Raw genomic sequence first — 72,089 nt, forward strand, 5'->3', positions numbered from 1 at the left:
CACAAGTCAGCAGCCTTAGCTAGTTTTCTGGAATCTAATTCCTTTGAATCAGCCAAGTGCTGTCTGAGCTCAGGAGAGCAGGCATCATAAATTGACCCCAACATCAAAATATTTTTCATACCTTCATAAGTGTTCACCTTGTAACCCTTAATCCATCCCTCTAAGTTGTTCAATCCTTCACTCACCCAGGTAGCCCAAGGGAAGGGGTACCATCATGCTTTTTGAGGGTTCTAAACCTCTTAAGCTACTGGGAAGGGGTCTTCCCAAACCTAGCTATCAGAGCTAGTTTCACACATTCATACTCTTTCCTATCCTCCTCCCCCAACTCCATTACCACATCAGTTGCAACAGGGGGAAGCCTAGAGAACAACCAGGTGAGTAAGTCATTTCCTGTGATGTTCTGGAGCCCATGATTATATTCAAACGGAGACAACCAATCCAACACATCCAACTTAGGCTCATACATACCAACCAATTCTTTAGGCATCCGGGGTCTTTTAGGACTGGAACTTCTAGAGGAGCCAGAGAGAGAAGCATTTTCGACAGATAATTTCTTCATTTCTAGCTCATGCTTGAGCTCCATTTCCCTTAGCCTTAGTTCTTGATTCAGTTCCTGATGTCTCTGTTCAGCCTGAGTATTCAGTCTCTTGAACTCTAGTTCAAGTTTCATTTTCTCTAATTCGAGATATTGAGGACTTAGTGTGGGACTTGGTAAAGGCCCAGTAGGTACAGCAGGTAGAGCAGACAGAGGCCTGGGGGGGGGGGGGGCAGTCACAGCAGCCTCACCCTCCTCTTCTGATTCTTCCTCAAGATTATCAACATTGTGATCAATATCAATTTCTATACTGTTATCTACATTTTCTGGCATGGTAGGTTCCTCAGACCCATCATCCAGACTTTGGTTAGCTAACAACCTTTCTATTAATTCCATTTTCATGCCTTTAGTCAGGAGGTTCTTATTCTTACATAATACTCTTAAACAATCAGCAGTTTTTGTAGCAAGGGACTCTTGACTATAATTTTCCATAGTTGACATGTTAGAAAGATTACTTTTTCAGTGCTAAGCTTTGTGGTTAGTTGTACTAAGGTATCCTAAAGCACTCTAAAGTGTATACTCAATACAAATCCCACCGCTGTACACCAGTGTTAGGCAGAAACCTGTGCAGTTCCCTTAGGGACCACTGCAAAAGATTTAAGACTACAGGTGTTGGCAGTAAACCCACTTCGTAGCAGTCTGCACCACCCAGATTTACCTGGTAGCTGTGGCTCAGCAGTCAGACTTCCCTCAAGAAGAGTTAGGCAGTATGCAAAGTATACACAATGGGCACTCAGATACAATAATACAAGCAAACACTGACCAGTGCTTTGGTATCAAAGTATATAATTATTTATTTAACAACACACAGTTGAAACACTCCAGCACTCTTATTGTAAAATATTCTAAACACGGTTACTATTGTAATATATACACCCCTTTTTCCTTATCAGATAAGTCACAGTAAAACACCACTTATTTTCATACAGAGGTGAGCGCTTAACTAGATTGCACTCCAATAAGTTTGTGAGAAAGGGAGGGAAAAAGACAGAGGGCCTCATTACGACCCAGGCGGTAAGTTACCGCCTGGGCCGTGACTTTACCACCATGGCGTAAACTATGTTTACGCCATGGTGGTAGGCGGACTTACCGCCCCATTCCAACCTTGGCGGGGCGGTAAATCCCCATTTTCCCATTTACCCTTCCCCATTCCCATTTTGCCCCATAGGGCATAATGGGAGTGGGGAAGGCGTTAATTACGCCACCGTAAATTACGGTGGCGTAATTAACTCCATGGTCCCTTAGCGCCATGGATTTTAACACCTGCTAAAAGCAGGTGTTAAGTCCGCCATGGCGCTAAGGGACCTCGTACTCAGGCGGTAAGGGTCGGCGCTGTTTACGCCGCCGTAAAACCCTTACCGCCTGAGTTGTAATGAGGCCCAGAATATGGAAAGGTACACCACTCTAAGATTCAGGAACACTGTTAGCAAGGCAGAAGAGCAAAAGTCACTGGTGAGCCAAAGTCCAAAGGCTGGGCCCACTCTTAGAGAGAGCAGAGCACAAATGCGCCCAAGATCACACAGTTACACTAGGCTTAGAAAGTCTTGCAGAGGGTTCAAAAAGAGTTCAGAGAGGCTTTAGGAAAGTTTAGCCAAGGTGTCCCAGACTAACCCAGGTTCAAAAGCCGGGGGCTAAATCTACCCCGTACAGTTGGTAGCAAGGGAAGCCAGGCAGGACACGGTACCTTAAGTGGGAAGGATCCTCCAGCGGTGGCAGTTGTTCCTGGTAGTGGGTGCAAGTTGCGTCGTCGTCCAGGAGAAGAGAAGATCTCGACTTGGAGGAAAGATGAAGGTCGTTGCACTACCAGGGAAGAAACCAGCCGCAGAGTTTTCCGGTTAAAGGTGGTACCTTTGTTTTGCGGACGTGGTAAAACGTGGTATCCCGGTTGCCAGGGTGCTTGGCACAGGCAAGGCAGCCACAAGGTACGTCGGGAAAGCGAAAAGACGGTGAAACTGGTTATCCCCACCAGTCAAAGGAAGAAGACTCTCCGGCGGGAGATCTCCTCTGTCGTTGGGAAAAGTGGTGAGGCAGTCCAGCAGGGCTCCACCGGTGGTGTTGTCGTGGCAGGTCAGCTCAGCTTCTCCCTCGTCGGATTCTTAGGTCTTGTGGCAACTTCTGAAGTTCCAGTCCCCAAAGCCCTGCTTTTATGCAGCAAAGCCCCATTCACTCAGCCTAGCTGTCACTCAAACATGCTAAGTGGTGAGCCGGCCGACTCACCACTTGGGCCAATCAGGATGGAGTGCGACTTGAGTTGCCTAGGCAACTCAGTCCAGGGTGCCTAAATTTCCCTCCACCCCTCCTAAGTACCCCAGACAGAGTGGCACCACTTTGGAGGGCTTCTGTGGAGAAGCCCGCCAAAAAGTGGAACAAAGGCCTCGACTTGGGTTGGAGTCACAGAAGAGAACACAAACACCATTTTAGAATCAAGTTTTGGCAAAAAATACCAACTGGAGAATTAATATTAATTAAATAAACCGGCGGTATGTTCGAGGCTACTGTAAATAATTAAATAAAGATAGTAGTCTAAAACAATGGGAAATCCCATAGGAAAATATTCGCGGTTGAATATAAAAAGTAGTATCCACTGCCACCAGCCAAAACTCGATCAGGGGGGATGGAGACGTGCCCCTCGACTAACAGACCCCAGGGCAATTGAATTGCCCCAGCCAGTACGTCCACAGTATGATGGTTTGTACTGGTTCTGTTCAGAATTTGAGACTAGTAAAGTCAATGGTGATTTTACATGCCCTGGGAGACAGTAGTCAGTCCCAGGGTATGGGGTCTATACTGGGGGCTCACTATGACACCCCTGTGTTACTGCACGGAGGGTGCTGTGTAACACACATCACAAAAACACATGAAGCCCTATGGAGTAAAAGACCCCATAGCCCATTTAACACATCTAGATTCAAAGAAACACACTCAAATCATGCCCAAGAGTGAGGGTAAAAGAGCCTCACTCTTGGCAGGAGAAAAAAAATGAACCTCAAAAATCCAGCAAAGCTGCTGGGGGACTCACTAGGTTAGGAAATTCAGCCTAAACAGAGAATTCTCCCTAACACTTTCCTATCCAGTTGACTGAGTACGGCACCTATTCCTACATTTGAAGCATCTGTCTGCATAATGACAGTTTGGTGGTAATCAGGAGCTCTGAGTACTGGGGCTTGGCAAAGAGCCTTTTTCAGTTTTTCAAAAGCCTGATTGCACTCCTCGTTCCATCTAACCTTTTTGGGAAATTTGGGAGAGGAGATGACATTCAGAGGAGAAGCTATGGTCCCACAGTTCTCAATGAAATTCCTGTAATACCCAGTGAGGCCTAGGAAGGCTCTCACTTGGGTCTGAGTAGTAGGTGTTGTCCAATTTTGCACCGCTTCAATCTTACTGAGCAAAGGCCTTATTTCTCCACCTCCTACCTCATGTCCAAGATAGACTACCTTACTCTGTCCAATTTGGCATTTACTCGCCTTTATGGTCAGATTGGCTAGTCCAAGAGCCTGCAAAACATCTCTTACGTGGTTTACATGTTCTTCCCAGGAATTTCTGAACACTGCTATGTCATCCAAGTATGCCATGCAGAAGTCCTCCATCCCATTCAGAACCTGGTTTACCATCCGTTGAAATGTAGCAGGTGCATTTTTCAATCCGAAAGGCATTACCTTAAACTGGAATAAGCCAACGGGGGTAGAAAATGCAGTTTTCTCCTTGGCATGGTCTGTCAGGGCTATTTGCCAATAGCCTGACGTCAAGGCAAATGTGGTGAGGAACTTGGCGGAACCAAGTCTATCCACCAACTCATCTGTCCTTGGCAAAGGGTGGGCAACAGTCGTGGTGACTGCATTAAGAGCTCTATAATCCACGCAGAATCTAAGTTCTTTAGATCCGGCCTTTGGTACTTACACAACTGGGCTAGAACATGGACTAGTAGAGGGCTCTATTACCCCGAGATCAAGCATCTTGCTGACCTCACCTTTGATGTGGGTTCGTACGTTTTCTGACATTTGGTATCCTCTGCTTTTGACTGGCAATCACCAGTGAGTATGTCATGCTGGCCCCAAGGGGTCAAGCCTGGTGAAAGTGAGAACAGAGAGGCAAACTGATTTAACATAGATTTGCACTCTTCTTGTTGCTCAGGTGTCAGATTGGAGGAGAGATTTACTCCTTCAATTTTTTCGTCTAAAGGTAAGCCTCTGAGGAGATCCGGAAGGGCTTCACTCTCTTCTTCTTTCTCTGATGATGCTAGAAGCAACGCTCCTACATCAGGTCTTGAGACATACGCTTTGAGTCTGTTGGTGTGGAACACTGTCGGAGCCTCCTTGGGATTGCCCAAGTCCACCAGATAATTGACCTCTCCAAGTTTAGCCACATCTTTGAAGGGTCCCATCCATTCGTCTTGCAAGGCCCTCTGCCTTGTTGGAATCATAACGAGAACGAGCTGGTCTTGAGTTAACTCAACCATGTTAGCCTTTTGATCGTGCCAGTGCTTGACCAATGCTTGTCCAGCTTTCAAGTTATCGCTTGCTTCTGTCATCATGTGCGACATTCTCCTCCGGAGACCTATCACGTAGTCAGTCACTCTGACTGGCTTGGGGGAAGAAGCACTCTCCAACCCCTCCTTAATCAGGGCCAATGGACCTCTGACGGGATGACCATAGAGAAGCTCAAACGGAGAATAACCTACCCCCTCCTGAGGGACTTCTCTATAAGCAAAGAGAAGGCATGGCAGTAGAAGGTCCCACTTTCGTTTAAGGGGTTCTTCTAAAGCACCTATCATGCTCTTCATGGGTCGGTTCAACCGTTGTACAACTCATTGGTTTGTGGGTGGTAAGCTGTTGAGATAAGTAACTCCACAGGTTTTCCACATGGCTTTCATGTAGTGGGACATAAAGTTTGACCCCCTGTCAGAGATTACTTCCTTAGGAAACCCGACCCTGGTAAAAATACCAAGGAGGGCCTTAGCCACAGCCGGAGCTGTAACAGTCCTCCTAGGAATTGCCTCAGGATACCTAGTAGCATGGTATCCTACAACAAGTATAAACCTGTTGCCTGAGGAGGTTGGAGGATCAAGGGGACCAACAATGTCAATCCCTACTCTCTCAAATGGGACTCCCACAATTGGGAGAGGCACTAAAGGTGCCACATTCTTGGCGCCAACCTTACCAGAGGTCTGGCAGGTGTGGCAGCTCCTGCAGTGTTTTTCTACTTCGGCCCCTATCTTCGGCCAATAAAAGTAGAGAGAAAGCCTTTCCTTAGTCTTCTTGAAACTCAAGTGACCAGCCAAAGGAATCTTGTGGGCTAACTGCAAGAACTGTGGTCTGTTCTCTTGGGGGACTACAAGTCGTTTGTAGTCTCCAAGTGCAGACTCGGTCGGTTCACTGTAGAAGAGGCCATCTTCCCAGTGCAACCTGTATTTCCCAGGCTCTTGCCCTTCAGCCTGAGCTTCTGCCTGGTGGCAAAGACCTTCCAGAGTTGGACATTCTCTCTGTCTCTTACTGAAGTCTGCCCTGCTGGGTCCACCTTATGCCAGTAAAGACTGCAGCTCAGGATGCTCAACAGGATCCAGATCTCCAATGAGTTCCTGGCCTTCCATTAGCTCCTCTTCAGAGTCTAATTCTACCACACAGGGTTGTACCTCCCTCTCAGCTTCAGCTGGAGGGGGAGTCACGGGTGTAACTTTGGACAACCGCGGGGAAGTCCTTGTTGGCTGCACTGAAATGCTGGATGCTGGTTTCGGTATAGAAGTCTTAGGTTTCCCTTTCGCTTCTGATTTCTTTGAGACAGCAGCTGACAATTCCAGTGGAGCAGGAGTGATATCTTTCTTCATCATCTCCTGGAGAGTACCTCTCATGGTTCTCTCCCTTGCAGGTCTGGTTAGCTCCTGTAACCGTCTACTAGGAGGTCTGGGGGTATGCGACACAACTCTGAGAGTTTTCAAATTGTTATCAAACAGAACGCTTCCTGGTACCTCACTCTGTATGCTGACAGGTATCTTCACAGTCATGTCGTTACACTGGATGAGAACTGGTAATTGGGGAAGCATCTGCACAGGCCATCCAGCTAACTTGGTGAGGCGTTTGGGTGCCTTAGCAACATCCTCAGCCTGAAAAAACGATGTATCCACCACAGTTATGCTGGCCCCAGTGTCCCTAATGGCAGGAGTCTCCTGACCATTCACCTGGACACTGTCCTTATAATAGTCTTTAGTATTATCGGGGATGGAGTTATAGACATCTAAATTCTGTTGTTCCCACAAATCCAGAGACACTAAAGAAACACTGGCTGAGACTCCAATGGGTTCATCAGCCAGCAGTAGAAAGTTTCCACTTGCCATTTGGACTTCCTCCTCTGGAGCGAAGGCTAAGGAGACAAGCTGGACCCCTGAAGGTTTACCCTTACATCTGGGATCTCCTTTCACGTGGTCAGTCGAGCCACAAACAAAGCATTTACCAAATGCTTTCTGGAATGGTGGATTGTTCTGGCCTCCTTCCGGTTTGGCACCAGACGGTATACTATTCTGCTGCGGTTTTCCTTTTGGCTTACCCTTCTGGTTTTGTTTGGGGCCCTCTTTGGAATTTGAGTTATTAGAATTCTCTTTTGAATCTTTTTTAGGCTGTTTTCCCTCACCCTTTTTCTGAGTTGCCCCAGAATCCTTATGAGTAGCCCTGTTGGCAACCCACAAGTCAGCAGCCTTAGCTAGCGTCCGGGAATCCAATTCCTTCGAATCAGCCAAGTGCTGTCTGAGCTCAGGAGAACAGGCATCATAAATAGACTCCAACATAAAAAGATTCTTCATACCCTCATAAGTGTTCACTTTGTAACCCTTAATCCATCCCTCTAAGTTTTTCAACCCTTCACTCACCCAGGTAGCCCAAGGGGTACCATCATGCTTTTTGAGGGTTCTAAACCTCTTAAGATACTGGGAAGGGGTCTTCCCAAATCTAGCTATCAAAGCTAGTTTCACACTTTCGTACTCTTTCCTATCCTTCTCCCCCAACTCCATTACCACATCAGTTGCAACAGGGGGGAGCCTAGAGAACAACCAGGTAAGCAACTCATTACCTGTGATGTTCTGGAGCCCATAAACAAACTCAGCCAATCTAACACATCCAACTTTGGTTCATACATACCAATTAATTCCTTCGGCATCCGGGGTCTTTTGGGACTGGAACTTCTAGAGGAGCCAGAGACAGAAGCAGTTTCGACATACAACTTTTTCATTTCTAACTCATGCTTGAGCTCCATTTCTCTGAGCCTAAGAATTTGTTGCATTTCTTGGTGTTTCTGTTCAGTTTGAGCAGTAATCCTTCTGAATTCCAAGTCTATTTTCATTTTTTCTAGTTCAAGGACTTGAGGACTTAGTGTGGGACCTGTTATAGGCCCTGTAGGTACAGCTGGTAAGGCATACAGAGGAGCAGGGGAGACAGTTTTGTTAGCCTCTCTTTCCTCTTCAGCCTCTTCATCGCTATCATCAGAACTTTGATTTAGATCAACACCATCACTGTTAACTACATTTGCTGGAGAAGTTGGTTCCTCTGAACCAGTACCCAGACTTTGGTTTTCCAGCAATCTCGCTATCAGTTCTACTTTCTTGCCTCTTACAGAAAGATTCTCTTGTCTACCGAGAGCTCTCAAACTCTCAGTATTTTCACCTGACAAGGATTCTTGACTGTAAACTTGCATAGTAGACATGTTTTTGAAAGTTGCTTTTTGGTGATAAGCTTTGTGGTTAGTTATCCTAAAGTGTTGAAAAGCACTCTAAACTGTATACTCGATACAAATCTCACCGCTGTACACCAGTGTTAGGCGGAAACCTGTGCAGTTCCCTCTGGGACCACTGCAAAAGATTTAGGACTACAGGTGTTTGGCAGTAAACCCACTTGGTAGCAGTCTGTACCACACAGATTCACTTGGTAGCTGTGGCTGAGCAGTCAGACCTCTCTCAATAAAAGTTAGGCAGTATGTGGAGTATACAAAATAGGGCAATTTACACAGTAAAGGTGGGTGGGCAAAACAAACCAAAAGTAGAACGATGCGCTTGCACCATAAATTAGGTAAACGGGGGGCTGCAGTGGACTGGATGTTGAGGATACCTTGCCCAGGTATACCTCTGTGAAATACGAGACAAAGAAAGGGGGTTTTTCCAGTCTTGCTGCGCCGACACCAAAATATACTACAAACTGCTACAATTGCAGGTTTATTGTGGTTTGAAAACAGCCTGACACGTGTTTCGAGCGATTCTTGCTCTTCATCTGATGATTAAAGTTGTTTAGACGAAGCCTTGGCTTGCAAGTGTTATTTCTTATTAATTCTATAGCTTCGCTGTTGCGGAAATCTCTTCAGTGAAGAGTTTGGACCTGGTGGTCTAAAATGAAGGAACGGAACGAGCCCCTCTTGCGCGTTACACAGACGACCACTACGCCCTGGAAGCGAAGAAAAAGCAAAGGGGACTGGTTGTGCCCACCAGTCAGGGGAAGAAGACTCTCCGGTGGGGAGATCTCCTCTGTCTTTGGGAAGTGGTGAGTCGGTGCAGCAGGGCTCCACCGGAGGTGTTGTCGTTGCAGGTCGGCTCGGCTGTACGCTCGTTGGATTCTTAGGTCCTGTGGCGACTTCTGAAGATCCAGTCCCAAAAGCCCTGCTTTTATGCAGAAAACCCCCTTCATTCAGCCTAGCTGTCAATCAAAACACGCTAAGTGGTGAGCGGGGTGGCTCACCACTTGGGCCAATCACACCAGAATGCGACATGAGTTGGCAAGGCAACTCAGTCCAGGGTGCCTAAACCCCCTCCCACACCTCCTGTGGTACCCAGACAGAATGGCACCACTTTGGAGGGCTTCTGTGTAGAAGCCCGCCAAAAGTGGAACAAAGGGCTCAACCTTTGGTTCGGAGTTACAGAGACGAACACAGACGGCATTTTAAAAACCGAGTTCTGGCAGAAAATACCAACCGGTAGATTTATTTAAGACAAATAAACCGGCAGTAGGTTAGAGACTAACGAGAAAAAGTATTAACCTCCAACAATGAGAAGAATCCTATAGAGTTATATTTGGAGTCGAATATAACAAGTAGTTTCCACTGCCACCAGCCAAAACTCGACGAGAGGGGACAGGACAGTGTCCCCTCGAATAACAGACCCAGGGGCAATCGAATTACCCCTACTAGTACGTCCACAATAGGATGGTTTTGCTAGTTCTGTTAGTAAATTTAGGTCTAGTAAAGCCAATGGTGACTTTACATGCCCTGGGAGACAGTAGTCAGTCCCAGGGTATGGAGTCTATGGGGGAGGTCCTCTAGGACGCCCCAGTGTTACGGCACGGAGGGTGCGGTGTAACACACATAGCAAAACATACAAGACCCTATGGAGTAAAAGACCCCATAGCCCATAGAACACATTGACATTCAATCATGTCCAAGAGTGGGGGAAAAAACAGTCTCACTCTTGGCAGGATGGAAAAAAACAAACTCCAGAAATCCAGCAAAGCTGATGGGGGACTCTCTAGGTTAGGAAATTCAGCCTAAACAGAGAATTCTCCCTAACACACACTACCTCTGTACCATGCAGTGGTGGAAAGCATGCCTGCACTGGTTCTGATCTCTGGTAATCTTGGGTACAGGTGAACACCACCTCTGTGCCATGCAGTTTTTGAATGCATGCCTACACTGGTTCTGATCTCTAGTAATCTTGGATTCAGGTGAACACCACCTCTGTGCCATGCGGGGGTGGAAAGCTTGCGTACACTGGTTCTGATCTCTGGTAATCTTGGATGCAGGTGAACACCAACTCTGTGCCATGCAATGGATGAAAGCATGCCTACACTGGTTCTGATCTCTGGTAATCTTGGATACAGGTGAACACCACCTCTGTGCCATGCGGTGGTGGAAAGCATGCCTACACTGGTTCTGATCTCTAGTAATCTTGGATACAGGTGAACACCACCTCTTTGCCATGCGGTGGTGTAAAGCATGCCTACACTGGTACTGATCTCTGGTAATCTTGGATACAGGTGCACACTACCTCTGTACCATGCAATGGTTGAAAACATGCCTACACTGGTTCTGATTTCTGGTAATCTTGAATACAGGTGAACACTACCTCTGTGCCATGCGGTGGTGGAAAGCATGCCTACACTGGTTCTGATCTCTGGTATTCTTGGATACAGTTGAGCACCACCTCTGTACCATGCCATGGTTGAAAGCATGCCTACACTGGTTTTGATCTCTGGTAATCTTGGGTACAGGTGCACACTACCTCTGTACCATTTGGTGGTGGAAAGCAGGCCTACATTGGTTCTGATCTCTGGTAATCTTGGATACAGATGAGCACCACCTCTGTGCCATGCAGTGGTGGAAAGCATGCCTACACTGGTTCTGATCTCTGGTAATCTTGGATACAGTTGAACACCACCTCTGTACCATGCAATGGTTGAAAGCATGCCTACACCGGTTTTGATCTCTTGTAAACTTTTATACAGGTGCACACTACATCTGTACCATGTGGTGGTGGAGAGCACGCCTACACTGGTTCTGATCTCTAGTAATCTTGGATACAGGTGAATGCCACCTCTGTGCCATGCGGTGGTGGAAAGCATGCCTACACTGGTTCTGATCTCTGGTAATCTTGGATACAGGTGAACACCACCTCTGTGCCATGCGGTGGTGGAAAGCATGCCTACATTGGTTCTGATCTCTGGTAATCTTGGGTACAGGTGAACACCACCTCTGTGCCATGCAGTTTCTGAAAGCATGCCTACCCTGGTTCTGATCTCTGGTAATCTTGGATAAAGGGGAACACCACCTCTGTACCATGCAATGGATGAAAGCATGCCTACACTGGTTCTGATCTCTGGTAATCTTGGATACAGGTGAACACCACCTCTGTGCCATGCAGTGGTGGAAAGCATGCCTACACTGGTTCTGATCTCTGGTAATGGTGGATACAGGTGAACACCACCTCTGTGCCATGCGGTTGTGGAAAGCATGCCTACACTGGTTCTGATCTCTAGTAATCTTAGATACAGGTGAACGCCACCTCTGTGCCATGCGGTGGTAGAAAGCATGCCTACAGTGGTTCTGATCTCTGGTAATCTTGGATGCAGGTGAACACCACCTCTGTGCCATGCGGTGGTGGAAAGCATCCCTACATTGGTTCTGATCTCTGGTAATCTTGGGTACAGGTGAACACCACCGCTGTGCCATGCAGTTTTTGAAAGCATGCCTACACTGGTTCTGATCTCTGGTAATCTTGGATAAAGGTGAACACCACCTCTGTGCCATGCAGTGGTGGAAAGCATGCCTACACTGGTTCTGATCTCTGGTAATCTTGGATACAGGTGAACACCACCTCTGTGCCATGCGGTGGTGGAAAGCATGCCTAAACTGGTTCTGATCTCTAGTAATCATGGATACAGGTGAACACCACTTCTGTGCCATGCAGTGGTTTAAAGCATGCCTACACTGGTACTGATCTCTGGTAATCTTGTATACAGGTGCACACTACCTCTGTACAATGCAATGGTTGAAAGCATGCCTACATTGGTTCTGATGTCTGGTAATCTTGGATACAGGAGAACACAACCGCTGTGCCATGTGGTGGTGGAAAGCATGCCTACACTGGTTCTGATCTCTGGTAATCTTGGATACAGTTGAGCACCACCCTTGTACCATGCAATGGTTGAAAGCATGCCTACACTGGTTCTGATCTCTAGTAATCTTGGATACAGTGAACACCACCTCTGTGCCATGCGGTGGTGGAAAGCATGCCTACACAGGTTCTGAGCTCTCGTAATCTTGGAAACAGATGGACACCTCCTCTGTGCCATGCAGTGGTGGAAAGCATGCCTACATTGGTTCTGATCTCTGGTAATCTTGGATAAAGGTGAACACCTCCTTTGTGCCATGCAGTGGTTGAAAGCATGCCTAGACTGCTTCTGATCACTGGTAATCTTGGATACAGGTGAACACCACCTCTGTGCCATGCAGTGGTGGAAAGCATGCCTACACTGGTACTGATATATGGTAATCTTGGATACAGGTGCACAGTACCTCTGTACCATGCAATGGTTGAAAACATGCCTACACTGGTTCTGATCTCTGGTAATCTTGGATACAGGTGAACACTACCTCTGAGCCATGCAATGGTGGTAGAAAGCATGCCTACACTGGTTCATATCTCTAGTAATCTTGGCTATAGGTGAACACCACCTCTGTGCCATGCGGTGGTGGAAAGCATGCCTACACCGGTACTGATCTCTGCTAATCTTGGATACAGGTGCACACTACCTCTGTACCATGCAATGGTTGAAAACATGCCTACACTGGTTCTGATCTCTGGTAATCTTGGATACAGGTGCACACTACCTCTGTACCATGCAATGGTTGAAAACATGCCTACACTGGTGCTGATCTCTGTTAATCTTGGGTACAGGTGCACACTACCTATTTATCATGCAATGGTTGAAAACATGCCTACACTGGTTCTGATCTCTGGTAATCTTGGATACAGGTGAACACTACCTCTGAGCCATGCAATGGTGGTAGAAAGCATGCCTACACTGGTTCTTATCTCTAGTAATCTTGGATACAGGGGAACACCACCTCTGTGCCATGCGATGGTGGAAAGCATGCCTACACGGGTTCTGATCGCTGGTAATCTTGGATACAGGCGAACACTACCTCTGTGCCATGCAGTGGTGGATAGCATGCCTACACTGGTTCTGATCTCTCGTAATCTTGGAAACAGTTGGACACCACCTCTGTGCCATGCGGTGTTTGAAAGCATGCCTACACGGGTTCTGATCTCTGGTAATCTTGGGTACAGGTGAACACCACCTCTGTGCCATGCAGTTTTTGAATGCATGCCTACACTGGTTCTGATCTCTAGTAATCTTGGATTCAGGTGAACACCACCTCTGTGCCATGCGGGGGTGGAAAGCTTGCGTACACTGGTTCTGATCTCTGGTAATCTTGGATGCAGGTGAACACCCACTCTGTGCCATGCAATGGATGAAAGCATGCCTACACTGGTTCTGATCTCTGGTAATCTTGGATACAGGTGAACACCACCTCTGTGCCATGCGGTGGTGGAAAGCATGCCTACACTGGTTCTGATCTCTAGTAATCTTGGATACAGGTGAACACCACCTCTTTGCCATGCGGTGGTGTAAAGCATGCCTACACTGGTACTGATCTCTGGTAATCTTGGATACAGGTGCACACTACCTCTGTACCATGCAATGGTTGAAAACATGCCTACACTGGTTCTGATTTCTGGTAATCTTGAATACAGGTGAACACTACCTCTGTGCCATGCGGTGGTGGAAAGCATGCCTACACTGGTTCTGATCTCTGGTAATCTTGGGTACAGGTGCACACTACCTCTGTACCATTTGGTGGTGGAAAGCAGGCCTACATTGGTTCTGATCTCTGGTAATCTTGGATACAGATGAGCACTACCTCTGTGCCATGCAGTGTTGGAAAGCATGCCTACACTGGTTCTGATCTCTGGTAATCTTGGATACAGTTGAACACCACCTCTGTACCATGCAATGGTTGAAAGCATGCCTACACCGGTTTTGATCTCTTGTAAACTTTTATACAGGTGCACACTACATCTGTACCATGTGGTGGTGGAGAGCACGCCTACACTGGTTCTGATCTCTAGTAATCTTGGATACAGGTGAATGCCACCTCTGTGCCATGCGGTGGTGGAAAGCATGCCTACACTGGTTCTGATCTCTGGTAATCTTGGATACAGGTGAACACCACCTCTGTGCCATGCGGTGGTGGAAAGCATGCCTACATTGATTCTGATCTCTGGTAATCTTGGGTACAGGTGAACACCACCTCTGTGCCATGCAGTTTCTGAAAGCATGCCTACCCTGGTTCTGATCTCTGGTAATCTTGGATAAAGGGGAACACCACCTCTGTACCATGCAATGGATGAAAGCATGCCTACACTGGTTCTGATCTCTGGTAATGGTGGATACAGGTGAACACCACCTCTGTGCCATGCGGTTGTGGAAAGCATGCCTACACTGGTTCTGATCTCTAGTAATCTTGGATACAGGTGAACGCCACCTCTGTGCCATGCGGTGGTAGAAAGCATGCCTACAGTGGTTCTGATCTCTGGTAATCTTGGATGCAGGTGAACACCACCTCTGTGCCATGCGGTGGTGGAAAGCATCCCTACATTGGTTCTGATCTCTGGTAATCTTGGGTACAGGTGAACACCACCGCTGTGCCATGCAGTTTTTGAAAGCATGCCTACACTGGTTCTGATCTCTGGTAATCTTGGATAAAGGTGAACACCACCTCTGTGCCATGCAGTGGTGGAAAGCATGCCTACACTGGTTCTGATCTCTGGTAATCTTGGATACAGGTGAACACCACCTCTGTGCCATGCGGTGGTGGAAAGCATGCCTAAACTGGTTCTGATCTCTAGTAATCATGGATACAGGTGAACACCACTTCTGTGCCATGCAGTGGTTTAAAGCATGCCTACACTGGTACTGATCTCTGGTAATCTTGTATACAGGTGCACACTACCTCTGTACCATGCAATGGTTGAAAGCATGCCTACATTGGTTCTGATGTCTGGTAATCTTGGATACAGGTGAACACTACCGCTGTGCCATGTGGTGGTGGAAAGCATGCCTACACTGGTTCTGATCTCTGGTAATCTTGGATACAGTTGAGCACCACCCTTGTACCATGCAATGGTTGAAAGCATGCCTACACTGGTTCTGATCTCTAGTAATCTTGGATACAGTGAACACCACCTCTGTGCCATGCGGTGGTGGAAAGCATGCCTACACTGGTTCTGAGCTCTCGTAATCTTGGAAACAGTTGGACACCACCTCTGTGCCATGCAGTGGTGGAAAGCATGCCTACATTGGTTCTGATCTCTAGTAATCGTGGATACAGGTGAACACCACCTCTGTGCCATGCGGTGGTTGAAAGCATGCCTACACTGGTTCTCATCTCTGGTAATCTTGGATACAGGTGAACACCACCTCTGTGCCATGCAGTGGTGGAAAGCATGCCTACACTGGTTCTGATCTCTGGTAATCTTGGATACAGTTGAGCCCCACATCTGTACCATGCAATTGTTGAAAGCATGCCTACACTGGTTTTGATCTCTGGTAATCTTGGATACAGGTGAACATCACCTCTGTCCCATGCGGTGGTGGAAAGCATGCCTACACTATTTCTGATCTCTCGTAATCTTGGAAACAGTTGGACACCACCTCTGTGCCATGCAGTGGTGGAAAGCATGCCTACATTGGTTCTGATCTCTGGTAATCTTGGATACAGGTGCACACTACCGCTGTGCCATGCAGTTTTTGAAAGCATGCCTACACTGGTTCTGATCTCTGGTAATCTTGGATAAAGGTGAACACCACCTCTGTGCCATGCAGTGGTGGAAAGCATGCCTACACTGGTTCTGATCTCTGGTAATCTTGGATACAGGTGAACACCACCTCTGTGCCATGCGGTGGTGGAAAGCATGCCTACACTGGTTCTGATCTCTAGTGATCATGGATACAGGTGAACACAACTTCTGTGCCATGCAGTGGTTTAAAGCATGCCTACACTGGTACTGATCTCTGGTAATCTTGTATTCAGGTGCACACTACCTCTGTACCATGCAATGGTTGAAAGCATGCCTACATTGGTTCTGATGTCTGGTAATCTTGGATACAGGTGAACACTACTGCTGTGCCATGTGGTGGTGGAAAGCATGCCTACACTGGTTCTGATCTCTGGTAATCTTGGATACAGTTGAGCACCACCTCTGTACCATGCAATGGTTGAAAGCATGCCTACACTGGTTCTGATCTCTAGTAATCTTGGATACAGTGAACACCACCTCTGTGCCATGCGGTGGTGGAAAGCATGCCTACACTGGTTCTGAGCTCTCGTAATCTTGGAAACAGTTGGACACCACCTCTGTGCCATGCAGTGGTAGAAAGCATGCCTACATTGGTTCTGATCTCTAGTAATCGTGGATACAGGTGAACACCACCTCTGTGCCATGCGGTGGTTGAAAGCATGCCTACACTGGTTCTGATCTCTGGTAATCTTGGATACAGGTGCACACTACCTCTGTACCATGCAATGGTTGAAAACATGCCTACACTGGTTCTGATCTCTGGTAATCTTGGATACAGTTGAGCACCACCTCTGTACCATGCAATGGTGGAAAGCATTCCTCCACTGGTTTTGATTTCTGGTAATCTTGGATACAGGCGCACACTACCTCTGCAGCATGTGGTGGTGGAAAGCATGCCTACACTGGTTCTGATCTCTAGTAATCTTGGATACAGGTGAACACCACCTCTGTGCCATGCGATGTTGTAAAGCATGCCTACACGTGTTCTGATCTCTGGTAATCTTGGAAACAGGTAAACACTACCTCTGTGCCATGCGGTGGTAGATAGCATACCTACACTGGTTCTGATCTCTCGTAATCTCGGAAAAAGTTGGACACCACCTCTGTGCCATGCGGTGTTTGAAAGCATGCCTACACTGGTTCTGATCTCTAGTAATCGTGGATACAGGTGAATACCACCTCTGTGCCATGCGGTGGTGGAAAGCATGCCTACACTGGTACTGATCTCTGGTAATCTTGGATACAGGTGCACACTACCTCTGTACCATGCAATGGTTGAAAACATGCCTACACTGTTTCTGATCTCTGGTAATCTTGGATACAGGTGAACACTACCTCTGTGGCATGTGGTGGTGGAAAGCATGCCTACACTCGTTCTGATTTCTGGTAATCTTGGATACAGGTGAACATCACCTCTGTCCCATGCGGTGGTGGAAAGCATGCCTACACTATTTCTGATCTCTCATAATCTTGGAAACAGTTGGACACCACCTCTGTGCCATGCAGTGGTGGAAAGCATGACTACATTGGTTCTGATCTCTGGTAATCTTGGATGAAGGTGAACACCTCCTCTGTGCCATGCAGTGGTTGAAAGCATGCCTAGACTGGTTCTGATCACTGGTAATCTTGGATACAGGTGAACACCACCTCTGTGCCATGCAGTGCTGGAAAGCATGCCTACACTGGTACTGATCTCTGGTAATCTTGGATACAGGTGCACACTACCTCTGTACCAGGCAATGGTTGAAAACATGCCTGCACTGGTTCTGATCTCTGGTAATCTTGGATACAGTAGAGCACCACCTCTGTACCATGCAATGATTGAAAGCATGCCTACATTGGTTTTGATCTCTGGTAATCTTGGATACAGGTGCACACTACCTCTGCAGCATGTGGTGGTGGAAAGCATGCCTACACTGGTTCTGATCTCTAGTAATCTTGGATACAGGTGAACACCACCTCTGTGCCATGCGGTGGTGGAAAGCATGCCTACACTATTTCTGATCTCTCGTAATCTTGGAAACAGTTGGACACCACCTCTGTGCCATGCAGTGGTGGAAAGCATGCCTACATTGGTTCTGATATCTGGTAATCTTGGATGAAGGTGAACACCTCCTCTGTGCCATGCAGTGGTTGAAAGCATGCCTAGACTGGTTCTGATCACTGGTAATCTTGGATACAGGTGAACACCACCTCTGTGCCATGCAGTGGTGGAAAGCATGCCTACACTGGTACTGATCTCTGGTAATCTTGGATACAGGTGCACACTACCTCTGTACCAGGCAATGGTTGAAAACATGCCTGCACTGGTTCTGATCTCTGGTAATCTTGGATACAGTTGAGCACCACCTCTGTACCATGCAATGGTTGAAAGCATGCCTACATTGGTTTTGATCTCTGGTAATCTTGGATACAGGTGCACACTACCTCTGCAGCATGTGGTGGTGGAAAGCATGCCTACACTGGTTCTGATCTCTAGTAATCTTGGATACAGGTGAACACCACCTCTGTGCCATGCGGTGGTGGAAAGCATGCCTACACTATTTCTGATCTCTGGTAATCTGGATACAGGTGAACACTACCTCTGAGCCATGCAATGGTGGTAGAAAGCATGCCTACACTGGTTCTTATCTCTAGTAATCTTGTCTATAGGTGAACACCACCTCTGTGCCATGCGGTGGTGGAAAGCATGCCTAACCGGTACTGATCTCTGCTAATCTTGGATACAGGTGCACACTACCTCTGTACCATGCAATGGTTGAAAACATGCCTACACTGGTTCTGATCTCTGGTAATCTTGGATACACGTGCACACTACCTCTGTACCATGCAATGGTTGAAAACATGCCTACACCGGTGCTGATCTCTGGTAATCTTGGGTACAGGTGCACACTACCTATGTACCATGCAATGGTTGAAAACATGCCTACACTGGTTCTGATCTCTGGTAATCTTGGATACAGGTGAACACCACCTCTGTGCCATGCGATGGTGGAAAGCATGCCTACACGGGTTCTGATCTCTGGTAATCTTGGATACAGGCGAACACTACCTCTGTGCCATGCGGTGGTGGATAGCATGCCTACACTGGTTCTGATCTCTCGTAATCTTGGAAACAGTTGGACACCACCTCTGTGCCATGCGGTGTTTGAAAGCATGCCTACATTGGTTCTGATCTCTGGTAATCTTGGATAAAGGTGAACACCTCCTCTGTGCCATGCAGTGGTTGAAAGCATGCCTACACTGGTTCTGATCTGTAGTAATCGTGGATACAGGTGAACACCACCTCTGTGCCATGCAGTGGTGGAAAGCATGCCTACACTGGTACTGATCTCTGGTAATCTTGGATACAGGTGCACACTACCTCTGTACCATGCAATGGTTGAAAACATGCCTACACTGGTTCTGATCTCTGGTAATCTTGGATACAGGTGAACACTACCTCTGTGGCAAGTGGTGGTGGAAAGCATGCCTACACTGGTTTTGATCTCTGGTAATCTTGGATACAGGTGCACACTACCTCTGCAGCATGTGGTGGTGGAAAGCATGCCTACACTGGTTCTGATCTCTAGTAATCTTGGATAAAGGTGAACACCACCTCTGTGCCATGCGGTGGTGGAAAGCATGCCTACACTGGTTCTGATCTCTCGTAATCTTGGAAACAGTTGGACACCTCCTCTGTGCCATGCAGTGGTGGAAAGCATGCCTACATTGGTTCTGATCTCTGGTAATCTTGGATAAAGGTGAACACCTCCTTTGTGCCATGCAGTGGTTGAAAGCATGCCTAGACTGCTTCTGATCACTGGTAATCTTGGATACAGGTGAACACCACCTCTGTGCCATGCAGTGGTGGAAAGCATGCCTACACTGGTACTGATCTATGGTAATCTTGGATACAGGTGCACAGTACCTCTGTACCATGCAATGGTTGAAAACATGCCTACACTGGTTCTGATCTCTGGTAATCTTGGATACAGGTGAACACTACCTCTGAGCCATGCAATGGTGGTAGAAAGCATGCCTACACTGGTTCATATCTCTAGTAATCTTGGCTATAGGTGAACACCACCTCTGTGCCATGCGGTGGTGGAAAGCATGCCTACACCGGTACTGATCTCTGCTAATCTTGGATACAGGTGCACACTACCTCTGTACCATGCAATGGTTGAAAACATGCCTACACTGGTTCTGATCTCTGGTAATCTTGGATACAGGTGCACACTACCTCTGTACCATGCAATGGTTGAAAACATGCCTACACTGGTGCTGATCTCTGTTAATCTTGGGTACAGGTGCACACTACCTATTTATCATGCAATGGTTGAAAACATGCCTACACTGGTTCTGATCTCTGGTAATCTTGGATACAGGTGAACACTACCTCTGAGCCATGCAATGGTGGTAGAAAGCATGCCTACACTGGTTCTTATCTCTCGTAATCTTGGATACAGGGGAACACCACCTCTGTGCCATGCGATGGTGGAAAGCATGCCTACACGGGTTCTGATCGCTGGTAATCTTGGATACAGGCGAACACTACCTCTGTGCCATGCAGTGGTGGATAGCATGCCTACACTGGTTCTGATCTCTCGTAATCTTGGAAACAGTTGGACACCACCTCTGTGCCATGCGGTGTTTGAAAGCATGCCTACACGGGTTCTGATCTCTGGTAATCTTGGATACAGGCGAACACTACCTCTGTGCCATGCGGTGGTGGATAGCATGCCTACACTGGTTCTGATCTCTCGTAATCTTGGAAACAGTTGGACACCACCTCTGTGCCATGCAGTGTTTGAAAGCATGCCTACATTGGTTCTGATCTCTGGTAATCTTGGATAAAGGGGAACACCTCCTCTGTGCCATGCAGTGGTTGAAAGCATGCCTACACGGGTTCTGATCTCTGGTAATCTTGGATACAGGCGAACACTACCTCTGTGCCATGCGGTGGTGGATAGCATGCCTACACTGGTTCTGAACTCTCGTAATCTTGGAAACAGGTGAACACCACCTCTGTGCCATGCAGTGGTGGAAAGCATGCCTACATTGGTTCTGATCTCTGGTAATCTTGGATACAGGTGAACACTACCTCTGTGGCAAGTGGTGGTGGAAAGCATGCCTACACTGGTTTTGATCTCTGGTAATCTTGGATACAGGTGCACACTACCTCTGCAGCATGTGGTGGTGGAAAGCATGCCTACACTGGTTCTGATCTCTAGTAATCTTGGATAAAGGTGAACACCACCTCTGTGCCATGCGGTGGTGGAAAGCATGCCTACACTGGTTCTGATCTCTCGTAATCTTGGAAACAGTTGGACACCTCCTCTGTGCCATGCAGTGGTGGAAAGCATGCCTACATTGGTTCTGATCTCTGGTAATCTTGGATAAAGGTGAACACCTCCTTTGTGCCATGCAGTGGTTGAAAGCATGCCTAGACTGCTTCTGATCACTGGTAATCTTGGATACAGGTGAACACCACCTCTGTGCCATGCAGTGGTGGAAAGCATGCCTACACTGGTACTGATCTATGGTAATCTTGGATACAGGTGCACAGTACCTCTGTACCATGCAATGGTTGAAAACATGCCTACACTGGTTCTGATCTCTGGTAATCTTGGATACAGGTGAACACTACCTCTGAGCCATGCAATGGTGGTAGAAAGCATGCCTACACTGGTTCATATCTCTAGTAATCTTGGCTATAGGTGAACACCACCTCTGTGCCATGCGGTGGTGGAAAGCATGCCTACACCGGTACTGATCTCTGCTAATCTTGGATACAGGTGCACACTACCTCTGTACCATGCAATGGTTGAAAACATGCCTACACTGGTTCTGATCTCTGGTAATCTTGGATACAGGTGCACACTACCTCTGTACCATGCAATGGTTGAAAACATGCCTACACTGGTGCTGATCTCTGTTAATCTTGGGTACAGGTGCACACTACCTATTTATCATGCAATGGTTGAAAACATGCCTACACTGGTTCTGATCTCTGGTAATCTTGGATACAGGTGAACACTACCTCTGAGCCATGCAATGGTGGTAGAAAGCATGCCTACACTGGTTCTTATCTCTCGTAATCTTGGATACAGGGGAACACCACCTCTGTGCCATGCGATGGTGGAAAGCATGCCTACACGGGTTCTGATCGCTGGTAATCTTGGATACAGGCGAACACTACCTCTGTGCCATGCAGTGGTGGATAGCATGCCTACACTGGTTCTGATCTCTCGTAATCTTGGAAACAGTTGGACACCTCCTCTGTGCCATGCGGTGTTTGAAAGCATGCCTACACGGGTTCTGATCTCTGGTAATCTTGGATACAGGCGAACACTACCTCTGTGCCATGCGGTGGTGGATAGCATGCCTACACTGGTTCTGATCTCTCGTAATCTTGGAAACAGTTGGACACCACCTCTGTGCCATGCAGTGTTTGAAAGCATGCCTACATTGGTTCTGATCTCTGGTAATCTTGGATAAAGGTGAACACCTCCTCTGTGCCATGCAGTGGTTGAAAGCATGCCTACACGGGTTCTGATCTCTGGTAATCTTGGATACAGGCGAACACTACCTCTGTGCCATGCGGTGGTGGATAGCATGCCTACACTGGTTCTGAACTCTCGTAATCTTGGAAACAGGTGAACACCACCTCTGTGCCATGCAGTGGTGGAAAGCATGCCTACATTGGTTCCGATCTCTGGTAATATTGGGTACAGGTGAACACCACCTCTGTGCCATGCGGGGGTGGAAAGCTTGTGTACACTGGTTCTGATCTCTGGTAATCTTGGATGCAGGTGAACACCACCTCTGTGCCATGCAATGGATGAAAGCATGCCTACACTGGTTCTGATCTCTGGTAATCTTGGATACAGGTGAACACCACCTCTGTGCCATGCGGTGGTGGAAAGCATGCCTACACTGGTTCTGATCTCTAGTAATCTTGGATACAGGTGCACACTACCTCTGTACCATGCAATGGTTGAAAACATGCCTACACTGGTTCTGATCTCTGGTAATCTTGAATACAGGTGAACACTACCTCTGTGCCATGCGGTGGTGGAAAGCATGCCTACACTGGTTCTGATCTCTGGTATTCTTGGATACAGTTGAGCACCACCTCTGTACCATGCCATGGTTGAAAGCATGCCTACGCTGGTTTTGATCTCTGGTAATCTTGGGTACAGGTGCACACTACCTCTGTACCATTTGGTGGTGGAAAGGAGGCCTACATTGGTTCTGATCTCTGGTAATCTTGGATACAGATGAGCACCACCTCTGTGCCATGCAGTGGTGGAAAGCATGCCTACACTGGTTCTGATCTCTGATAATCTTGGATACAGTTGAACACCACCTCTGTACCATGCAATGGTTGAAAGCATGCCTACACCGGTTTTGATCTCTTGTAAACTTTTATACAGGTGCACACTACATCTGTACCATGTGGTGGTGGAGAGCACGCCTACACTGGTTCTGATCTCTAGTAATCTTGGATACAGGTGAATGCCACCTCTGTGCCATGCGGTGGTGGAAAGCATGCCTACACTGGTTCTGATCTCTGGTAATCTTGGATACAGGTGAACACCACCTCTGTGCCATGCGGTGGTGGAAAGCATGCCTACATTGGTTCTGATCTCTGGTAATCTTGGGTACAGGTGAACACCACCTCTGTGCCATGCAGTTTCTGAAAGCATGCCTACCCTGGTTCTGATCTCTGGTAATCTTGGATAAAGGTGAACACCACCTCTGTACCATGCAATGGATGAAAGCATGCCTACACTGGTTCTGATCTCTGGTAATCTTGGATACAGGTGAACACCACCTCTGTGCCATGCAGTGGTGGAAAGCATGCCTACACTGGTTCTGATCTCTGGTAATGGTGGATACAGGTGAACACCACCTCTGTGCCATGCGGTTGTGGAAAGCATGCCTACACTGGTTCTGATCTCTAGTAATCTTGGATACAGGTGAACGCCACCTCTGTGCCATGCGGTGGTAGAAAGCATGCCTACAGTGGTTCTGATCTCTGGTAATCTTGGATGCAGGTGAACACCACCTCTGTGCCATGCGGTGGTGGAAAGCATGCCTACATTGGTTCTGATCTCTGGTAATCTTGGGTACAGGTGAACACCACCGCTGTGCCATGCAGTTTTTGAAAGCATGCCTACACTGGTTCTGATCTCTGGTAATCTTGGATAAAGATGAACACCACCTCTGTGCCATGCAGTGGTGGAAAGCATGCCTACACTGGTTCTGATCTCTGGTAATCTTGGATACAGGTGAACACCACCTCTGTGCCATGCGGTGGTGGAAAGCATGCCTACACTGGTTCTGATCTCTAGTAATCATGGATACAGGTGAACACCACTTCTGTGCCATGCAGTGGTTTAAAGCATGCCTACACTGGTACTGATCTCTGGTAATCTTGTATACAGGTGCACACTACCTCTGTACCATGCAATGGTTGAAAGCATGCCTACATTGGTTCTGATGTCTGGTAATCTTGGATACAGGTGAACACTACCGCTGTGCCATGTGGTGGTGGAAAGCATGCCTACACTGGTTCTGATCTCTGGTAATCTTGGATACAGTTGAGCACCACCCTTGTACCATGCAATGGTTGAAAGCATGCCTACACTGGTTCTGATCTCTAGTAATCTTGGATACAGTGAACACCACCTCTGTGCCATGCGGTGGTGGAAAGCATGCCTACACTGGTTCTGAGCTCTCGTAATCTTGGAAACAGTCGGACACCACCTCTGTGCCATGCAGTGGTGGAAAGCATGCCTACATTGGTTCTGATCTCTAGTAATCGTGGATACAGGTGAACACCACCTCTGTGCCATGCGGTGGTTGAAAGCATGCCTACACTGGTTCTGATCTCTGGTAATCTTGGATACAGGTGAACACCACCTCTGTGCCATGCAGTGGTGGAAAGCATGCCTACACTGGTTCTGATCTCTGGTAATCTTGGATACAGGTGCACACTACCTCTGTACCATGCAATGTTTGAAAGCATTCCTCCACTGGTTTTGATTTCTGGTAATCTTGGATACAGGCGCACACTACCTCTGCAGCATGTGGTGGTGGAAAGCATGCCTACACTGGTTCTGATCTCTAGTAATCTTGGATACAGGTGAACACTACCTCTGTGCCATGCGGTGGTTGAAAGCATGCCTACACTGGTTCTGATCTCTGGTAATCTTGGATACAGGTGAACACCACCTCTGTGCCATGCAGTGGTGGAAAGCATGCCTACACTGGTTCTGATCTCTGGTAATCTTGGATACAGGTGCACACTACCTCTGTACCATGCAATGGTTGAAAGCATTCCTCCACTGGTTTTGATTTCTGGTAATCTTGGATACAGGCGCACACTACCTCTGCAGCATGTGGTGGTGGAAAGCATGCCTACACTGGTTCTGATCTCTAGTAATCTTGGATACAGGTGAACACCACCACTGTGCCATGCGATGTTGGAAAGCATGCCTACACGTGTTCTGATCTCTGGTAATCTTGGATACAGGTAAACACTACCTCTGTGCCATGCGGTGGTGGATAGCATACCTACACTGGTTCTGATCTCTCGTAATCTCGGAAAAAGTTGGACACCACCTCTGTGCCATGCAGTGTTTGAAAGCATGCCTACACTGGTTCTGATCTCTAGTAATCGTGGATACAGGTGAACACCACCTCTATGCCATGCGGTGGTGGAAAGCATGCCTACACTGGTACTGATCTCTGGTAATCTTGGATACAGGTGCACACTACCTCTGTACCATGCAATGGTTGAAAACATGCCTACACTGTTTCTGATCTCTGGTAATCTTGTATACAGGTGAACACTACCTCTGTGGCATGTGGTGGTGGAAAGCATGCCTACACTCGTTCTGATTTCTGGTAATCTTGGATACAGTTGAGCCCCACATCTGTACCATGCAATTGTTGAAAGCATGCCTACACTGGTTTTGATCTCTGGTAATCTTGGATACAGGTGAACATCACCTCTGTCCCATGCGGTGGTGGAAAGCATGCCTACACTATTTCTGATCTCTCGTAATCTTGGATACAGGTGCACACTACCTCTGTACCAGGCAATGGTTGAAAACATGCCTGCACTGGTTCTGATCTCTGGTAATATTGGATACAGTAGAGCACCACCTCTGTACCATGCAATGATTGAAAGAATGCCTACTTTGGTTTTGATCTCTGGTAATCTTGGATACAGGTGCTTACTACCTCTGCAGCATGTGGTGGTGGAAAGCATGCCTACACTGGTTCTGATCTCTAGTAATCTTGGATACAGGTGAACACCACTTCTGTGCCATGCGGTGGTGGAAAGCATGCCTATACTATTTCTGATCTCTAGTAATCTTGGAAACAGTTGGACACCACCTCTGTGCCATGCAGTGGTGAAAAGCATGCCTACATTGGTTCTGATATCTGGTAATCTTGGATGAAGGTGAACACCTCCTCTGTGCCATGCAGTGGTTGAAAGCATGCCTAGACTGGTTCTGATCACTGGTAATCTTGGATACAGGTGAACACCACCTCTGTGCCATGCAGTGGTGGAAAGCATGCCTACACTGGTACTGATCTCTGGTAATCTTGGATACAGGTGCACACTACCTCTGTACCAGGCAATGGTTGAAAACATGCCTGCACTGGTTCTGATCTCTGGTAATCTTGGATACAGTTGAGCACCACCTCTGTACCATGCAATGGTTGAAAGCATGCCTACATTGGTTTTGATCTCTGGTAATCTTGGATACAGGTGCACACTACCTCTGCAGCATGTGGTGGTGGAAAGCATGCCTACACTGGTTCTGATCTCTAGTAATCTTGGATACAGGTGAACACCACCTCTGTGCCATGCGGTGGTGGAAAGCATGCCTACACTATTTCTGATCTCTGGTAATCTGGATACAGGTGAACACTACCTCTGAGCCATGCAATGGTGGTAGAAAGCATGCCTACACTGGTTCTTATCTCTAGTAATATTGTCTATAGGTGAACACCACCTCTGTGCCATGCGGTGGTGGAAAGCATGCCTACACCGGTACTGATCTCTGCTAATCTTGGATACAGGTGCACACTACCTCTGTACCATGCAATGGTTGAAAACATGCCTACACTGGTTCTGATCTCTGGTAATCTTGGATACACGTGCACACTACCTCTGTACCATGCAAAGGTTGAAAACATGCCTACACCGGTGCTGATCTCTGGTAATCTTGGGTACAGGTGCACACTACCTATGTACCATGCAATGGTTGAAAACATGCCTACACTGGTTCTGATCTCTGGTAATCTTGGATACAGGTGAACACCACCTCTGTGCCATGCGATGGTGGAAAGCATGCCTACACGGGTTCTGATCTCTGGTAATCTTGGATACAGGCGAACACTACCTCTGTGCCATGCGGTGGTGGATAGCATGCCTACACTGGTTCTGATCTCTCGTAATCTTGGAAACAGTTGGACACCACCTCTGTGCCATGCGGTGTTTGAAAGCATGCCTACATTGGTTCTGATCTCTGGTAATCTTGGATAAAGGTGAACACCTCCTCTGTGCCATGCAGTGGTTGAAAGCATGCCTACACTGGTTCTGATCTCTGGTAATCTTGGATACAGGTGAACACCACCTCTGTGCCATGCGGTGGTGGAAAGCATGCCTACACTGGTTCTGATCTCTAGTATTCGTGGATACGGGTGAACACCACCTCTGTACCATGCAATGGATGAAAGTATGCCTACAATGGTTCTGATCTCTGGTAATCTTGGATATAGGTGAACACCACCTCTGTGCCAATCGGTGGTGGAAAGCATGCCTACACTGGTTCTGATCTGTAGTAATCGTGGATACAGGTGAACACCACCTCTGTGCCATGCAGTGGTGGAAAGCATGCCTACACTTGTACTGATCTCTGGTAATCTTGGAAACAGGTGCACACTACCTCTGTACCATGCAATGGTTGAAAACATGCCTACACTGGTTCTGATCTCTGGTAATATTGGATACAGGTGAACACTACCTCTGTGGCAAGTGGTGGTGGAAAGCATGCCTACACTGGTTTTGATCTCTGGTAATCTTGGATACAGGTGCACACTACCTCTCCAGCATGTGGTGGTGGAAAGCATGCCTACACTGGTTCTGATCTCTAGTAATCTTGGATAAAGGTGAACACCACCTCTGTGCCATGCGGTGGTGGAAAGCATGCCTACACTGGTTCTGATCTCTCGTAATCTTGGAAACAGTTGGACACCACCTCTGTGCCATGCAGTGGTGGAAAGCATGCCTACATTGGTTCTGATCTCTGGTAATCTTGGATAAAGGTGAACACCTCCTTTGTGCCATGCAGTGGTTGAAAGCATGCCTAGACTGCTTCTGATCACTGGTAATCTTGGATACAGGTGAACACCACCTCTGTGCCATGCAGTGGTGGAAAGCATGCCTACACTGGTACTGATCTATGGTAATCTTGGATACAGGTGCACAGTACCTCTGTACCATGCAATGGTTGAAAACATGCCTACACTGGTTCTGATCTCTGGTAATCTTGGATACAGGTGAACACTACCTCTGAGCCATGCAATGGTGGTAGAAAGCATGCCTACACTGGTTCTTATCTCTAGTAATCTTGGCTATAGGTGAACACCACCTCTGTGCCATGCGGTGGTGGAAAGCATGCCTACACCGGTACTGATCTCTGCTAATCTTGGATACAGGTGCACACTACCTCTGTACCATGCAATGGTTGAAAACATGCCTACACTGGTTCTGATCTCTGGTAATCTTGGATACAGGTGCACACTACCTCTGTACCATGCAATGGTTGAAAACATGCCTACACTGGTGCTGATCTCTGTTAATCTTGGGTACAGGTGCACACTACCTATTTATCATGTAATGGTTGAAAACATGCCTACACTGGTTCTGATCTCTGGTAATCTTGGATACAGGTGAACACTACCTCTGAGCCATGCAATGGTGGTAGAAAGCATGCCTACACTGGTTCTTATCTCTAGTAATCTTGGATACAGGGGAACACAACCTCTGTGCCATGCGATGGTGGAAAGCATGCCTACACGGGTTCTGATCGCTGGTAATCTTGGATACAGGCGAACACTACCTCTGTGCCATGCAGTGGTGGATAGCATGCCTACACTGGTTCTGATCTCTCGTAATCTTGGAAACGGTTGGACACCACCTCTGTGCCATGCGGTGTTTGAAAGCATGCCTACACGGGTTCTGATCTCTGGTAATCTTGGATACAGGCGAACACTACCTCTGTGCCATGCGGTGGTGGATAGCATGCCTACACTGGTTCTGATCTCTCGTAATCTTGGAAACAGTTGGACACCACCTCTGTGCCATGCAGTGTTTGAAAGCATGCCTACATTGGTTCTGATCTCTGGTAATCTTGGATAAAGGTGAACACCTCCTCTGTGCCATGCAGTGGTTGAAAGCATGCCTACACGGGTTCTGATCTCTGGTAATCTTGGATACAGGCGAACACTACCTCTGTGCCATGCGGTGGTGGATAGCATGCCTACACTGGTTCTGATCTCTCGTAATCTTGGAAACAGGTGAACACCACCTCTGTGCCATGCAGTGGTGGAAAGCATGCCTACATTGGTTCTGATCTCTGGTAATATTGGGTACAGGTGAACACCACCTCTGTGCCATGCAGTTTTTGAAAGCATGCCTACACTGGTTCTGATCTCTGGTAATCTTGGATAAAGGTGAACTCCACCTCTGTACCATGCAATGGATGAGAGTATGCCTACATTCGTTCTGATCTCTGGTAATCTTGGATACAGGTGAACACCATCTCTGTGCCATGCGGTGGTGGAATGCATGCCTACATTGGTTCTGATCTCTGGTAATATTGGGTACAGGTGAACACCACCTCTGTGCCATGCAGTTTTTGAAAGCATGCCTACACTGGTTCTGATCTCTGGTAATCTTGGATAAAGGTGCACACTACCTCTGTACCATGCAATGGTTGAAAACATGCCTACACTAGTTCTGATCTCTGGTAATCTTGGATACAGGTGAACACTACCTCTGTGCCATGTGGTAGTGGAAAGCATGCCTACACTGGTTCTGATCTCTGGTAATCTTGGATACAGTTGAGCACCACCTCTGTACGATGCAATGGTTGAAAGCATGCCTACACTGGTTTTGATCTATTGTAATCTTGGATACAGGTGCACACTACCTCTGCAGCATGTGGTGGTGGAAAACAAGCCTACACTGGTTCTTATCTCTAGTAATCTTGGATACAGGTGAACACCACCTCTGTGCCATGCGGTGGTGGAAAGCATGCCTACACTGGTTCTGATCTCTCGTAATCTTGGAAACAGTTGGACACCACCTCTGTGCCATGCAGTGGTGGAAAGCATCCCTACACTGGTTCTGATCTCTGATAATCTTGGATACAGGTGAACTCCACCTCTGTACCATGCAATGGATGAAAACATGCCTACACTGGTTCTGATCTCTGGTAATCTTGGATACAGGTGAACACCACCTCTGTGCCATGCGGTGGTGGAAAGCATGCCTACACTGGTTCTGATCTCTAGTAATCGTGGATACAGGTGAACACCACCTCTGTGCCATGCGGTGGTGGAAAGCATGCCTACACCGGTACTGATCTCTGGTAATCTTGGATACAGGTGCACACTACCTCTGTACCATGCAATGGTTGAAAACATGCCTACACTGGTTCTGATCTCTGGTAATCTTGGATACAGGTGAACACTACCTCTGTGGCAAGTGGTGGTGGAAAGCATGCCTACACTGGTTTTGATCTCTGGTAATCTTGGATACAGGTGCACACTACCTCTGCAGCATGTGGTGGTGGAAAGCATGCCTACACTGGTTCTGATCTCTAGTAATCTTGGATAAAGGTGAACACCACCTCTGTGCCATGCGGTGGTGGAAAGCATGCCTACACTGGTTCTGATCTCTCGTAATCTTGGAAACAGTTGGACACCACCTCTGTGCCATGCAGTGGTGGAAAGCATGCCTACATTGGTTCTGATCTCTGGTAATCTTGGATAAAGGTGAACACCTCCTTTGTGCCATGCAGTGGTTGAAAGCATGCCTAGACTGCTTCTGATCACTGGTAATCTTGGATACAGGTGAACACCACCTCTGTGCCATGCAGTGGTGGAAAGCATGCCTACACTGGTACTGATCTATGGTAATCTTGGATACAGGTGCACAGTACCTCTGTACCATGCAATGGTTGAAAACATGCCTACACTGGTTCTGATCTCTGGTAATCTTGGATACAGGTGAACACTACCTCTGAGCCATGCAATGGTGGTAGAAAGCATGCCTACACTGGTTCTTATCTCTAGTAATCTTGGCTATAGGTGAACACCACCTCTGTGCCATGCGGTGGTGGAAAGCATACCTACACCGGTACTGATCTCTGCTAATCTTGGATACAGGTGCACACTACCTCTGTACCATGCAATGGTTGAAAACATGCCTACACTGGTTCTGATCTCTGGTAATCTTGGATACAGGTGCACACTACCTCTGTACCATGCAATGGTTGAAAACATGCCTACACTGGTGCTGATCTCTGTTAATCTTGGGTACAGGTGCACACTACCTATTTATCATGCAATGGTTGAAAACATGCCTACACTGGTTCTGATCTCTGGTAATCTTGGATACAGGTGAACACTACCTCTGAGCCATGCAATGGTGGTAGAAAGCATGCCTACACTGGTTCTTATCTCTAGTAATCTTGGATACAGGGGAACACCACCTCTGTGCCATGCGATGGTGGAAAGCATGCCTACACGGGTTCTGATCGCTGGTAATCTTGGATACAGGCGAACACTCGCTCTGTGCCATGCAGTGGTGGATAGCATGCCTACACTGGTTCTGATCTCTCGTAATCTTGGAAACAGTTGGACACCACCTCTGTGCCATGCGGTGTTTGAAAGCATGCCTACACGGGTTCTGATCTCTGGTAATCTTGGATACAGGCGAACACTACCTCTGTGCCATGCGGTGGTGGATAGCATGCCTACACTGGTTCTGATCTCTCGTAATCTTGGAAACAGTTGGACACCACCTCTGTGCCAATCGGTGGTGGAAAGCATGCCTACACTGGTTCTGATCTCTCGTAATCTTGGAAACAGTTGGACACCACCTCTGTGCCATGCAGTGTTTGAAAGCATGCCTACATTGGTTCTGATCTCTGGTAATCTTGGATAAAGGTGAACACCTCCTCTGTGCCATGCAGTGGTTGAAAGCATGCCTACACGGGTTCTGATCTCTGGTAATCTTGGATACAGGCGAACACTACCTCTGTGCCATGCGGTGGTGGATAGCATGCCTACACTGGTTCTGATCTCTCATAATCTTGGAAACAGGTGAACACCACCTCTGTGCCATGCAGTGGTGGAAAGCATGCCTACATTGGTTCTGATCTCTGGTAATATTGGGTACAGGTGAACACCACCTCTGTGCCATGCAGTTTTTGAAAGCATGCCTACACTGGTTCTGATCTCTGGTAATCTTGGATAAAGGTGAACTCCACCTCTGTACCATGCAATGGATGAGAGTATGCCTACATTCGTTCTGATCTCTGGTAATCTTGGATACAGGTGAACACCATCTCTGTGCCATGCGGTGGTGGAATGCATGCCTACATTGGTTCTGATCTCTGGTAATATTGGGTACAGGTGAACACCACCTCTGTGCCATGCAGTTTTTGAAAGCATGCCTACACTGGTTCTGATCTCTGGTAATCTTGGATAAAGGTGCACACTACCTCTGTACCATGCAATGGTTGAAAACATGCCTACACTAGTTCTGATCTCTGGTAATCTTGGATACAGGTGAACACTACCTCTGTGCCATGTGGTAGTGGAAAGCATGCCTACACTGGTTCTGATCTCTGGTAATCTTGGATACAGTTGAGCACCACCTCTGTACGATGCAATGGTTGAAAGCATGCCTACACTGGTTTTGATCTATGGTAATCTTGGATACAGGTGCACACTACCTCTGCAGCATGTGTTGGTGGAAAACAAGCCTAGACTGGTTCTTATCTCTAGTAATCTTGGATACAGGTGAACACCACCTCTGTGCCATGCGGTGGTGGAAAGCATGCCTACACTGGTTCTGATCTCTCGTAATCTTGGAAACAGTTGGACACCACCTCTGTGCCATGCAGTGGTGGAAAGCATCCCTACACTGGTTCTGATCTCTGGTAATCTTGGATACAGGTGAACTCCACCTCTGTACCATGCAATGGATGAAAGCATGCCTACACTGGTTCTGATCTCTGGTAATCTTGGATACAGGTGAACACCACTTCTGTGCCATGCGGTGGTGGAAAGCATGCCTACACTGGTTCTGATCTCTAGTAATCGTGGATACAGGTGAACACCACCTCTGTGCCATGCGGTGGTGGAAAGCATGCCTACACCGGTACTGATCTCTGGTAATCTTGGATACAGGTGCACACTACCTCTGTACCATGCAATGGTTGAAAACATGCCTACACTGGTTCTGACCTCTGGTAATCTTTGATACAGGTGAACACTACCTCTGTGCCATGTGGTGTTGGAAAGCATGCCTACACTGGTTCTGATCTCTGGTAATCTTGGATACAGTTGAGCACCACCTCTGTACCATGCAATGGTTGAAAGCATGCCTACACTGGTTTTGATCTCTGGTAATCTTGGATACAGGTGCACACTACCTCTGCAGCATCTGGTGGTGGAAAGCATGCCTACACTGGTTCTGATCTCTCGTAATCCTGCAAACAGTTCGACACCACCTCTGTGCCATGCAGTGGTGGAAAGCATGCCTACATTGGTTCTGATCTCTCGTAATCTTGGATAAAGGTGAACACCTCCTCTGTGCCATGCAGTGGTTGAAAGCATGCCTACACTGGTACTGATCTCTGGTAATCTTGGATACAGGTGCACACTACCTCTGTACCATGCAATGGTTTAAAACATGTCTAGACTGGTTCTGATCTCTGGTAATCTTGGATACAGGTGAACACCACCTCTGTGCCATGCAGTGGTGGAAAGCTTGCCTACACTGGTACTGATCTCTGGTAATCTTGGATACAGGTACACACTACCTCTGTACCATGCAATGGTTGAAAACATGCCTACAATGGTTCTGATCTCTGGTAATCTTGGATACAGTTGAGCACCACCTCTGTGCCATGCGCTGGTGGAAAGCATGCCTACACTGGTTTTGATCTCTGGTAATCTTGGATACAGGTGCACACTACCTCTGTACCATGCGGTGGTGGATAGCATGCCGACACTGGTTCTGATATCTCGTAATCTTGGAAACAGTTGGACACCACCTCTGTGCCATGCGGTGATTGAAAGCATGCCTACATTGGTTGTGATCTCTGGTAATCTTGGATACAGGTGAACACCACCTCTGTGCCATGCAGTGGTGGAAAGCATGCCTACACTGGTACTGATCTCTGGTAATCTTGGATACAGGTGCACACTACCTCTGTACCATGCAATGGTTGAAAACATGCCTACACTGGTTCTGATCTCTGGTAATCTTGGATACATACAGGTGAACACCACCTCTGTGCCATGCGGTGGTGGAAAGCATGCCTACATTGGTTCTGATCTCTGGTAATCTTGGGTACAGGTGAACACCACCTCTGTGCCATGCAGTTTTTGAAAGCATGCCTACACTGGTTCTGATCTCTGGTAATCTTGGATACAGGTGAACTCCACCTCTGTACCATGCAATGGATGAAAGCATGCCTACACTGGTTCTGATCTCTGGTAATCTTGGATACAGTTGAGCACCACCTCTGTACCATGCAATGGTTAAAGCATGCCTACATTGGTTTTGATCTCTGGTAATCTTGGATACAGGTGCACACTACCTCTGCAGCATGTGGTGGTGGAAAGCATGCCTACACTGGTTCTGATCTCTAGTAATCTTGGATACAGATGAACACCACCTCTGTGCCATGCGGTGGTGGAAAGCATGCCTACACTATTTCTGATCTCTCGTAATCTTGGAAACAGTTGGACACCACCTCTGTGCCATGCAGTGGTGGAAAGCATGCCTCCATTGGTTCTGATCTCTGGTAATCTTGGATGAAGGTGAACACCTCCTCTGTGCCATGCAGTGGTTGAAAGCATGCCTAGACTGGTTCTGATCACTGGTAATCTTGGGTACAGGTGAACACCACCTCTGTGCCATGCAGTGGTGGAAAGCATGCCTACACTGGTACTGATCTCTGGTAATCTTGGATACAAGTGCACACTACCTCTGTACCAGGCAATGCCTGCACTGGTTCTGATCTCTGGTGATCTTGGATACAGTTGAACACCACCTCTGTACCATGGAATGGTTGAAAGCAGGCCTACATTGGTTTTGATCTCTGGTAATCTTGGATACAGGTGCACACTACCTCTGCAGCATGTGGTGGTGGAAAGCATGCCTACACTGGTTCTGATCTCTAGTAATCCTGGATACAGGTGAACACTACCTCTGTGCCATGCGATGGTGGAAAGCATGCCTACACGGGATCTGATCTCGGGTAAACTTGGATACAGGTGAACACTACCTCTGTGCCATGCGGTGGTGGATAGCATACCTACACTGTTTCTGATCTCTCGTAATCTTGGAAAAGGTTGGACACCACCTCTGTGCCATGCGGTGTTTGAAAGCATGCCTACATTGGTTCTGATCTCTGGTAATCTTGGATAAACCTGAACACCTCCTCTTTGCCATGCAGTGGTTCAAAGCATGCCTACACTGGTTCTGATCTCTGGTAATCTTGGATACAGGTGAACACCACCTCTGTGCCATGCGCTGGTGGAAAGCATGACTACATTGGTTCTGATCTCTGGTAATCTTGGGTACAGGTGAACACCACCTCTGTGCCATGCAGTTTTTGAAAGCATGCCTACACTGGTTCGATCTCTGGTAATCTTGGATACAGGTGAACACCACCTCTGTGCCATGCGGTGGTGGAAAGCATGCCTACACTGGTTCTGATCTCTAGTAATCGTGGATACAGGTGAACACCACCTCTGTACCATGCAATGGATGAAAGTATGCCTACAATGGTTCTGATCTCTGGTAATCTTGGATATAAGTGAACACTACCTCAGTGCCAATCGGTGGTGGAAAGCATGCCTACACTGGTTCTGATCTGTAGTAATCATGGATACAGGTGAACACCACCTCTGTGCCATGCAGTGGTGGAAAGCATGCCTACACTGGTACTGATCTCTGGTAATCTTGGATACAGGTGCACACTACCTCTGTACCATGCAATGGTTGAACACATGCCTACACTGGTTCTGATCTCTGGTAATCTTGGATACAGGTGAACACTACCTCTGTGGCATGTGGTGGTGGAAAGCATGCCTACACTGGTTCTGATCTCTGGTAATCTTGGATACAGATGAACACCACCTCTGTACCATGCAATTGTTGAAAGCATGCCTACACTGGTTTTGATCTCTGGTAATCTTGGATACAGGTGCACACTACCTCTGCAGCATGTGGTGGTGGAAAGCATGCCTACACTGGTTCTGATCTCTAGTAATCTTGGATAAAGGTGAACACCACCTCTGTGCCATGCGGTGGTGGAAAGCATGCCTACACTGGTTCTGATCTCTCGTAATCTTGGAAACAGTTGGACACCACCTCTGTGCCATGCAGTGGTGGAAAGCATGCCTACATTGGTTCTGATCTCTGGTAATCTTGGATAAAGGTGAACACCTCCTTTGTGCCATGCAGTGGTTGAAAGCATGCCTAGACTGCTTCTGATCACTGGTAATCTTGGATACAGGTGAACACCACCTCTGTGCCATGCAGTGGTGGAAAGCATGCCTACACTGGTACTGATCTATGGTAATCTTGGATACAGGTGCACAGTACCTCTGTACCATGCAATGGTTGAAAACATGCCTACACTGGTTCTGATCTCTGGTAATCTTGGATACAGGTGAACACTACCTCTGAGCCATGCAATGGTGGTAGAAAGCATGCCTACACTGGTTCTTATCTCTAGTAATCTTGGCTATAGGTGAACACCACCTCTGTGCCATGCGGTGGTGGAAAGCATGCCTACACCGGTACTGATCTCTGCTAATCTTGGATACAGGTGCACACTACCTCTGTACCATGCAATGGTTGAAAACATGCCTACACTGGTTCTGATCTCTGGTAATCTTGGATACAGGTGCACACTACCTCTGTACCATGCAATGGTTGAAAACATGCCTACATTCGTTCTGATCTCTGGTAATCTTGGATACAGGTGAACACCATCTCTGTGCCATGCGGTGGTGGAATGCATGCCTACATTGGTTCTGATCTCTGGTAATATTGGGTACAGGTGAACACCACCTCTGTGCCATGCAGTTTTTGAAAGCATGCCTACACTGGTTCTGATCTCTGGTAATCTTGGATAAAGGTGCACACTACCTCTGTACCATGCAATGGTTGAAAACATGCCTACACTAGTTCTGATCTCTGGTAATCTTGGATACAGGTGAACACTACCTCTGTGCCATGTGGTAGTGGAAAGCATGCCTACACTGGTTCTGATCTCTGGTAATCTTGGATACAGTTGAGCACCACCTCTGTACGATGCAATGGTTGAAAGCATGCCTACACTTGTTTTGATCTATGGTAATCTTGGATACAGGTGCACACTACCTCTGCAGCATGTGGTGGTGGAAAACAAGCCTACACTGGTTCTTATCTCTAGTAATCTTGGATACAGGTGAACACCACCTCTGTGCCATGCGGTGGTGGAAAGCATGCCTACACTGGTTCTGATCTCTCGTAATCTTGGAAACAGTTGGACACCACCTCTGTGCCATGCAGTGGTGGAAAGCATCCCTACACTGGTTCTGATCTCTGGTAATCTTGGATACAGGTGAACTCCACCTCTGTACCATGCAATGGATGAAAGCATGCCTACACTGGTTCTGATCTCTGGTAATCTTGGATACAGGTGAACACCACCTCTGTGCCATGCGGTGGTGGAAAGCATGCCTACACTGGTTCTGATCTCTAGTAATCGTGGATACAGGTGAACACCACCTCTGTGCCATGCGGTGGTGGAAAGCATGCCTACACCGGTACTGATCTCTGGTAATCTTGGATACAGGTGCACACTACCTCTGTACCATGCAATGGTTGAAAACATGCCTACACTGGTTCTGATCTCTGGTAATCTTGGATACAGGTGAACACTACCTCTGTGGCAAGTGGTGGTGGAAAGCATGCCTACACTGGTTTTGATCTCTGGTAATCTTGGATACAGGTGCACACTACCTCTGCAGCATGTGGTGGTGAAAAGCATGCCTACACTGGTTCTGATCTCTAGTAATCTTGGATAAAGGTGAACACCACCTCTGTGCCATGCGGTGGTGGAAAGCATGCCTACACTGGTTCTGATCTCTCGTAATCTTGGAAACAGTTGGACACCACCTCTGTGCCATGCAGTGGTGGAAAGCATGCCTACATTGGTTCTGATCTCTGGTAATCTTGGATAAAGGTGAACACCTCCTTTGTGCCATGCAGTGGTTGAAAGCATGCCTAGACTGCTTCTGATCACTGGTAATCTTGGATACAGGTGAACACCACCTCTGTGCCATGCAGTGGTGGAAAGCATGCCTACACTGGTACTGATCTATGGTAATCTTGGATACAGGTGCACAGTACCTCTGTACCATGCAATGGTTGAAAACATGCCTACACTGGTTCTGATCTCTGGTAATCTTGGATACAGGTGAACACTACCTCTGAGCCATGCAATGGTGGTAGAAAGCATGCCTACACTGGTTCTTATCTCTAGTAATCTTGGCTATAGGTGAACACCACCTCTGTGCCATGCGGTGGTGGAAAGCATGCCTACACCGGTACTGATCTCTGCTAATCTTGGATACAGGTGCACACTACCTCTGTACCATGCAATGGTTGAAAACATGCCTACACTGGTTCTGATCTCTGGTAATCTTGGATACAGGTGCACACTACCTCTGTACCATGCAATGGTTGAAAACATGCCTACACTGGTGCTGATCTCTGTTAATCTTGGGTACAGGTGCACACTACCTATTTATCATGCAATGGTTGAAAACATGCCTACACTGGTTCTGATCTCTGGTAATCTTGGATACAGGTGAACACTACCTCTGAGCCATGCAATGGTGGTAGAAAGCATGCCTACACTGGTTCTTATCTCTAGTAATCTTGGATACAGGGGAACACCACCTCTGTGCCATGCGATGGTGGAAAGCATGCCTACACGGGTTCTGATCGCTGGTAATCTTGGATACAGGCGAACACTACCTCTGTGCCATGCAGTGGTGGATAGCATGCCTACACTGGTTCTGATCTCTCGTAATCTTGGAAACAGTTGGACACCACCTCTGTGCCATGCGGTGTTTGAAAGCATGCCTACACGGGTTCTGATCTCTGGTAATCTTGGATACAGGCGAACACTACCTCTGTGCCATGCGGTGGTGGATAGCATGCCTACACTGGTTCTGATCTCTCGTAATCTTGGAAACAGTTGGACACCACCTCTGTGCCATGCAGTGTTTGAAAGCATGCCTACATTGGTTCTGATCTCTGGTAATCTTGGATAAAGGTGAACACCTCCTCTGTGCCATGCAGTGGTTGAAAGCATGCCTACACGGGTTCTGATCTCTGGTAATCTTGGATACAGGCGAACACTACCTCTGTGCCATGCGGTGGTGGATAGCATGCCTACACTGGTTCTGATCTCTCGTAATCTTGGAAACAGGTGAACACCAACTCTGTGCCATGCAGTGGTGGAAAGCATGCCTACATTGGTTCTGATCTCTGGTAATATTGGGTACAGGTGAACACCACCTCTGTGCCATGCAGTTTTTGAAAGCATGCCTACACTGGTTCTGATCTCTGGTAATCTTGGATAAAGGTGAACTCCACCTCTGTACCATGCAATGGATGAGAGTATGCCTACATTCGTTCTGATCTCTGGTAATCTTGGATACAGGTGAACACCATCTCTGTGCCATGCGGTGGTGGAATGCATGCCTACATTGGTTCTGATCTCTGGTAATATTGGGTACAGGTGAACACCACCTCTGTGCCATGCAGTTTTTGAAAGCATGCCTACACTGGTTCTGATCTCTGGTAATCTTGGATAAAGGTGCACACTACCTCTGTACCATGCAATGGTTGAAAACATGCCTACACTAGTTCTGATCTCTGGTAATCTTGGATACAGGTGAACACTACCTCTGTGCCATGTGGTAGTGGAAAGCATGCCTACACTGGTTCTGATCTCTGGTAATCTTGGATACAGTTGAGCACCACCTCTGTACGATGCAATGGTTGAAAGCATGCCTACACTGGTTTTGATCTATGGTAATCTTGGATACAGGTGCACACTACCTCTGCAGCATGTGGTGGTGGAAAACAAGCCTACACTGGTTCTTATCTCTAGTAATCTTGGATACAGGTGAACACCACCTCTGTGCCATGCGGTGGTGGAAAGCATGCCTACACTGGTTCTGATCTCTCGTAATCTTGGAAACAGTTGGACACCACCTCTGTGCCATGCAGTGGTGGAAAGCATCCCTACACTGGTTCTGATCTCTGGTAATCTTGGATACAGGTGAACTCCACCTCTGTACCATGCAATGGATGAAAGCATGCCTACACTGGTTCTGATCTCTGGTAATCTTGGATACAGGTGAACACCACCTCTGTGCCATGCGGTGGTGGAAAGCATGCCTACACTGGTTCTGATCTCTAGTAATCGTGGATACAGGTGAACACCACCTCTGTGCCATGCGGTGGTGGAAAGCATGCCTACACCGGTACTGATCTCTGGTAATCTTGGATACAGGTGCACACTACCTCTGTACCATGCAATGGTTGAAAACATGCCTACACTGGTTCTGACCTCTGGTAATCTTTGATACAGGTGAACACTACCTCTGTGCCATGTGGTGTTGGAAAGCATGCCTACACTGGTTCTGATCTCTGCTAATCTTGGATACAGTTGAGCACCACCTCTGTACCATGCAATGGTTGAAAGCATGCCTACACTGGTTTTGATCTCTGGTAATCTTGGATACAGGTGCACACTACCTCTGCAGCATCTGGTGGTGGAAAGCATGCCTACACTGGTTCTGATCTCTCGTAATCCTGCAAACAGTTCGACACCACCTCTGTGCCATGCAGTGGTGGAAAGCATGCCTACATTGGTTCTGATCTCTCGTAATCTTGGATAAAGGTGAACACCTCCTCTGTGCCATGCAGTGGTTGAAAGCATGCCTACACTGGTACTGATCTCTGGTAATCTTGGATACAGGTGCACACTACCTCTGTACCATGCAATGGTTGAAAACATGTCTAGACTGGTTCTGATCTCTGGTAATCTTGGATACAGGTGAACACCACCTCTGTGCCATGCAGTGGTGGAAAGCATGCCTACACTGGTACTGATCTCTGGTAATCTTGGATACAGGTGCACACTACCTCTGTACCATGCAATGGTTGAAAACATGCCTACACTGGTTCTGATCTCTGGTAATCTTGGATACAGTTGAGCACCACCTCTGTGCCATGCGCTGGTGGAAAGCATGCCTACACTGGTTTTGATCTCTGGTAATCTTGGATACAGGTGCACACTACCTCTGTACCATGCGGTGGTGGATAGCATGCCTACACTGGTTCTGATATCTCGTAATCTTGGAAACAGTTGGACACCACCTCTGTGCTATGCGGTGATTGAAAGCATGCCTACATTGGTTGTGATCTCTGGTAATCTTGGATACAGGTGAACACCACCTCTGTGCCATGCAGTGGTGGAAAGCATGCCTACACTGGTACTGATCTCTGGTAATCTTGGATACAGGTGCACACTACCTCTGTACCATGCAATGGTTGAAAACATGCCTACACTGGTTCTGATCTCTGGTAATCTTGGATACAGGTGCACAGGTGAACCAGTGTAGGCATGCTTTCCACCATGTGGTGGTGGAAAGCATGCATACACTGGTTCTGATCTCTGGTAATCTTGGATACATACAGGTGAACACCACCTCTGTGCCATGCGGTGGTGGAAAGCATGCCTACATTGGTTCTGATCTCTGGTAATCTTGGGTACAGGTGAACACCACCTCTGTGCCATGCAGTTTTTGAAAGCATGCCTACACTGGTTCTGATCTCTGGTAATCTTGGATACAGGTGAACTCCACCTCTGTACCATGCAATGGATACAAGCATGCCTACACTGGTTCTGATCTCTGGTAATCTTGGATACAGTTGAGCACCACCTCTGTACCATGCAATGGTTAAAGCATGCCTACATTGGTTTTGATCTCTGGTAATCTTGGATACAGGTGCACACTACCTCTGCAGCATGTGGTGGTGGAAAGCATGCCTACACTGGTTCTGATCTCTAGTAATCTTGGATACAGATGAACACCACCTCTGTGCCATGCGGTGGTGGAAAGCATGCCTACACTATTTCTGATCTCTCGTAATCTTGGAAACAGTTGGACACCACCTCTGTGCCATGCAGTGGTGGAAAGCATGCCTCCATTGGTTCTGATCTCTGGTAATCTTGGATGAAGGTGAACACCTCCTCTGTGCCATGCAGTGGTTGAAAGCATGCCTAGACTGGTTCTGATCACTGGTAATCTTGGGTACAGGTGAACACCACCTCTGTGCCATGCAGTGGTGGAAAGCATGCCTACACTGGTACTGATCTCTGGTAATCTTGGATACAAGTGCACACTACCTCTGTACCAGGCAATGCCTGCACTGGTTCTGATCTCTGGTGATCTTGGATACAGTTGAACACCACCTCTGTACCATGGAATGGTTGAAAGCATGCCTACATTTGTTTTGATCTCTGGTAATCTTGGATACAGGTGCACACTACCTCTGCAGCATGTGGTGGTGGAAAGCATGCCTACACTGGTTCTGATCTCTAGTAATCCTGGATACAGGTGAACACTACCTCTGTGCCATGCGATGGTGGAAAGCATGCCTACACAGGATCTGATCTCGGGTAAACTTGGATACAGGTGAACACTACCTCTGTGCCATGCAGTGGTGGATAGCATACCTACACTGTTTCTGATCTCTCGTATTCTTGGAAAAAGTTGGACACCACCTCTGTGCCATGCGGTGTTTGAAAGCATGCCTACATTGGTACTGATCTCTGGTAATCTTGGATAAACCTGAACACCTCCTCTTTGCCATGCAGTGGTTGAAAGCATGCCTACACTGGTTCTGATCTCTGGTAATCTTGGATACAGGTGAACACCACCTCTGTGCCATGCGCTGGTGGAAAGCATGCCTACATTGGTTCTGATCTCTGGTAATCTTGGGTACAGGTGAACACCACCTCTGTGCCATGCAGTTTTTGAAAGCATGCCTACACTGGTTCTGATCTCTGGTAATCTTGGATACAGGTGAACACCACCTCTGTGCCATGCGGTGGTGGAAAGCATGCCTACACTGGTTCTGATCTCTAGTAATCGTGGATACAGGTGAACACCACCTCTGTACCATGCAATGGATGAAAGTATGCCTACAATGGTTCTGATCTCTGGTAATCTTGGATATAGGTGAACACCACCTCTGTGCCAATCGGTGGTGGAAAGCATACCTACACTGGTTCTGATCTGTAGTAATCATGGATACAGGTGAACACCACCTCTGTGCCATGCAGTGGTGGAAAGCATGCCTACACTGGTACTGATCTCTGGTAATCTTGGATACAGGTGCACACTACCTCTGTACCATGCAATGGTTGAACACATGCCTACACTGGTTCTGATCTCTGGTAATCTTGGATACAGGTGAACACTACCTCTGTGGCATGTGGTGGTGGAAAGCATGCCTACACTGGTTCTGATCTCTGGTAATCTTGGATACAGTTGAACACCACCTCTGTACCATGCAATTGTTGAAAGCATGCCTACACTGGTTTTGATCTCTGGTAATCTTGGATACGGGTGCACACTACCTCTGCAGCATGTGGTGGTGGAAAGCATGCCTACACTGGTTCTGATCTCTAGTAATCTTGGATACAGGTGAACACCACCTCTGTGCCATGCGGTGGTGGAAAGCATGCCTACACTGGTTCTGATCTCTCGTAATCTTGGAAACAGTTGGACACCACCTCTGTGCCATGCAGTGGTGGAAAGCATGCCTACATTGGTTCTGATCTCTGGTAATCTTGGATAAAGGTGAACACCTCCTTTGTGCCATGCAGTGGTTGAAAGCATGCCTAGACTGCTTCTGATCACTGGTAATCTTGGATACAGGTGAACACCACCTCTGTGCCATGCAGTGGTGGAAAGCATGCCTACACTGGTACTGATCTATGGTAATCTTGGATACAGGTGCACAGTACCTCTGTACCATGCAATGGTTGAAAACATGCCTACACTGGTTCTGATCTCTGGTAATCTTGGATACAGGTGAACACTACCTCTGAGCCATGCAATGGTGGTAGAAAGCATGCCTACACTGGTTCTTATCTCTAGTAATCTTGGCTATAGGTGAACACCACCTCTGTGCCATGCGGTGGTGGAAAGCATGCCTACACCGGTACTGATCTCTGCTAATCTTGGATACAGGTGCACACTACCTCTGTACCATGCAATGGTTGAAAACATGCCTACACTGGTTCTGATCTCTGGTAATCTTGGATACAGGTGCACACTACCTCTGTACCATGCAATGGTTGAAAACATGCCTACACTGGTGCTGATCTCTGTTAATCTTGGGTACAGGTGCACACTACCTATTTATCATGCAATGGTTGAAAACATGCCTACACTGGTTCTGATCTCTGGTAATCTTGGATACAGGTGAACACTACCTCTGAGCCATGCAATGGTGGTAGAAAGCATGCCTACACTGGTTCTTATCTCTAGTAATCTTGGATACAGGGGAACACCACCTCTGTGCCATGCGATGGTGGAAAGCATGCCTACACGGGTTCTGATCGCTGGTAATCTTGGATACAGGCGAACACTACCTCTGTGCCATGCAGTGGTGGATAGCATGCCTACACTGGTTCTGATCTCTCGTAATCTTGGAAACAGTTGGACACCACCTCTGTGCCATGCGGTGTTTGAAAGCATGCCTACACGGGTTCTGATCTCTGGTAATCTTGGATACAGGCGAACACTACCTCTGTGCCATGCGGTGGTGGATAGCATGCCTACACTGGTTCTGATCTCTCGTAATCTTGGAAACAGTTGGACACCACTCTGTGCCATGCAGTGTTTGAAAGCATGCCTATATTGGTTCTGATCTCTGGTAATCTTGGATAAAGGTGAACACCTCCTCTGTGCCATGCAGTGGTTGAAAGCATGCCTACACGGGTTCTGATCTCTGGTAATCTTGGATACAGGCGAACACTACCTCTGTGCCATGCGGTGGTGGATAGCATGCCTACACTGGTTCTGATCTCTCATAATCTTGGAAACAGGTGAACACCACCTCTGTGCCATGCAGTGGTGGAAAGCATGCCTACATTGGTTCTGATCTCTGGTAATATTGGGTACAGGTGAACACCACCTCTGTGCCATGCAGTTTTTGAAAGCATGCCTACACTGGTTCTGATCTCTGGTAATCTTGGATAAAGGTGAACTCCACCTCTGTACCATGCAATGGATGAGAGTATGCCTACATTCGTTCTGATCTCTGGTAATCTTGGATACAGGTGAACACCATCTCTGTGCCATGCGGTGGTGGAATGCATGCCTACATTGGTTCTGATCTCTGGTAATATTGGGTACAGGTGAACACCACCTCTGTGCCATGCAGTTTTTGAAAGCATGCCTACACTGGTTCTGATCTCTGGTAATCTTGGATAAAGGTGCACACTACCTCTGTACCATGCAATGGTTGAAAACATGCCTACACTAGTTCTGATCTCTGGTAATCTTGGATACAGGTGAACACTACCTCTGTGCCATATGGTAGTGGAAAGCATGCCTACACTGGTTCTGATCTCTGGTAATCTTGGATACAGTTGAGCACCACCTCTGTACGATGCAATGGTTGAAAGCATGCCTACACTGGTTTTGATCTATGGTAATCTTGGATACAGGTGCACACTACCTCTGCAGCATGTGGTGGTGGAAAACAAGCCTACACTGGTTCTTATCTCTAGTAATCTTGGATACAGGTGAACACCACCTCTGTGCCATGCGGTGGTGGAAAGCATGCCTACACTGGTTCTGATCTCTCGTAATCTTGGAAACAGTTGGACACCACCTCTGTGCCATGCAGTGGTGGAAAGCATCCCTACACTGGTTCTGATCTCTGGTAATCTTGGATACAGGTGAACTCCACCTCTGTACCATGCAATGGATGAAAGCATGCCTACACTGGTTCTGATCTCTGGTAATCTTGGATACAGGTGAACACCACCTCTGTGCCATGCGGTGGTGGAAAGCATGCCTACACTGGTTCTGATCTCTAGTAATCGTGGATACAGGTGAACACCACCTCTGTGCCATGCGGTGGTGGAAAGCATGCCTATACCGGTACTGATCTCTGGTAATCTTGGATACAGGTGCACACTACCTCTGTACCATGCAATGGTTGAAAACATGCCTACACTGGTTCTGACCTCAGGTAATCTTTGATACAGGTGAACACTACCTCTGTGCCATGTGGTGTTGGAAAGCATGCCTACATTGGTTCTGATCTCTCGTAATCTTGGATAAAGGTGAACACCTCCTCTGTGCCATGCAGTGGTTGAAAGCATGCCTACACTGGTACTGATCTCTGGTAATCTTGGATACAGGTGCACACTACCTCTGTACCATGCAATGGTTGAAAACATGTCTAGACTGGTTCTGATCTCTGGTAATCTTGGATACAGGTGAACACCACCTCTGTGCCATGCAGTGGTGGAAAGCATGCCTACACTGGTACTGATCTCTGGTAATCTTGGATACAGGTGCACACTACCTCTGTACCATGCAATGGTTGAAAACATGCCTACACTGGTTCTGATCTCTGGTAATCTTGGCTACAGTTGAGCACCACCTCTGTGCCATGCGCTGGTGGAAAGCATGCCTACACTGGTTTTGATCTCTGGTAATCTTGGATACAGGTGCACACTACCTCTGTACCATGCGGTGGTGGATAGCATGCCTACACTGGTTCTGATATCTCGTAATCTTGGAAACAGTTGGACACCACCTCTGTGCCATGCGGTGATTGAAAGCATGCCTACATTGGTTGTGATCTCTGGTAATCTTGGATACAGGTGAACACCACCTCTGTGCCATGCAGTGGTGGAAAGCATGCCTACACTGGTACTGATCTCTGGTAATCTTGGATACAGGTGCACACTACCTCTGTACCATGCAATGGTTGAAAACATGCCTACACTGGTTCTGATCTCTGGTAATCTTGGATACAGGTGCACACTACGTCTGTACCATGTGGTGGTGGAAAGCATGCATAGACTGGTTCTGATCTCTGGTAATCTTGGATACATACAGTTGAACACCACCTCTGTGCCATGCGGTGGTGGAAAGCATGCCTACATTGGTTCTGATCTCTGGTAATCTTGGGTACAGGTGAACACCACCTCTGTGCCATGCAGTTTTTGAAAGCATGCCTACACTGGTTCTGATCTATGGTAATCTTGGATACAGGTGAACTCCACCTCTGTACCATGCAATGGATGAAAGCATGCCTACACTGGTTCTGATCTCTGGTAATCTTGGATACAGTTGAGCACCACCTCTGTACCATGCAATGGTTAAAGCATGCCTACATTGGTTTTGATCTCTGGTAATCTTGGATACAGGTGCACACTACCTCTGCAGCATGTGGTGGTGAAAAGCATGCCTACACTGGTTCTGATCTCTAGTAATCTTGGATACAGGTGAACACCACCTCTGTGCCATGCGGTGGTGGAAAGCATGCCTACACTGGTTCTGATCTCTCGTAATCTTGGAAACAGTTGGACACCACCTCTGTGCCATGCAGTGGTGGAAAGCATCCCTACACTGGTACTGATCTATGGTAATCTTGGATACAGATGCACAGTACCTCTGTACCATGCAATGGTTGAAAACATGCCTACACTGGTTCTGATCTCTGGTAATCTTGGGTACAGGTGAACACCACCTCTGTACCATGCAATGGATGAAAGCATGCCTACACTGGTTCTGATCTCTGGTAATCTTGGATACAGTTGAGCACCACCACTGTACCATGCAATGGTTAAAGCATGCCTACATTGGTTTTGATCTCTGGTAATCTTGGATACAGGTGCACACTACCTCTGCAGCATGTGGTGGTGGAAAGCATGCCTACACTGGTTCTGATCTCTAGTAATCTTTGATACAGGTGAACACCACCTCTGTGCCATGCGGTGGTGGAAAGCATGCCTACACTATTTCTGATCTCTCGTAATCTTGGAAACAGTTGGACACCACCTCTGTGCCATGCAGTGGTGGAAAGCATGCCTCCATTGGTTCTGATCTCTGGTAATCTTGGATGAAGGTGAACACCTCCTCTGTGCCATGCAGTGGTTGAAAGCATGCCTAGACTTGTTCTGATCACTGGTAATCTTGGGTACAGGTGAACACCACCTCTGTGCCATGCAGTGGTGGAAAGTATGCCTACACTGGTACTGATCTCTGGTAATCTTGGATACAAGTGCACACTACCTCTGTACCAGGCAATGCCTGCACTGGTTCTGATCTCTGGTGATCTTGGATACAGTTGAGCACCACCTCTGTACCATGGAATGGTTGAAAGCAGGCCTACATTGGTTTTGATCTCTGGTAATCTTGGATACAGGTGCACACTACCTCTGCAGCATGTGGTGGTGGAAAGCATGCCTACACTGGTTCTGATCTCTAGTAATCCTGGATACAGGTGAACACCACCTCTGTGCCATGCGATGGTGGAAAGCATGCCTACACGGGATCTGATCTCGGGTAAACTTGGATACAGGTGAACACTACCTCTGTGCCATGCGGTGGTGGATAGCATACCTACACTGTTTCTGATCTCTCGTAATCTTGGAAAAAGTTGGACACCACCTCTGTGCCATGCGGTGTTTGAAAGCATGCCTACATTGGTTCTGATCTCTGGTAATCTTGGATAAACCTGAACACCTCCTCTTTGCCATGCAGTGGTTGAAAGCATGCCTACACTGGTTCTGATCTCTGGTAATCTTGGATACAGGTGAACACCACCTCTGTGCCATGCGCTGGTGGAAAGCATGCCTACATTGGTTCTGATCTCTGGTAATCTTGGGTACAGGTGAACACCACCTCTGTGCCATGCAGTTTTTGAAAGCATGCCTACACTGGTTCTGATCTCTGGTAATCTTGGATACAGGTGAACACCACCTCTGTGCCATGCGGTGGTGGAAAGCATGCCTACACTGGTTCTGATCTCTAGTAATCGTGGATACAGGTGAACACCACCTCTGTACCATGCAATGGATGAAAGTATGCCTACAATGGTTCTGATCTCTGGTAATCTTGGATATAGGTGAACACCACCTCTGTGCCAATCGGTGGTGGAAAGCATGCCTACACTGGTTCTGATCTGTAGTAATCATGGATACAGGTGAACACCACCTCTGTGCCATGCAGTGGTTGAAAACATGCCTACACTGGTTCTGATCTCTGGTAATCTTGGATACAGGTGAACACTACCTCTGTGGCATGTGGTGGTGGAAAGCATGCCTACACTGGTTCTGATCTCTATTAATCTTGGATACAGTTGAACACCACCTCTGTACCATGCAATTGTTGAAAGCATGCCTACACTGGTTTTGATCTCTGGTAATCTTGGATACAGGTGCACACTACCTCTGCAGCATGTGGTGGTGGAAAGCATGCCTACACTGGTTCTGATCTCTAGTAATCTTGGATACAGGTGAACACCACCTCTGTGCCATGCGGTGGTGGAAAGCATGCCTACACTGGTTCTGATCTCTCGTAATCTTGGAAACAGTTGGACACCACCTCTGTGCCATGCAGTGGTGGAAAGCATCCCTACACTGGTACTGATCTATGGTAATCTTGGATACAGGTGCACAGTACCTCTGTACCATGCAATGGTTGAAAACATGCCTACACTGGTTCTGAACTCTGGTAATCTTGGATACAGGTGAACACTACCTCTGAGCCATGCAATGGTGGTAGAAAGCATGCCTACACTGGTTCCTATCTCTAGTAATCTTGGCTATAGGTGAACACCACCTCTGTGCCATGCGGTGGTGGAAAGCATGCCTACACCGGTACTGATCTCTGCTAATCTTGGATACAGGTGCACACTACCTCTGTACCATGCAATGGTTGAAAACATGCCTACACTGGTTCTGATCTCTGGTAATCTTGGATACAGGTGCACACTACCTCTGTACCATGCAATGGTTGAAAACATGCCTACACTGGTGCTGATCTCTGGTAATCTTGGGTACAGGTGCACACTACCTATTTATCATGCAATGGTTGAAAACATGCCTACACTGGTTCTGATCTCGGGTAAACTTGGATACAGGTGAACACTACCTCTGAGCCATGCAATGGTGGTAGAAAGCATGCCTACACTGGTTCTTATCTCTAGTAATCTTGGATACAGGTGAACACCACCTCTGTGCCATGCGATGGTGGAAAGCATGCCTACACGGGTTCTGATCTGTTGTAATCTTGGATACAGGCGAACACTACCTCTGTGCCATGCGGTGGTGGATAGCATGCCTACACTGGTTCTGATCTCTTGTAATCTTGGAAACAGTTGGACACCACCTCTGTGCCATGCGGTGTTTGAAAGCATACCTACATTGTTTCTGATCTCTGGTAATCTTGGATAAAGGTGAACACCTCCTCTGTGCCATGCAGTGGTTGAAAGCATGCCTACACGGGTTCTGATCTCTGGTAATCTTGGATACAGGTGAACACTACCTCTGTGCCATGCGGTGGTGGATAGCATGCCTACACTGGTTCTGATCTCTCGTAATCTTGGAAACAGTTGGACACCACCTCTGTGCCATGCGGTGTTTGAAAGCATGCCTACATTGGTTCTGATCTCTGGTAATCTTGGATAAAGGTGAACACCTCCTCTGTGCCATGCAGTGGTTGAAAGCATGCCTACACTGGTTCTGATCTCTGGTAATCTTGGATACAGGTGAACATCACCTCTGTGCCATGCAGTGGTGGAAAGCATGCCTACACTGGTTCTGATCTCTGGTAATCTTGGATACAGGTGAACACCATCTCTGTGCCATGCGGTGGTGGAATGCATGCCTACATTGGTTCTGATCTCTGGTAATATTGGGTACAGGTGAACACCACCTCTATGCCATGCAGTTTTTGAAAGCATGCCTACACTGGTTCTGATCTCTGGTAATCTTGGATACAGGTGCACACTACCTCTGTACCATGCAATGGTTGAAAACATGCCTACACTAGTTCTGATCTCTGGTAATCTTGGATACAGGTGAACACTACCTCTGTGCCATGTGGTGGTGGAAAGCATGCCTACACTGGTTCTGATCTCTGGTAATCTTGGATACAGTTGAGCACCACCTCTGTACGATGCAATGGTTGAAAGCATGCCTACACTGGTTTTGATCTATGGTAATCTTGGATACAGGTGCACACTACCTCTGCAGCATGTGGTGGTGGAAAGCAAGCCTACACCGGTTCTTATCTCTAGTAATCTTGGATACAGGTGAACACCACCTCTGTGCCATGCGGTGGTGGAAAGCATGCCTACACTGGTTCTGATCTCTCGTAATCTTGGAAACAGTTGGACACCACCTCTGTGCCATGCAGTGGTGGAAAGCATCCCTACACTGGTTCTGATCTCTGGTAATCTTGGATACAGGTGAACTCCACCTCTGTACCATGCAATGGATGAAAGCATGCCTACACTGGTTCTGATCTCTGGTAATCTTGGATACAGGTGAACACCACCTCTGTGCCATGCGGTGGTGGAAAGCATGCCTACACTGGTACTGATCTCTGGTAATCTTGGATACAGGTGCACACTACCTCTGTACCATGCAATGGTTGAAAACATGCCTACACTGGTTCTGACCTCTTGTAATCTTGGATACAGGTGAACACTACCTCTGTGCTATGTGGTGTTGGAAAGCATGCCTACACTGGTTCTGATCTCTGGTAATCTTGGATACAGTTGAGCACCACCTCTGTACCATGCAATGGTTGAAAGCATGCCTACACTGGTTTTGATCTCTTTTAATCTTGGATACAGGTGCACACTACCTCTGCAGCATCTGGCGGTGGAAAGCATGCCTACACTGGTTCTGATCTCTAGTAATCTTGGATACAGGTGAACACCACCTCTGTGCCATGCGGTGGTGGAAAGCATGCCTACACTGGTTCTGATCTCTCGTAATCCTGCAAACAGTTGGACACCACCTCTGTGCCATGCGGTGGTGGAAAGCATGCCTACACTGGTACTGATCTCTGGTAATCTTGGATACAGGTGCACACTACCTCTGTACCATGCAATGGTTGAAAACATGCCTACACTGGTTCTGACCTCTTGTAATCTTGGATACAGGTGAACACTACCTCTGTGCCATGTGGTGTTGGAAAGCATGCCTACACTGGTTCTGATCTCTGGTAATCTTGGATACAGTTGAGCACCACCTCTGTACCATGCAATGGTTGAAAGCATGCCTACACTGGTTTTGATCTCTGGTAATCTTGGATACAGGTGCACACTACCTCTGCAGCATCTGGTGGTGGAAAGCATGCCTACACTGGTTCTGATCTCTAGTAATCTTGGATACAGGTGAACACCACCTCTGTGCCATGCAGTGGTGGAAAGCATGCCTACACTGGTACTGATCTCTGGTAATCTTGGATACAGGTGCACACTACCTCTGTACCATGCAATGGTTGAAAACATGCCTACACTGGTTCTGATCTCTGGTAATCTTGGATACAGTTGAGCACCACCTCTGTGCCATGCGCTGGTGGAAAGCATGCCTACACTGGTTCTGATCTCTAGTAATCTTGGAAACAGTTGGACACCTCCTCTGTGCCATGCAGTGGTGGAAAGAATGCCTACATTGGTTCTGATCTCTCGTAATCTTGGATAAAGGTGAACACCTCCTCTGTGCCATGCAGTGGTTGAAAGCATGTCTAGACTGGTTCTGATCTCTGGTAATCTTGGATACAGGTGAACACCACCTCTGTGCCATGCAGTGGTGGAAAGCATGCCTACACTGGTACTGATCTCTGGTAATCTTGGATACAGGTGCACACTACCTCTGTACCATGCAATGGTTGAAAACATGCCTACACTGGTTCTGTCTGATCTCTGGTAATCTTGGATACAGTTGAGCACCACCTCTGTGCCATGCGCTGGTGGAAAGCATGCCTACACTGGTTTTGATCTCTGCTAATCTTGGATACAGGTGAACACCACCTCTGTGCCATGCAGTGGTGGAAAGCATGCCTACACTGGTACTGATCTCTGGTAATCTTGGATACAGGTGCACACTACCTCTGTACCATACAATGGTTGAAAACATGCCTACACTGGTTCTGATCTCTGGTAATCTTGGATACAGGTGCACACTACGGGCCTCATTACGACCCTGGCGGAAATCGCGGTGCAAAATGCACCATGGAGCACGGCGGAAAGCTGCCGATAGCGCCATGGGGGTTGGCGGATTTTCCGCCCCATACCGACCTTGGCGGGGCGGTAAATCCCCATCCCCCATTTTACCCTTCCCCATTCCCATTTTTGCCCCATAGGGTATAATGGGAGTGGGGAAGGCGTTAATTACGCCACCGTAAAATACGGTGGCGTAATTAACAACAAGGTCCCGTAGCGCCATGGATTACTCCGCCCGGAAAAACCAGGCGGAAAACGCTCCATGGCGCTACGGGAACTCGTAGTAGGGCGGACGGGTCCGCCGCGAATAACGCTGGCGTAAACCCACTCCGCCAGGGTCGTAATGAGGCCCTACGTCTGTACCATGCGGTGGTGGAAAGCATGCGTACACTGGTTCTGATCTCTGGTAATCTTGGATACATACAGGTGAACACCACCTCTGTGCCATGCGGTGGTGGAAAGCATGCCTACATTGGTTCTGATCTCTGGTAATCTTGGGTACAGGTGAACACCACCTCTGTGCCATGCAGTTTTTGAATACATGCCTACACTGGTTCTGATCTCTAGTAATCTTGGATACAGGTGAACACCACCTCTGTGCCATGCGGTGGTGGGAAGCATGCCTACATTGGTTCTGATCTCTCGTAATCTTGGATACATACAGGTGAACACCACCTCTGTGCCATGCGCTGGTGGAAAGCATGCCTACATTGGTTCTGATCTCTCGTAATCTTGGATAAAGGTGAACACCTCCTCTGTGCCATGCAGTGGTTGAAAGCATGTCTAGACTGGTTCTGATCTCTGGTAATCTTGGATACAGGTGAACACCACCTCTGTGCCATGCAATGGTTGAAAACATGCCTACAGTGGTTCTGATATCTCGTAATCTTGGAAACAGTTGGACACCACCTCTGTGCCATGCAGTGATTGAAAGCATGCCTACATTGGTTGTGATCTCTGGTAATCTTGGATACAGGTGAACACCACCTCTGTGCCATGCAGTGGTGGAAAGCATGCCTACACTGGTACTGATCTCTGGTAATCTTGGATACAGGTGCACACTACCTCTGTACCATGCAATGGTTGAAAACATGCCTACACTGGTTCTGATCTCCGGTAATCTTGGATACAGGTGCACACTACGTCTGTACCATGCAGTGGTGGAAAGCATGCGTACACTGGTTCTGATCTCTGGTAATCTTGGATACATACAGGTGAACACCACCTCTGTGCCATGCGCTGGTGGAAAGCATGCCTACATTGGTTCTGATCTCTGGTAATCTTGGGTACAGGTGAACACCACCTCTGTGCCATGCAGTTTTTGAAAGCATGCCTACACTGGTTCTGATCTCTGGTAATCTTGGATACAGGTGAACACCACCTCTGTGCCATGCGGTGGTGGAAAGCATGCCTACACTGGTTCTGATCTCTAGTAATCGTGGATACAGGTGAACACCACCTCTGTACCATGCAATGGATGAAAGTATGCCTACAATGGTTCTGATCTCTGGTAATCTTGGATATAGGTGAACACCACCTCTGTGCCAATCGGTGGTGGAAAGCATGCCTACACTGGTTCTGATCTGTAGTAATCATGGATACAGGTGAACACCACCTCTGTGCCATGCAGTGGTTGAAAACATGCCTACACTGGTTCTGATCTCTGGTAATCTTGGATACAGGTGAACACTACCTCTGTGGCATGTGGTGGTGGAAAGCATGCCTACACTGGTTCTGATCTCTGGTAATCTTGGATACAGTTGAACACCACCTCTGTACCATGCAATTGTTGAAAGCATGCCTACACTGGTTTTGATCTCTGGTAATCTTGGATACAGGTGCACACTACCTCTGCAGCATGTGGTGGTGGAAAGCATTCCTACACTGGTTCTGATCTCTAGTAATCTTGGATACAGGTGAACACCACCTCTGTGCCATGCGGTGGTGGAAAGCATGCCTACACTGGTTCTGATCTCTCGTAATCTTGGAAACAGTTGGACACCACCTCTGTGCCATGCAGTGGTGGAAAGCATCCCTACACTGGTACTGATCTATGGTAATCTTGGATACAGGTGCACAGTACCTCTGTACCATGCAATGGTTGAAAACATGCCTACACTGGTTCTGATCTCTGGTAATCTTGGATACAGGTGAACACTACCTCTGAGCCATGCAATGGTGGTAGAAAGCATGCCTACACTGGTTCCTATCTCTAGTAATCTTGGCTATAGGTGAACACCACCTCTGTGCCATGCGGTGGTGGAAAGCATGCCTACACCGGTACTGATCTCTGCTAATCTTGGATACAGGTGCACACTACCTCTGTACCATGCAATGGTTGAAAACATGCCTACACTGGTTCTGATCTCTGGTAATCTTGGATACAGGTGCACACTACCTCTGTACCATGCAATGGTTGAAAACATGCCTACACTGGTGCTGATCTCTGGTAATCTTGGGTACAGGTGCACACTACCTATTTATCATGCAATGGTTGAAAACATGCCTACACTGGTTCTGATCTCGGGTAAACTTGGATACAGGTGAACACTACCTCTGAGCCATGCAATGGTGGTAGAAAGCATGCCTACACTGGTTCTTATCTCTAGTAATCTTGGATACAGGTGAACACCACCTCTGTGCCATGCGATGGTGGAAAGCATGCCTACACGGGTTCTGATCTGTTGTAATCTTGGATACAGGCGAACACTACCTCTGTGCCATGCGGTGGTGGATAGCATGCCTACACTGGTTCTGATCTCTTGTAATCTTGGAAACAGTTGGACACCACCTCTGTGCCATGCGGTGTTTGAAAGCATACCTACATTGGTTCTGATCTCTGGTAATCTTGGATAAAGGTGAACACCTCCTCTGTGCCATGCAGTGGTTGAAAGCATGCCTACACGGGTTCTGATCTCTGGTAATCTTGGATACAGGTGAACACTACCTCTGTGCCATGCGGTGGTGGATAGCATGCCTACACTGGTTCTGATCTCTCGTAATCTTGGAAACAGTTGGACACCACCTCTGTGCCATGCGGTGTTTGAAAGCATGCCTACATTGGTTCTGATCTCTGGTAATCTTGGATAAAGGTGAACACCTCCTCTGTGCCATGCAGTGGTTGAAAGCATGCCTACACTGGTTCTGATCTCTGGTAATCTTGGATACAGGTGAACATCACCTCTGTGCCATGCAGTGGTGGAAAGCATGCCTACACTGGTTCTGATCTCTGGTAATCTTGGATACAGGTGAACACCATCTCTGTGCCATGCGGTGGTGGAATGCATGCCTACATTGGTTCTGATCTCTGGTAATATTGGGTACAGGTGAACACCACCTCTATGCCATGCAGTTTTTGAAAGCATGCCTACACTGGTTCTGATCTCTGGTAATCTTGGATACAGGTGCACACTACCTCTGTACCATGCAATGGTTGAAAACATGCCTACACTAGTTCTGATCTCTGGTAATCTTGGATACAGGTGAACACTACCTCTGTGCCATGTGGTGGTGGAAAGCATGCCTACACTGGTTCTGATCTCTGGTAATCTTGGATACAGTTGAGCACCACCTCTGTACGATGCAATGGTTGAAAGCATGCCTACACTGGTTTTGATCTATGGTAATCTTGGATACAGGTGCACACTACCTCTGCAGCATGTGGTGGTGGAAAGCAAGCCTACACCGGTTCTTATCTCTAGTAATCTTGGATACAGGTGAACACCACCTCTGTGCCATGCGGTGGTGGAAAGCATGCCTACACTGGTTCTGATCTCTCGTAATCTTGGAAACAGTTGGACACCACCTCTGTGCCATGCAGTGGTGGAAAGCATCCCTACACTGGTTCTGATCTCTGGTAATCTTGGATACAGGTGAACTCCACCTCTGTACCATGCAATGGATGAAAGCATGCCTACACTGGTTCTGATCTCTGGTAATCTTGGATACAGGTGAACACCACCTCTGTGCCATGCGGTGGTGGAAAGCATGCCTACACTGGTACTGATCTCTGGTAATCTTGGATACAGGTGCACACTACCTCTGCAGCTTCTGGTGGTGGAAAGCATGCCTACACTGGTTCTGATCTCTAGTAATCGTGGATACAGGTGAACACCACCTCTGTGCCATGCGGTGGTGGAAAGCATGCCTACACTGGTACTGATCTCTGGTAATCTTGGATACAGGTGCACACTACCTCTGTACCATGCAATGGTTGAAAACATGCCTACACTGGTTCTGACATCTTGTAATCTTGGATACAGGTGAACACTACCTCTGTGCTATGTGGTGTTGGAAAGCATGCCTACACTGGTTCTGATCTCTGGTAATCTTGGATACAGTTGAGCACCACCTCTGTACCATGCAATGGTTGAAAGCATGCCTACACTGGTTTTGATCTCTTTTAATCTTGGATACAGGTGCACACTACCTCTGCAGCATCTGGCGGTGGAAAGCATGCCTACACTGGTTCTGATCTCTAGTAATCTTGGATACAGGTGAACACCACCTCTGTGCCACGCGGTGGTGGAAAGCATGCCTACACTGGTTCTGATCTCTCGTAATCCTGCAAACAGTTGGACACCACCTCTGTGCCATGCGGTGGTGGAAAGCATGCCTACACTGGTACTGATCTCTGGTAATCTTGGATACAGGTGCACACTACCTCTGTACCATGCAATGGTTGAAAACATGCCTACACTGGTTCTGACCTCTTGTAATCTTGGATACAGGTGAACACTACCTCTGTGCCATGTGGTGTTGGAAAGCATGCCTACACTGGTTCTGATCTCTGGTAATCTTGGATACAGTTGAGCACCACCTCTGTACCATGCAATGGTTGAAAGCATGCCTACACTGGTTTTGATCTCTGGTAATCTTGGATACAGGTGCACACTACCTCTGCAGCATCTGGTGGTGGAAAGCATGCCTACACTGGTTCTGATCTCTAGTAATCTTGGATACAGGTGAACACCACCTCTGTGCCATGCAGTGGTGGAAAGCATGCCTACACTGGTACTGATCTCTGGTAATCTTGGATACAGGTGCACACTACCTCTGTACCATGCAATGGTTGAAAACATGCCTACACTGGTTCTGATCTCTGGTAATCTTGGATACAGTTGAGCACCACCTCTGTGCCATGCGCTGGTGGAAAGCATGCCTACACTGGTTCTGATCTCTAGTAATCTTGGAAACAGTTGGACACCTCCTCTGTGCCATGCAGTGGTGGAAAGAATGCCTACATTGGTTCTGATCTCTCGTAATCTTGGATAAAGGTGAACACCTCCTCTGTGCCATGCAGTGGTTGAAAGCATGTCTAGACTGGTTCTGATCTCTGGTAATCTTGGATACAGGTGAACACCACCTCTGTGCCATGCAGTGGTGGAAAGCATGCCTACACTGGTACTGATCTCTGGTAATCTTGGATACAGGTGCACACTACCTCTGTACCATGCAATGGTTGAAAACATGCCTACACTGGTTCTGTCTGATCTCTGGTAATCTTGGATACAGTTGAGCACCACCTCTGTGCCATGCGCTGGTGGAAAGCATGCCTACACTGGTTTTGATCTCTGCTAATCTTGGATACAGGTGAACACCACCTCTGTGCCATGCAGTGGTGGAAAGCATGCCTACACTGGTACTGATCTCTGGTAATCTTGGATACAGGTGCACACTACCTCTGTACCATGCAATGGTTGAAAACATGCCTACACTGGTTCTGATCTCTGGTAATCTTGGATACAGGTGCACACTACGGGCCTCATTACGACCCTGGCGGAAATCGCGGTGCAAAATGCACCATGGAGCACGGCGGAAAGCTGCCGATAGCGCCATGGGGGTTGGTGGATTTTCCGCCCCATTCCGACCTTGGCGGGGCGGTAAATCCCCATCCCCCATTTTACCCTTCCCCATTCCCATTTTTGCCCCATAGGGTATAATGGGAGTGGGGAAGGCGTTAATTACGCCACCGTAAAATACGGTGGCGTAATTAACAACAAGGTCCCGTAGCGCCATGGATTACTCCGCCCGGAAAAACCAGGCGGAAAACGCTGCATGGCGCTACGGGAACTCGTAGTAGGGCGGACGGGTCCGCCGCGAATAACGCTGGCGTAAACCCACTCCACCAGGGTCGTAATGAGGCCCTACGTCTGTACCATGCGGTGGTGGAAAGCATGCGTACACTGGTTCTGATGTCTGGTAATCTTGGATACATACAGGTGAACACCACCTCTGTGCCATGCGGTGGTGGAAAGCATGCCTACATTGGTTCTGATCTCTGGTAATCTTGGGTACAGGTGAACACCACCTCTGTGCCATGCAGTTTTTGAATACATGCCTACACTGGTTCTGATCTCTAGTAATCTTGGATACAGGTGAACACCACCTCTGTGCCATGCGGTGGTGGGAAGCATGCCTACATTGGTTCTGATCTCTCGTAATCTTGGATAAAGGTGAACACCTCCTCTGTGCCATGCAGTGGTTGAAAGCATGTCTAGACTGGTTCTGATCTCTGGTAATCTTGGATACAGGTGAACACCACCTCTGTGCCATGCAATGGTTGAAAACATGCCTACAGTGGTTCTGATATCTCGTAATCTTGGAAACAGTTGGACACCACCTCTGTGCCATGCAGTGATTGAAAGCATGCCTACATTGGTTGTGATCTCTGGTAATCTTGGATACAGGTGAACACCACCTCTGTGCCATGCAGTGGTGGAAAGCATGCCTACACTGGTACTGATCTCTGGTAATCTTGGATACAGGTGCACACTACCTCTGTACCATGCAATGGTTGAAAACATGCCTACACTGGTTCTGATCTCTGGTAATCTTGGATACAGGTGCACACTACGTCTGTACCATGCGGTGGTGGAAAGCATGCGTACACTGGTTCTGATCTCTGGTAATCTTGGATACATACAGGTGAACACCACCTCTGTGCCATGCGGTGGTGGAAAGCATGCCAACATTGGTTCTGATCTCTGGTAATCTTGGGTACAGGTGAACACCACCTCTGTGCCATGCAGTTTTTGAATACATGCCTACACTGGTTCTGATCTCTAGTAATCTTGGATACAGGTGAACACCACCTCTGTGCCATGCGGTGGTGGGAAGCGTGCCTACATTGGTTCTGATCTCTGGTAATCTTGGGTACAGGTGAACACCACCTCTGTGCCATGCAGTTTTTGAAAGCATGCCTACACTGGTTCTGATCTCTGGTAATCTTGGATACAGGTGAACACCATCTCTGTACCATGCAATGGATGAAAGCATGCCTACACTGGTTCTGATCTCTGGTAATCCTGGATACAGTTGAGCACCACCTCTGTACCATGCAATGGGTAAAGCATGCCTACATTGGTTCCGATCTCTGGTAATCTTGGATGAAGGTGAACACCTCCTCTGTGCCATGCAGTGGTTGAAAGCATGCCTAGACTGGTTCTGATCACTGGTAATCTTGGGTACAGGTGAACACCACCTCTGTGCCATGCAGTGGTGGAAAGCATGCCTACACTGGTACTGATCTCTGGTAATCTTGGATACAAGTGCACACTACCTCTGTACCAGGCAATGGTTGAAAACATGCCTGCACTGGTTCTGATCTCTGGTAATCTTGGATACAGTTGAGCACCACCTCTGTACCATGCAATGGTTGAAAGCATGCCTACATTGGTTTTGATCTCTGGTAATCTTGGATACAGGTGCACACTACCTCTGCAGCATGTGGTGGTGGAAAGCATGCCTACACTGGTTCTGATCTCTAGTAATCTTGGATACAGGTGAACACCACCTCTGTGCCATGCAATGGTGGAAAGCATGCCTACATTGGTTCTGATCTCTGGTAATCTTGGGTACAGGTGAACACCACCTCTGTGCCATGCAGTTTTTGAAAGCATGCCTACACTGGTTCTGATCTCTGGTAATCTTGGATACAGGTGAACACCACCTCTGAGCCATGCGGTGGTGGAAAGCATGCCTACACTGGTTCTGATCTCTAGTAATCGTGGACACAGGTGAACACCACCTCTGTACCATGCAATGGATGAAAGTATGCCTACAATGGTTCTGATCTCTGGTAATCTTGGATATAGGTGAACACCACCTCTGTGCCAATCGATGGTGGAAAGCATGCCTACACTGGTTCTGATCTGTAGTAATCGTGGATACAGGTGAACACCACCTCTGTGCCATGCAGTGGTGGAAAGCATGCCTACACTGGTACTGATCTCTGGTAATCTTGGATACAGGTGCACACTATCTCTGTACCATGCAATGGTTGAAAACATGCCTACACTGGTTCTGATCTCTGGTAATCTTGGATACAGGTGAACACTACCTCTGTGGCATGTGGTGGTGGAAAGCATGCCTACACTGGTTCTGATCTCTGCTAATCTTGGATACAGTTGAGCACCACCTCTGTACCATGCAATTGTTGAAAGCATGCCTACACTGGTTTTGATCTCTGGTAATCTTGGATACAGGTGAACACCACCTCTGTGCCATGCGGTGGTGGAAAGCATGCCTACACTGGTTCTGATCTCTCGTAATCTTGGATACAGGTGAACACCACCTCTGTGCCATGCGGTGGTGGAAAGCATGCCTACACTGGTTCTGATCTCTCGTAATCTTGGAAACAGTTGGACACCACCTCTGTGCCATGCAGTGTTGGAAAGCATGCCTACATTGGTTCTGATCTCTGGTAATCTTGGATAAAGGTGAACACCTCCTTTGTGCCATGCAGTGGTTGAAAGCATGCCTTGACTGGTTCTGATCACTGGTAATCTTGGATACAGGTGAACACTACCTCTGTGCCATGCAGTGGTGGAAATCATGCCTACACTGGTACTGATCTATGGTAATCTTGGATACAGGTACACACTACCTCTGTACCATGCAATGGTTGAAAACATGCCTACACTGGTTCTGATCTCTGGTAATCTTGGATACAGGTGAACACTACCTCTGAGCCATGCAATGGTGGTAGAAAGCATGCCTACACTGGTTCTTATCTCTTGTAATCTTGGCTATAGGTGAACATCACCTCTGTGCCATGCGGTGGTGGAAAGCATGCCTACACCGGTACTGATCTCTGCTAATCTTGGATACAGGTGCACACTACCTCTGTACCATGCAATGGTTGAAAACATACCTACACTGGTGCTGATCTCTGGTAATCTTGGGTACAGGTGCACACTACCTATGTATCATGAAATGGTTGAAAACATGCCTACACTGGTTCTGATCTCTGGTAATCTTTTAAACAGGTGAACACTACCTCTGAGCCATGCAATGGTGGTAGAAAGCATGCCTACACTGGTTCTTATCTCTAGTAATCTTGGATACAGGTGAACACCACCTCTGCGCCATGCGATGGTGGAAAGCATGCCTACACGGGTTCTGATCTCTGGTAATCTTGGATACAGGCGAACATTATCTCTGTGCCATGCGGTGGTGGATAGCATGCCTACACTGGTTCTGATCTCTCGTAATCTTGGAAACAGTTGGACACCACCTCTGTGCCATGCGGTGTTTGAAAGCATGCCTACATTGGTTCTGATCTCTGGTAATCTTGGATAAAGGTGAACACTTCCTCTGTGCCATGCAGTGGTTGAAAGCATGCCTACACTGGTTCTGATCTCTGGTAAACTTGGATACAGGTGAACACCACCTCTGTGCCATGCAGTGGTGGAAAGCATGCCTACATTGGTTCTGATCTCTGGTAATATTGGGTACAGGTGAACACCACCTCTGTGCCATGCAGTTTTTGAAAGCATGCCTACACTGGTTCTGATCTCTGGTAATCTTGGATAAAGGTGAACTCCACCTCTGTACCATGCAATGGATGAAAGCATGCCTACACTGGTTCTGATCTCTGGTAATCTTGGATACAGGTGCACACTACCTCTGTACCATGCAATGGTTGAAAACATGCCTACACTAGTTCTGATCTCTGGTAATCTTGGATACAGGTGAACACTACCTCTGTGCCATGTGGTGGTGGAAAGCATGCCTACACTGGTTCTGATCTCTGGTAATCTTGGATACAGTTGAGCACCACCTCTGTACGATGCAATGGTTGAAAGCATGCCTACACTGGTTTTGATCTATGGTAATCTTGGATACAGGTGCACACTACCTCTGCAGCATGTGGTGGTGGAAAGCAAGCCTACACTGGTTCTTATCTCTAGTAATCTTGGATACAGGTGAACACCACCTCTGTGGCATGCGGTGGTGGAAAGCATGCCTACACTGGTTCTGATCTCTCATAATCTTGGAAACAGTTGGACACCACCTCTGTGCCATGCAGTGGTGGAAAGCATCCCTACACTGGTTCTGATCTCTGGTAATCTTGGATACAGGTGAACACCACCTCTGTGCCATGCGGTCGTGGAAAGCATGCCTACACTGGTTCTGATCTCTAGTAATCGTGGATACAGGTGAACACCACCTCTGTGCCATGCAGTGGTGGAAAGCATGCCTACACTGGCACTGATCTCTGGTAATCTTGGATACAGGTGCACAATACCTCTGTACCATGCAATGGTTGAAAACATGCCTACACTGGTTCTGACCTCTGGTAATCTTGGATACAGGTGAACACTACCTCTGTGCCATGTGGTGTTGGAAAGCATGCCTACACTGGTTCTGATCTCTGGTAATCTTGGATACAGTTGAGCACCACCTCTGTACCATGCAATGGTTGAAAGCATGCCTACACTGGTTTTGATCTCTGGTAATCTTGGATACAGGTGCACACTACCTCTGCAGCATCTGGTGGTGGAAAGCATGCCTACACTGGTTCTGATCTCTAGTAATCTTGGATACAGGTGAACACCACCTCTGTGCCATGCGGTGGTGGAAAGCATGCCTACACTGGTTCTGATCTCTCGTAATCCTGCAAACAGTTGGACACCACCTCTGTGCCATGCGGTGGTAGAAAGCATGCCTACATTGGTTCTGATCTCTCGTAATCTTGGATAAAGGTGAACACCTCCTCTGTGCCATGCAGTGGTTGAAAGCATGTCTAGACTGGTTCTGATCTCTGGTAATCTTGGATACAGGTGAACACCACCTCTGTGCCATGCAGTGGTGGAAAGCATGCCTACACTGGTACTGATCTCTGGTAATCTCGGATACAGGTGCACACTACCTCTGTACCATGCAATGGTTGAAAACATGCCTACACTGGTTCTGATCTCTGGTAATCTTGGATACAGTTGAGCACCACCTCTGTGCCATGCACTGGTGGAAAGCATGCCTACACTGGTTTTGATCTCTGGTAATCTTGGATACAGGTGCACACTACCTCTGTACCATGCGGTGGTGGATAGCATGCCTACACTGGTTCTGATATCTCGTAATCTTGGAAACAGTTGGACACCACCTCTGTGCCATGCGGTGATTGAAAGCATGCCTACATTGGTTGTGATCTCTGGTAATCTTGGATACAGGTGAACACCACCTCTGTGCCATGCAGTGGTGGAAAGCATGCCTACATTGGTATTGATCTCTGGTAATCTTGGATACAGGTGCACACTACCTCTGTACCATGCAATGGTTGAAAACATGCCTACACTGGTTCTGATCTCTGGTAATCTTGGATACAGGTGCACACTACGTCTGTACCATGCGGTGGTGGAAAGCATGCGTACACTGGTTCTGATCTCTGGTAATCTTGGATACATACAGGTGAACACCACCTCTGTGCCATGCGGTGGTGGAAAGCATGCCTACATTGGTTCTGATCTCTGGTAATCTTGGGTACAGGTGAACACCACCTCTGTGCCATGCAGTTTTTGAATACATGCCTACACTGGTTCTGATCTCTAGTAATCTTGGATACAGGTGAACACCACCTCTGTGCCATGCGGTGGTGGGAAGCATGCCTACATTGGTTCTGATCTCTGGTAATCTTGGGTACAGGTGAACACCACCTCTGTGCCATGCAGTTTTTGAAAGCATGCCTACACTGGTTCTGATCTCTGGTAATCTTGGATACAGGTGAACACCACCTCTGTACCATGCAATGGATGAAAGCATGCCTACACTGGTTCTGATCTCTGGTAATCTTGGATACAGTTGAGCACCACCTCTGTACCATGCAATGGTTAAAGCATGCCTACATTGGTTTTGATCTCTGGTAATCTTGGCTACAGGTGCACACTACCTCTGCAGCATGTGGTGGTGGAAAGCATGCCTACACTGGTTCTGATCTCTAGTAATCTTGGATACAGGTGAACACCACCTCTGTGCCATGCGGTTGTGGAAAGCATGCCTACACTATTTCTGATCTCTCGTAATCTTGGAAACAGTTGGACACCACCTCTGTGCCATGCGGTGTTTGAAAGCATGCCTACATTGGTTCTGATCTCTGGTAATCTTGGATGAAGGTGAACACCTCCTCTGTGCCATGCAGTGGTTGAAAGCATGCCTAGACTGGTTCTGATCACTGGTAATCTTGGGTACAGGTGAACACCACCTCTGTGCCATGCAGTGGTGGAAAACATGCCTACACTGGTACTGATCTCTGGTAATCTTGGATACAAGTGCACACTACCTCTGTACCAGGCAATAGTTGAAAATATGCCTGCACTGGTTCTGATCTCTGGTAATCTTGGATACAGTTGAGCACCACCTCTGTACCATGCAATGGTTGAAAGCATGCCTACATTGGTTTTGATCTCTGGTAATCTTGGATACAGGTACACACTACCTCTGCAGCATGTGGTGGTGGAAAGCATGCCTACACTGGTTCTGATCTCTAGTAATCTTGGATGCAGGTGAACACCACCTCTGTGCCATGCGATGGTGGAAAGCATGCCTACACGGGATCTGATCTCGGGTAAACTTGGATACAGGTGAACACTACCTCTGTGCCATGCGGTGGTGGATAGCATACCTACACTGTTTCTGATCTCTCGTAATTTTGGATACAGGTGAACACCACCTCTGTGCCATGCGATGGTGGAAAGCATGCCTACATTGGTTCTGATCTCTGGTAATCTTGGGTACAGGTGAACACCACCTCTGTGCCATGCAGTTTTTGAAAGCATGCCTACACTGGTTCTGATCTCTGGTAATCTTGGATACAGGTGAACACCACCTCTGTGCCATGCGGTGGTGGAAAGCATGCCTACACTGGTTCTGATCTCTAGTAATCGTGGATACAGGTGAACACCACCTCTGTACCATGCAATGGATGAAAGTATGCCTACAATGGTTCTGATCTCTGGTAATCTTGGATATAGGTGAACACCACCTCTGTGCCAATCGGTGGTGGAAAGCATGCCTACACTGGTTCTGATCTGTAGTAATCGTGGATACAGGTGAACACCACCTCTGTGCCATGCAGTGGTGGAAAGCATGCCTACACTGGTACTGATCTCTGGTAATCTTGGATACAGGTGCACACTACCTCTGTACCATGCAATGGTTGAAAACATGCCTACACTGGTTCTGATCTCTGGTAATCTTGGATGCAGGTGAACACTACCTCTGTGGCATGTGGTGGTGGAAAGCATGCCTACACTGGTTCTGATCTCTGGTAATCTTGGATACAGTTGAGCACCACCTCTGTACCATGCAATTGTTGAAAGCATGCCTACACTGGTTTTGATCTCTGGTAATCTTGGATACAGGTGCACACTACCTCTGCACCATGTGGTGGTGGAAAGCATGCCTACACTGGTTCTGATCTCTAGTAATCTTGGATACAGGTGAACACCACCTCTGTGCCATGCGGTGGTGGAAAGCATGCCTACACTGGTTCTGATCTCTCGTAATCTTGGAAACAGTTGGACACCACCTCTGTGCCATGCAGTGGTGGAAAGAATGCCTACATTGGTTCTGATCTCTGGTAATCTTGGATAAAGGTGAACACCACCTCTGTGCCATGCAGTGGTGGAAAGCATGCCTACACTTGTACTGATCTATGGTAATCTTGGATACAGGTGCACACTACCTCTGTACCATGCAATGGTTGAAAACATGCCTACACTGGTTCTGATCTCTGGTAATCTTGGATACAGGTGAACACTACCTCTGAGCCATGCAATGGTGGTAGAAAGCATGCCTACACTGGTTCTTATCTCTAGTAATCTTGGCTATAGGTGAACACCACCTCTGTGCCATGCGGTGGTGGAAAGCATGCCTACACCGGTACTGATCTCTGCTAATCTTGGATACAGGTGCACACTACCTCTGTACCATGCAATGGGTGAAAACATGCCTACACCGGCGCTGATCTCTGGTAATCTTGGGTACAGGTGCACACTACCTATGTACCATGCAATGGTTGAAAACATGCCTACACTGGTTCTGATCTCTGGTAATCTTGGATACAGGTGAACACTACCTCTGAGCCATGCAATGGTGGTAGAAAGCATGCCTACACTGGTTCTTATCTCTAGTAATCTTGGATACAGGTGAACACCACCTCTGTGCCATGCGATGGTGGAAAGCATGCCTACACGGGTTCTGATCTCTGGTAATCTTGGATACAGGCGAACACTACCTCTGTGCCATGCGGTGGTGGATAGCATGCCTACACTGGTTCTGATCTCTCGTAATCTTGGAAACAGTTGGACACCACCTCTGTGCCATGCAGTGTTTGAAAGCATCCCTACACTGGTTCTGATCTCTGGTAATCTTGGATAAAGGTGAACACCACCTCTGTGCCATGCAGTGTTTGAAAGCATGCCTACATTGGTTCTGATCTCTGGTAATCTTGGATAAAGGTGAACACCTCCTCTGTGCCATGCAGTGGTTGAAAGCATGCCTACACTGGTTCTGATCTCTGGTAATCTTGGATACAGGTGAACACCACCTCTGTGCCATGCGGTGGTGGAAAGCATGCCTACACTGGTTCTGATCTCTAGTAATCGTGGATACAGGTGAATACCACCTCTGTACTATGCAATGGATGAAAGTATGCCTACAATGGTTCTGGTCTCTGGTAATCTTGGATATAGGTGAACACCACCTCTGTGCCAATCGGTGGTGGAAAGCATGCCTACACTGGTTCTGATCTGTAGTAATCGTGGATACAGGTGAACACCACCTCTGTGCCATGCAGTGGTGGAAAGGATGCTTACACTGGTACTGATCTCTGGTAATCTTGGATACAGGTGCACACTACCTCTGTACCATGCAATGGTTGAAAACATGCCTACACTGGTTTTGATCTCTGGTAATCTTGGATACAGGAGAACACTACCTCTGTGGCATTTGGTGGTGGAAAGCATGCCTACACCGGTACTGATCTCTGCTAATCTTGGATACAGGTGCACACTACCTCTGTACCATGCAATGGTTGAAAACATGCCTACACCGGTGCTGATCTCTGGTAATCTTGGGTACAGGTGCACACTACCTATGTACCATGCAATGGTTGAAAACATGCCTACACTGGTTCTGATCTCTAGTAATCTTGGATACAGGTGAACACCACCTCGGTGCCATGCGATGGTGGAAAGCATGCCTACACGGGATCTGATCTCTGGTAATCTTGGATACAGGCGAACACTACCTCTGTGCCATGCGGTGGTGGATAGCATGCCTACACTGGTTCTGATCTCTCGTAATCTTGGAAACAGTTGGACACCACCTCTGTGCCATGCAGTGTTTGAAAGCATGCCTACATTGGTTCTGATATCTGGTAATCTTGGATAAAGGTGAACACCTCCTCTGTGCCATGCAGTGGTTGAAAGCATGCCTACACGGGTTCTGATCTCTGGTAATCTTGGATACAGGCGAACACTACCTCTGTGCCATGCGGTGGTGGATAGCATGCCTACACTGGTTCTGATCTCTCGTAATCTTGGAAACAGTTGGACACCACCTCTGTGCCATGCAGTGTTTGAAAGCATGCCTACACTGGTTCTGATCTCTGGTAATCTTGGATACAGGTGAACACCACCTCTGTGCCATGCGGTGGTGGAAAGCATGCCTACACTGGTTCTGATCTCTAGTAATCGTGGATACAGGTGAATACCACCTCTGTACTATGCAATGGATGAAAGTATGCCTACAATGGATACAGGTGAACACCACCTCTGCCTACACCACCTCTGCCTACAATGGATACAGGTGAACACCACCTCTGCCTACACCACCTCTGCCTACAATGGATACAGGTGAACACCACCTCTGTGCCATGCGGTGGTGGAAAGCATGCCTACACTGGTTCTGATCTCTAGTAATCGTGGATACAGGTGAATACCACCTCTGTACTATGCAATGGATGAAAGTATGCCTACAATGGTTCTGATCTCTGGTAATCTTGGATATAGGTGAACACCACCTCTGTGCCAATCGGTGGTGGAAAGCATGCCTACACTGGTTCTGATCTGTAGTAATCGTGGATACAGGTGAACACCACCTCTGTGCCATGCAGTGGTGGAAAGCATGCCTACACTGGTACTGATCTCTGGTAATCTTGGATACAGGTGCACACTACCTCTGTACCATGCAATGGTTGAAAACATGCCTACACTGGTTCTGATCTCTGGTAATCTTGGATACAGGAGAACACTACCTCTGTGGCATTTGGTGGTGGAAAGCTTGCCTACACTGGTTCTGATCTCTGGTAATCTTGGATACAGTTGAGCACCACCTCTGTACCATGCAATTGTTGAAAGCATGCCTACACTGGTTTTGATCTCTCGTAATCTTGGATACAGGTGCACACTTCCTCTGCAGCATGTGGTGGTGGAAAGCATGCCTACACTGGTTCTGATCTCTAGTAATCTTGGATACAGGTGAACACCACCTCTGTGCCATGCGGTGGTAGAAAGCATGCCTACACTGGTTCTGATCTCTGGTAATCTTGGGTACAGGTAAACACCACCTCTGTGCCATGCAGTTTTTGAAAGCATGCCTACACTGGTTCTGATCTCTGGTAATCTTGGATAAAGGTGAACACTACCTCTGTGGCATTTGGTGGTGGTGGAAAGCATGCCTAGACCGGTACTGATCTCTGCTAATCTTGGATACAGGTGCACACTACCTCTGTACCATGCAATGGTTGAAAACATGCCTACACCGGTGCTGATCTCTGGTAATCTTGGGTACAGGTGCACACTACCTATGTACCATGCAATGGTTGAAAACATGCCTACACTGGTTCTGATCTCTAGTAATCTTGGATACAGGTGAACACCACCTCTGTGCCATGCGATGGTGGAAAGCATGCCTAAACGGGTTCTGATCTCTGGTAATCTTGGATACAGGCGAACACTACCTCTGTGCCATGCGGTGGTGGATAGCATGCCTACACTGGTTCTGATCTCTCGTAATCTTGGAAATAGTTGGACACCACCTCTGTGCCATGCAGTGTTTGAAAGCATGCCTACATTGGTTCTGATATCTGGTAATCTTGGATAAAGGTGAACACCTCCTCTGTGCCATGCAGTGGTTGAAAGCATGCCTACACGGGTTCTGATCTCTGGTAATCTTGGATACAGGCGAACACTACCTCTGTGCCATGCGGTGGTGGATAGCATGCCTACACTGGTTCTGATCTCTCGTAATCTTGGAAACAGTTGGACACGACCTCTGTGCCATGCAGTGTTTGAAAGCATGCCTACACTGGTTCTGATCTCTGGTAATCTTGGATACAGGTGAACACCACCTCTGTGCCATGCGGTGGTGGAAAGCATGCCTACACTGGTTCTGATCTCTAGTAATCGTGGATACAGGTGAATACCACCTCTGTACTATGCAATGGATGAAAGTATGCCTACACTGGTTCTGATCTCTGGTAATCTTGGATATAGGTGAACACCACCTCTGTGCCAATCGGTGGTGGAAAGCATGCCTACACTGGTTCTGATCTGTAGTAATCGTGGATACAGGTGAACACCACCTCTGTGCCATGCAGTGGTGGAAAGCATGCCTACACTGGTACTGATCTCTGGTAATCTTGGATACAGGTGCACACTACCTCTGTACCATGCAATGGTTGAAAACATGCCTACACTGGTTCTGATCTCTGGTAATCTTGGATACAGGAGAACACTACCTCTGTGGCATTTGGTGGTGGAAAGCATGCCTACACTGGTTCTGATCTCTGGTAATCTTGGATACAGTTGAGCACCACCTCTGTACCATGCAATTGTTGAAAGCATGCCTACACTGGTTTTGATCTCTCGTAATCTTGGATACAGGTGCACACTTCCTCTGCAGCATGTGGTGGTGGAAAGCATGCCTACACTGGTTCTGATCTCTAGTAATCTTGGATACAGGTGAACACCACCTCTGTGCCATGCGGTGGTAGAAAGCATGCCTACACTGGTTCTGATCTCTGGTAATCTTGGGTACAGGTAAACACCACCTCTGTGCCATGCAGTTTTTGAAAGCATGCCTACACTGGTTCTGATCTCTGGTAATCTTGGATAAAGGTGAACACCACCTCTGTGACATGCGGT

This window comes from Ambystoma mexicanum, chromosome 6p, assembly GCF_040938575.1.
Source record: "Ambystoma mexicanum isolate Mex_15411 chromosome 6p, UKY_AmexF1_1, whole genome shotgun sequence".
In the NCBI taxonomy this organism is placed as follows: Eukaryota; Metazoa; Chordata; class Amphibia; order Caudata; family Ambystomatidae; genus Ambystoma; species Ambystoma mexicanum.